Source organism: Rutidosis leptorrhynchoides, chromosome 5 (genome assembly GCF_046630445.1).
Source record: "Rutidosis leptorrhynchoides isolate AG116_Rl617_1_P2 chromosome 5, CSIRO_AGI_Rlap_v1, whole genome shotgun sequence".
Taxonomy (NCBI): domain Eukaryota; kingdom Viridiplantae; phylum Streptophyta; class Magnoliopsida; order Asterales; family Asteraceae; genus Rutidosis; species Rutidosis leptorrhynchoides.
The window spans coordinates 442,751,742-442,823,830 of NC_092337.1; the positions used below are offsets into that span (position 1 = coordinate 442,751,742).

At 32.8% G+C, this 72,089-nt stretch overlaps 1 protein-coding gene across 1 annotated transcript; it reads left to right on the plus strand.

Annotated features, from left to right (window-relative positions):
- Positions 1-43,383: 43,383 nt before the first annotated feature.
- Positions 43,384-44,809, plus strand: LOC139848102 (uncharacterized). Its single transcript, XM_071837836.1, has 2 exons — positions 43,384-43,593; positions 43,922-44,809. The coding sequence occupies exons 1-2, from the start codon at positions 43,461-43,463 to the stop codon at positions 44,578-44,580; spliced, it is 792 nt and encodes a 263-aa protein (XP_071693937.1). The 5' UTR covers positions 43,384-43,460; the 3' UTR covers positions 44,581-44,809.
- The last annotated feature ends 27,280 nt before the right edge of the window (positions 44,810-72,089 follow it).

Below are 72,089 nucleotides of genomic sequence, written 5' to 3' on the forward strand. Positions count from 1 at the left end.
TCTTTCTTAGCTTTGTCACCTTTCTATCGACAATCTTAACTGGTTCTTCAACTAACTTTTGATTTAGGTCTACCCTCAAATCACTTAATGGAACCAGTTGCGTCTCATCATCAACTATACACTTCCTAAGGTAACACACATTGAATGTGTTATGTATCCCTGCCAACTCTGCTGGAAGCTCTAACACAATAGTCTGGTCGTTAACCCTTTGAATAATCTTGAACGGCCCAATGTACCTCAGAGCTAACTTACCTCGCTTACCAAACCTGATAACTCCCTTCCAGGGTGAAACTTTCAAGTAAACACGATCACCTACCTCAAAGTTTACCGGACGTCTACGTGGATCAGCATACATTTTCTGTCTATCAGAGGCTGCTTTCAATTTTTCACGTGCTATTGCTACCTTGTCGGCTGTTATCTGAACTAATTCTGGACCTACAAATTGTTTCTCTCCGGCTTCTAACCAACAAGTCGGCGTTCTACATTTGCGACCATATAACATCTCATAAGGTGGCATACCAATATTCGAATGGTAAGTATTGTTGTAGGCGAACTCGATCAATGGTAGATGTATATCCCATGGACCACCGTACTCTAACACACAGGACCTAAGCATATCCTCTAGTGTCTGTATTGTACGCTCACTCTGACCGTCGGTTTGTGGATGATACGCTGTACTCATGATATCGCTCGAATTACACATGTTTATCCTCACGATATCTTTCTCCATTTGTTCGTTTTGAGGGATTTATCGATCTTAAGTGATAGTATGTTGGTTAGAAGATGGTTCAAGGCAAAAATAGTCCGAAAGTCTAAATTTATGCAAAATATTCAAGACTTGAGCCTAAGAAATGAACCAAGTGAAGTTTTGGAGTGAAAATGAAGTTCCAGGATCAAAAGCACCGCTCCTAAGGTCAAAAGTAGCGCTCCTATGTGCTAAAACACGTGTTAAAAAGATCAGTAGCCAAAAGCGTCGCTCCTATGCCAAAAGCGCTGCTCCTACAGGACCAAAAGTGTCGCTCCTATGCCAAAAGCGCCACTCCTACAGGATCAAAAGCGCCGCTCCTGTTCCAAAAGCGTCGCTCCTGGTGCTGATTCAACCATAAAATTCAGCAGACCTATAAAAGCAAATTTGGGGTGTTTGAGTTAGAGAGCTGGTTCCTTAGGCCCGTTTGGAACCCTAAAAGGGTTCCAATCATGATTCCATCAAGATGAAGTCCAATTTCATGCTCCCAACTCCAATTACATGAAGATTAGTGATAGATTTACATCATCCATTCTCTATTTTGTAATTTCTTTTCCATTTTAGCACTTGTTCTTATTTTCACTACTTGTAATGATGAATGCTTTAGTTTAATTGATTTTGTTTTTGTTTATCTTATGATTATAACTTAGATCTTCTTCTCTTTGTCATTTTGGGTTGTAATCTCCACTTTACTTTACTCATTTTGCACTAATTAGTTGTAATATTTATTTTTCTTCATCTAGCTTTGAATTAATTACTTATAATCACTCAAGATGATGTTTATTGATGTTTTTATGCTTGTTGCTAGTGTAATCTTTGCTATGTTTGGCTAAATCATTTGTATTTGCTTATCTATGAATCTCTAATGCTAGTGTTTGCCTCAAATCAATTGAATATTGTTGTTTGAATGAATTACATGATCATGTGTTGTTGACTTAGCTAAAGATCCATTTCTATGAGTTTGTTTTAGGCTTGAATTTGATTACATATGTTGAGTAGCTCTCTTAATGATTTGAGAAATGAATCAATGTGTGCTTCAACACCTTAGGTGATCTAGACAACTAGCTTAGGAATTGCAAAGGATTGTGTTCTTAATCTAGGTTGGTTTTCAATTGGCCTTTAGTCAACATAGTAGTGACGATTATCTTAAGTGATTTCGATAGTTGGGAGTTTTAAGTGATTTTAACTCAAGCTCAATCTTAATGACCAAATCTTGCTTAACTCGATCTAAGAATACAAAGCTTATGTGAATTCGTGGAGTATCAATTGATTTAAGGTTTAGAAGTGATTCTGACATTTAATAGTTCAACAACTTATGAGATAACAAAATACGCAAAACGGGGCAAGCTAAGCATAGAGAGGATTAGATAAGTGAACACGTTTTAGTTAATTGATTTAAGTCTTTAATACTTTGCTACTTGTTTCTCGCATCTTATTAGTTTGTTAATTTAAGTTTGATTAATTGTGCAAGTCTTAGTTGTTAGTTAATATCAATCTAAACCCCCCCAATCAAACAAACCCTAGGACAACTAGTAGTTTCAATTATCCAACTCATACCGCTCTCTTGGGATGAACTTGAAATGAATACTTACATTAAAGTGCTTTAATGATCGGGTTCTAAGTGCTCGTTAGTTGTGTGTGCTTTTTTGTTAGTGTTTAAATCTTGTATAAATTTAGAGGGTAAAAGATGTATTGTCACGCACGCATCAACACTTTCATGGCGCCGCTGCCGTGGAGTAGTTAGCTAAGTTGGTTAGTTGGTTTAAACTTTTAGTTGTTCGATCCTTTTGTGAGAATTTCATTCTTGCAAAAGTTACTTTTTGTTTATATTTGCTTGTATTAGAAAAATGTTTGTTTGTTTGTGGTGTGATTAAGCTAGATGGCTGAGTATGATGCTTTATGTGACTACTTGATGTCAAAAATCGCGAATTATGATCAACAATTGATGGGATACTCAAGTCACATGGATATGAATAATGGTTATTTGGGCATGAATGATGACAATGGTTATTTGGGCAACAATGGTGATTATTTGGGTATGAATAATGGTTATGGGTATATGAATGATGGTTATGGGTATATGAATGATGGTTACATGGGTATGAATGACAACGGTTATATGGATTCTTCGCAAGCTAATGTTGAGCCGAATGGTTATGTTGGTGCTTATGATGGTTATTATGATGACGGGGGTTATGATAATGGTTATATGAATGATTTTGTTCCCGTGGATCAACCTTGTGATTATGGTCCCATTTCTAATTTTGATTCTTTTGGTCAACCAATGGACTATTATTATGAGGGGGATGACCCGACGTAGGATTCTTCTCAATTTCAATTTCATAATCAACAACAAGAGGAGATCGATTCAAATTTAGTAAAGTTATTCTCAAACGTTATGAGATCCCACCTTAACCGTATGGAGGCTTTAATTCAAGAGAGAATAGATTTGAGGGAAATGTTAGAAATTCAACAAGCCTCATTTCAAAGCTTAGAGAAAACCGTGTGTTCCATGCTCCCTTTAGTTGAAGATTTTGTATCCACTACCAATTCACCACCCACCTCAACTGTAGGTTCTACTTCTCGGTCAAATAATTGGATCTTTTATGATGACGATGATGATGTAAGCTTTTATGCCAAGACCGACGTAGTATAGATTGCACAAGTACCCGAATCTTTGATCACCAATGATGAAGATGAAAGTGAAGACGATGAAGATGATGAATTTGATGAAGATGATGAAAGTGATGAGGAAGATGACGAATTGATTGAAGCTTTATCAACGCCCAATGTTTTTAAAGTCTATGATAATCCACTCGGGGTTGATGAAAAGTATGATAATGATGATGATAGTGAAGATGATAATGATGAAGGAGATGAGGTTGAGAATATCATACCCAAAACTTTCAAAGTGTATAACAATCCTCTCAGGTATGGTATAGATGATTTTAAGGAGGTTTTGCAACCCGGGGTTGATGATTCGTGTTTTTGTGAGCCGATTAAGAAAGCAAACCTCGTGTTCAAAATCGTGTTTAAAAGAGAGTCTTTTGTTGACTCTCGGGTTGGTTCAATCTTCTTCATGCAAATGAAGAAGATTATTCTCTTCTTATACACCACCCGAGGGGTTAATGATTGGCTCACTCTCTTGATTCGTGGAACTTTTTCCACCGATTTCACATGTCGTCCGATAAAGTGTGGGGGAGAACCACCCCGATAAAGAATGTTGAGAAGACGGGGACAAGTCAAGATAAAGACTCGTTAATCAAAATCAAAGCTAAAGGAAGTATGGCGATGCGGATATGTGATGATTACTTCATGCAATTTGACAATTACTTGTGGAAATGGCCTTTTGTCTCGGGTACTTCGATTTCTTTTCCAATTTTGCCCACTCGAATTTATTACTTTATTTTAATTTCATGTAATGAGGGCATTACATGATCTCAAGTGTGGGGGGAGAGATAAATTCTCGTGGACTTAACTTTAAACAAAATTATGACCTAATTTTAAAATTTTCCTACGTGTTTTGTTGAATTGTTGAAAAGTTTTGGTCAAAATTAAGCCATAACTTACCTTATTTTGAATGGTTAAAGTTCCATTCATTTTTGGTTCCAAGTTTCAACTTGAATGGTTAAAGTTCCATTCAAGTGTGGGGGAAGTAAAGTCTTCCCGGTTTCAAAAATTTGGTGGTTAAAGTCCACCCTCTTATGTCTCAAAAATAAACTTGAATGGTTAATTCACTTGGTGTAGGAGACTTCCTAAACTACACCATTTTACATTTAGCTATGCTAAGTGTCGTGGGAAGAGGAGCCTTGAGCTTCACCGTGTGCTATCTTCTTAATGAAGAGCAATGGCTTCGTGCTAGTGTTGCTAGACAACACAACCCATAGTCAAAAGCTATGGCACCCTTGCGCTTGCAATTAACGGAAAGGTAGTAACTACTTCCTACCTTTTCTAAAAATAAGCATAAAAGCTTGTTATGTGGGAAGTAGATAAGCATCATCTCGTTTTGGAAGTAAAGTCTTCCAAACTTGGAAGTAAAGTCTTCCAAGTTACGTTGTTTCAAGCTTGAGAGTAAAATCTCCCAAGTCAAGCTCGATTATTTGAAAGGAAGTTAAAGTCTTCCTAGTGCTTTAAAAATTTGGAATTGGCACACACTCTTATTTAGCCACGTGGGGCCCTAATTCCACGTACCTCCATCAATGCTTTCGCCATACTATGAGAGAAACCATAGAGTTGTGATAGAAAGCTTGATGAGTGCCGGTTACCCCGTGCCCGGGTGACCAAATAAAGGTGGGGTACCTAGTCCCTTACCTTTGGCATACCCACCTTAACCCTATACTTGAAATTGACGATTATCAATTGGAATTGACGGCATATATTTGGAATTGACGATCATTATTGGAATTGACGAAAATAGGTGTTTTGGGGGGACAAGGAGGTGGAATAGGGATAGCCATTGCGGGTTGATGAGGTGAGCATTCTTTTTGGGAAGCGTATTCTTTACGCAATGCATTTCATGATTAGGGATGATGTGTATGATTTTCATGGCTCTTGTTCATTTCGGGGTGCATTTTACATATTTTGGGTACACTATGAGTTTGTTGGAGTTTGCTTGCGATTGATTTATTGATTGACTAGTTTGATGAGTTTATGGCTATCCCATGAATCCTACATATTTGGTCAAGGTCAAGGAGGTCTAAGTTGAGTTTGTAAAGATTTGATACTTTATGATTGATATTAGATGACCTTCTCGTAGATGAAGTTGACTTTGGCCAGGAGAATAATTGGTTCGGGTAGACTTAGGCTTGAAATGTGTTTGTATTTGTGTTTGAGGATTGAAGATTTTAGAGATGTGCTAGTGAAGAGATTGTTTGAAGTTGATAATGTTATTGCTTGAGGGTTTGAGATTGAAAAGATTGAAGATCGTTTTTGATTATTGATTGAAGAGTTTACCCAAGTCTCAAGTTTAAGTGATGATTTGAAGAATGGCAAGTGTTTTGAGGTAATACTTTGCATTTTGGCCATATTTATTTGAAATGCAAGTTTGGTTTGATCTTTATTGCATATGAGGTTGAGACTACTAGTTTGGGTATTGATGGTTGAGTTAGAGTGCTTGATCCTATATTGCTTGAGGACAAGCAATGCTTAAGTGTGGGGGATTTGATATCACTTGATTTCACATGTTTATCCTCACGATATCTTTCTCCATTTGTTTGTTTTGAGGGATTTATCGATCTTAAGTGATAGTATGTTGGTTAGAAGATGGTTCAAGGAAAAAATAGTCCAAAAGTCCAAATTTATGCAAAATATTCAAGACTTGAGCCTAAGAAATGAACCAAGTGAAGTTTTGGAGTGAAAATGAAGTTCCGGGATCAAAAGCGCCGCTCCTAAGGTCAAAAGCGGCGCTCCTATGTGCTAAAACGTGTGTTAAAAAGAGCAGTAGCTAAAAGCGTCGCTCCTATGCCAAAAGCGCCGCTCCTACAGGATCAAAAGTGTCGCTCCTTTGCCAAAAGCGCCGCTCTTACAGGATCAAAAGCGCCGCTCCTGTTCCAAAAGCGTCGCTCCTATTCCAAAAGCGTCGCTCCTGGTGCTGATTCAGCCAGAAAATTCAGCCGACCAATAAAAGCAAATTTGGGGTTTTTGAGTTAGAGAGCTGGTTCCTTAGGCCATTTTGAAACCCTAAAAGGGTTCCAACCATGATTCCATCAAGATGAAGCCCAATTTCATGCTCCCAACTCCAATTCCATGAAGATTAGTGATAGATTCACATCATCCATTCTCCATTTTGTAATTTCTTTTCCATTTTAGCACTTGTCCTTATTTTCTCTACTTGTAATGATGAATGCTTTAGTTTAATTGATTTTGTTCTTGTTTATCTTATGATTATAACTTAGATCTTCTTCTCTTTGTCATTTTGGGTTGTAATCTCCACTTTACTTTACTCATTTTGCACTAATTAGTTGTAATCTTTGTTTTTCTTCATCTAGCTTTGAATTAATTACTTGTAATCACTCAAGATGATGTTTATTGATGTTTTTATGCTTGTTGCTAGTTTAATCTTTGCTATGTTTGGCTAAATCATTTGTTTTTGCTTATCTATGAATCTCTAATGCTAGTGTTTGCCCCAAATCAATTGATTATTGTTGTTTGAATGAATTACATGATCATGTGTTGTTGAGTTAGCTAAAGATCCATTGCTATGAGTTTGTTTTAGGCTTGACTTTGATTACATATGTTGAGTAGCTCTCTTAGTGATTTGAGAAATGAATCAATGTGTGCTTTAACACCTTAGGTGATCTAGACAACTAGCTTAGGAATTGCAAGTGATTGTGTTCTTGATCTAGGTTGGTTTTCAATTAGCCTTTAGTCAACATAGTAGTGCCGATTATCTTAAGTGATTTTGATAGTTGGGAGTTTTTAAGTGATTTTAACTCAAGCTCAATCTTAATGACCAAGTCATGCTTAACTCGATCTTAGGATACAAAGCTTAAGTGAATTCATGGAGTATCATTTGATTTGAGGTTTAGAAGTGATTCTGACATTTAATAGTTCAACAACTTATGAGATAACAAAATTGGCAAAACTGGGCAAGCCAAGCATATAGAGGATTAGATAAGTGAACACGTTTTAGTTAATTGATTTAAGTCTTTAATACTTTGCTACTTGTTTCTCGCATCTTATTAGTTTGTTAATTTAAGTTTGTTTAATTGTGCAAGTCTTAGTTGTTAGTTAATATCAATCTAAACCCCCCCAATCAAACAAACCCTAAGACAACTAGTAGTTTCAATTATCCAACTCATACCGCTCTCTTGGGACGAACTTGAAATGAATACTTACATTAAAGTGCTATAATGACCGGGTTCTAAGTACTCTTTAGTTGTGTGTTCTTATTTGTTAGTGTCTGAATCTTGTATAAATTTAGAGGGTAAAAGATGTATTGTCACACACGCATCAACACTTTCATGGCGCCGCTGCCGTGGAGTAGTTAGCTAAGTTGGTTAGTTGGTTTAAACTTTTAGTTGTTCGATCCTTTTGTGAGAATTTCATTCTTGCAAAATTTACTTTTTGTTTATATTTGCTTGTATTAGAAAAATGTTTGTTTGTTTGTGGTGTGATTAAGCTAGATGGCTGAGTATGATGCTTTATGTGACTACTTGATGTCAAAAATAGCGAATTATGATCAACAATTGATGGGATACTCAAGTCACATGGATATGAATAATGGTTATTTGGGCATGAATGATGACAATGGTTATTTGGGCAACAATGGTGATTATTTGGGTATGAATAATGGTTATGGGTATATGAATGATGGTTATGGGTATATGAATGATGGTTACATGGGTATGAATGACAACGGTTTTATGGATTCTTCGTAAGCTAATGTTGAGCCGAATGGTTATGTTGGTGCTTATGATGGTTATTATGATGACGGGGGTTATGATAATGGTTATATGAATGATTTTGTTTCCGTGGATCAACCTTGTGATTATGGTCCCATTTCTAATTTTGATTCTTTTGGTCAACCAATGGACTATTATTATGAGGGGGATGACCCGACGTAGGATTCTTCTCAATTTCAATTTCATAATCAACAACAAGAGGAGATCGATTCAAATTTAGTAGAGTTATTCTCAAACGTTATGAGATCCCACCTTAACCGTATGGAGGCTTTAATTCAAGAGAGAATAGATTTGAGGGAAATGTTAGAAATTCAACAAGCCTTATTTTAAAGCTTAGAGAAAACCGTGTGTTCCATGCTCCCTTTAGTTGAAGATTTTGTATCCACTACCAATTCAACACCCACCTCACCCGTAGTTTCTAGTTCTCAGTCAAATAATTGGATCTTTTATGATGACGATGATGATGTAAGCTTTTATGCCAAGACCGACGTAGTAGAGATTGCACAAGTACCCGAATCCTTGATTACCAATGATGAAGATGAAAGTGAAGACGATGAAGATGATAAATTTGATGAAGATGATGAAAGTGATGAGGAAGATGACGAATTGATTGAAGATTTATCAACGCCCAATGTTTTTAAAGTCTATGATAATCCACTCGGGGTTGATGAAAAGTATGATAATGATGATGATAGTGAAGATGATAATGATAAAGGAGATGAGGTTGAGAATATCATACCCAAAACTTTCAAAGTGTATAACAATCCTCTCGGGTATGGTATAGATGATTTTAAGGAGGTTTTGCAACCCGGGGTTGATGATTCGTGTTTTTGTGAGCCGGTTAAGAAAGAAAACCTCGTGTTCAAAACCGTGTTTAAAAGAGAGTCTTTTGTTGACTCTCGGGTTGGTTCAATCTTCTTCGTGCAAATGAAGAAGATTATTCTCTTCTTATACACCACCCGAGGGGTTAATGATTGGCTCACTCTCTTGATTCGTGGAACTTTTTCCACCGATTTCACATGTCGTCCGATAAAGTGTGGGGGAGAACCACCCCGATAAGGAATGTTGAGAAGACGGGGACGAGTCAAGATAAAGACTCGTTAATCAAAATCAAAGCTAAAGGAAGTATGGCGATGTGGATATGTGATGATAACTTCATGCAATTTGACAATTACTTGTGGAAATGGCCTTTAGTCTCGGGTACTTCGATTTATTTTCCAATTTTGCTTACTCGAATTTATTACTTTATTTTAATTTCATGTAATGAGGGCATTACATGATCTCAAGTGTGGGGGGAGAGATAAATTCTCGGGGACTTAACTTTAAACAAAATTATGACCTAATTTTAAAATTTTCCTAAGTGTTTTGTTGAATTGTTGAAAAGTTTTTGTGACAACCCAAAAATTTCCGATCAAATCTAAACTTAATCTTTATATGTTTTCGACACGATAAGCAAAGTCTGTAATGCTGAGTCTCGAAATTTTTGAAACTATGTTCATATATTCATTTACCCTTTGACTGTGCTCGACGATTCATGAACATTTATGTGTAAATAGATATGTATATATAATATATAGTTATATTAATTGAAAACATTAATAAAGTGTTAAATGTATAATACTTTACATGAACGTATTTGTTTCAATATAATATATATTTATCGACGGAATTAAAAGATAATATCAAATGATTGAATTATCAGATACATTGTGATATGATTAAGGGTCTCTGTTATGAGTTCCACATTAATTTGAAAAATCATTCATTTTTAACGGTATTCGGAATAAATGGTAAATTAATTTACAAGTAAGAACAAAGGTGTCAATTAACAAAAGTTAGACAAAAGTTAGTGGAGAACTAAATTTCATAATATTCTATTGAATTAACTTCAAACGTGTGAAAACGTTTTTCAATATAATAGAACTTGATAATTAAAAATGTTTTGGTTAAATAACATAATTTGAATATATACAATATGATATTAATTATTAGAATTAAATATATAAATAAAATAACTCACAACGTGTATTTAAAATGTCTTTATGAATATTGAATATATATGTTTTATAAAGTGATAAAATATAATATAAACTTGAATTTAAAATGATTTGTTATAAAGATATAATATATTATTAAATGTATTTTAATAAATAACGAGAAAGTAATTTAAAGAAGCAAATGACCAAAACACTCAAACGTACAAGATACACTTCGGGTAATATAGTTATTAGTAATGTAAGTCTATATATTGACAAAGGTACGAGTCACGAAATGTAAAGTACAAGTTTTCTAAGCGTACGAAAGGACGTTCGAGAAGCCGGAACTAGGACATAAGTCGAACGTCAATGTACGAGACAACGGAGCTAAAATTACAAGTCAACTATGCACATGAATATAATATAATATATAAATAATTAATATAAATTATATATACATTATATATATATAATAATATGTCGACAAGCTAGTGAACAAAAATCTCTGAGCTGGAAATGCGCACCTTCGCGATCGCGGAGCTGTAAAGCATAAACGTTTCGCGATTGCGGAGCTGTCTGTTTCACAAATGGACTATAAAAGCTCGATCATTTCTGTTACTGATTCATTTACTTACACACTCACTTACACACTCGTATAAACATATTATATATATATATATATATATATATATATATATATATATATATATATATATATATATATTTATATATATATATATATATATATATTATTTATATTATTATTATATATTATTTATATTATTATTATTATTATTATTATTATTAAGATTAATATTATTGTTAATCTTATAGTTAGGAGTATTATTATTAGTATTATTATACATCAAATATTACGACGAGGTTATGTCCAAACGATTTCAAAACAAGCTTTTCGAGCGGGGAAAAGCTAAGGAAATTATGGGTTATAGTTATGGAGGTTATGGGTATTGCTTGGGGGTTATGATCATGAGTCAAAGGTCAACCTAGCGTTTATCATTTCCGTTGCGTCTACGTACTTTCCTACAATATTGAATCACAATATTGATACGTGAGCATTCATATCTTACCTTTTGTATATTAATAGTGTATCCATGTCTAGTGCTCGAGTATATATGTTTATGCATGCTTGTATGCTTTAATTTTGTCGTTAGATAGTTTATGATGAATCACGAATTTGATACATATGCTACTGATATAAAGTATATGATATGCATGTTATTGGAAAGCTGGCGAAAAATTAATAACTTTTCATTTAGGAATTGCGTGATTTCGATAAACGAATTAAAAGTTATGGTCAACTGAATTATGATTGACGTTAATTGAAATTGCTTTTGAATCTACAATTAATATTTAAACAACTTATTTATAAGATTAATAAATTGGATTTTTGGATACTACTAGTCGAGTAAATAAATTCTTATATAAGACACGTCTCATTTTGTTAAACAATTGTCAAAGTTGACTGTCTTATCATGTTTTAAAGCTTTACAAACACTATAATCTGATTTTACAAGTATTGAAAAACTATGTGAAATAATAAAATATTTTCGATTGCCATGATAATTCAAATATAATATAGCTCCTGAAATAAATAATATTTTGAGTTTGATAAACTATAAATTTGTTAAATTATCAAGACTTATACTATGTTAATATAATAAACATGTATAGATTTAAAGATCATATTGGGTCATATTGACTTTTGAGATGACTTTTGTTAACTTTTGCATGTCGGTCTCGAGCATTAGGATTATGACACACTATGACCTGACCTAGCTTGTTATATGTTTTAATATATATATAACTAATATAGGTTCGTGAATCCGAGGCCAACCCTGCACTTGTTCAGTACCGTCATATGAATAATTGCTATGAAATACAGTATCGTGAGTTTCATTTGCTCCCTTTTTAATTGCATTTGCAATCTATATTTTTGGGCTGAGAATACATGAACTTTATTTTAAACGTAATGGACACAAGTACATACTAAATTTTACACCGAGTTTGAACCGAAAATCCCTTAGCTTTGGTAACTAGTAACTGCCAGTTATAAGAACAGGTGGACGCGAGTAGTTATATATGGATCCATAGGGCTTGACATCCCCATCTGTTCCAGGTATAGAGACCCTAGCATGAACTAAAAGCGGACGTATGCTATTTGAGTTTAGTACACGTTAGTTTGCGTGTATTGTACATGTTGGTTGCATGTATGTTAAAACAGGGGTACTTATTATATATATACATCAAGTTTAGTTACCAGGGTGCTCAATTTCGTAGAATATTTTGATACACGTTTTGGATGATACAACTGAAATCTTGTGATCCACCTTTATATACAGATTATGCGCAATATTAAAACTATGAACTTACCAACCTTGTGTTGACACTTTTAAGCATGTTTATTCTCATGTTCCTAGAAGTCTTCCGCTGTTTGCTTATACGTTATACAAGCTATGTGCTTGGAGTCATACATGCTTTATTCGAGAAAACTTTGCATTCACAAAATCATCACCATGTATCTTATTTTGACTGCATTGTCAACGGATGTATTATGGTAAACTATTATTTACGGTGATTGTCTATATGTAGAAATCATCAGATGCCGAAAACCTTGGAAATTGATATTCAATTATGGTGTGCCTTTTCAAAAGAATACAATGTTTACAAAACGTATCATGTAGAGGTCAGTACCTCACTATGAAATCGATGAATGGTGTATTTGTCCAAATAGATTTGGACGGGTCATCACAGTTGGCATCAGAGCTTGAGGTCATAGGGAACCAGAATTTGCATTAGTGTGTTTAACTGGTAATTATTAGGATGCATTAGTGAGTCTGGACTATGACTGTATCTGTTTTTACCGAGTTTTGCTTATCATTCTTAAGTCTAGACACGTTTTGCTGCATTTATTGCATAGATAGTGTACAGACGAATTCATATCTTAGCATATCTGTTACTGTAAACTTTACCTGACATCTTTCAAAGATTCCTCTGTAATTTATTGGATTTTAGTATTATATATACATATGTGAATTATGTATTAAAGAATACCAAATCTAAGTCCTATAATCTATTTCGCATCAAAAATCATTTCCCCGATTACACAAGATGGATCCCGTATCTAGTTCAAATTCCTTAGATTCCAACAGCTATTCCGATATGGATTTCCACTCGAGCTCTGAAAGCAGTGTGACCGGAATGGATCAACTAATTAGACATCATCTATTCTGGATGAATTAGGGATGGGTTCGTAGCCTACTTAATCATTGGAGACAAGAAGAAGGTGATCCCTTCCATCCACCACATTCACCTCTTGGCGAAGAACCGAAGCACTTACCGGCGAACCTATTCAAAACACCCTTTTCTCTCTCATTTCCAGAGTATCTCGTCATGATTATATACTATCTCAAATTCTAGATCTTATTAATTCGCTCGTCCGAACCGACAATCATCCCGGTGTAATAGAAGAAGTCAACGAGCTTCGCGCTTGAGTATTGGCTTTGGAAAATATGGTGCAAAGATTACAAGCACCATCAACGGCACCAGTACCACCAACAACATCCACATCGTAAGCCTCAATACCACAAGCACCAGCAGCATCACTGGCATCAACGGTACCACCATCATCAACATCAACGGTACCATTACCACCACCAACAACAACGTTCACATCACAATCTGTACCTCGAGCATCAACGTCATACGCACCATAGATACCAAGGAGTACCAACAGCAATAACCGATGAAGTATTAATTCATAACTTCATTAGAGAAACATTCGGAGGCGATTATGTAATCTCTAAAGTCTTAGAGATTATCTATTCCAGCCTTAACCATAAAACAGATGAGTGAGCGAATAGAAATGATGAAATGAAACCCTGACCGGAATGGTGCACGAATTACAAGCTAGACTTGTTTTACCAGCAGCATCAACAGTACCGACAGCATCACCAACACCGGCAAAACCTGTAGCACTACAAGCTACACCAGTTCCATAACCATCAACGATATCGACACCGCAATCATCAAAGGATATATTGTATCAACGAGTTATGAAGTATTAACTCATTTACTCTGAAGAATTTATATGTATATTATATATATATATATATATATATATATATATATATATATATATATATATATATATATATATATATATATATATATATATATATATATATGAGTTTTGAAACCACAATAGATCTTTTCGTACTAAGTTATTACGTACGGATTTTAACTAGTAATTACTACTTGGTTAATTCATATTACTAATACACTATGATGTACAACCTTCCTTAACGATTTAACCATCGTTAACTACAATCTCTATTTCAATTCAATGAATGTCATTTCATAATAAACCAAGTGTATTAATCAAGTACATGTTTGATTTGACACTTTTATCTTCGATGTACTCGAAAGTTTCTAGAAAAGATCATTCGTACCTTGCAAAGTTCGCAAGAATTCCATGAACATCAACATCCTTCACCAAGTAATATCAATAAGAATAAATAATGAAGTATTGATTACATTAGTAAAATACTCCGCGAAGATTATGTAATCTCTAAATGTTTTAGAGATTATTCATTTCTAGTTCCACCCAGAAATCAATTGAGTTTAATAGTATATTAACTCATTAAATCTGTATTACATCTGGAGAAAATATACATACATATATTTTCATAAAACTGTAATAAAATTCTATTGTACAAAAATATTAATTGTGAAAATTTTTAACGGGTAGGTAATACCTGAGAAATATTTGAGTTCACAATTAATATGTTACATTCTTCGATTCTGATTCAGCAAATCATCAACTATACTCACTACTTTCACAACGATATACATTCTTTCATAGAAATCAAAACAACCATTCGCATCCAAAATTGATTACATATTCTGATTTTGAAAAATCAGAATCCAAGCCAAGATTTAACAGAAAACATCACTCTTAGATTCTTACATCTTTCAAATACCATACTTTGAATTCAAAACTGTAGTAGAAAATCATATGTATACATATAACATTCATCTCTTAGAATTTTGAGCTTTCATTCTGAAATTTTGAAAAGCAACCCGTCTACGAATCAATACTCTGAATTTTGAAAAAAGCTGAATGAAGCATCAGAAACTATAGATAACTGTAACTGTCAAAAGTTTGATGATAAAGAATAAGGTGTTGGCAAAGCTCAGAAAAAGAGAAGGTTTGGAACTGGAAAACGGACTGAGCAAACCATGAAGGAGGCTGTGTACAAATCACAAAGACTAAATCTGCCTTCAAAGAATCCAAATGATTCAATGTCTGCTGAAGTCTTTAGCAAATACCTTGCTTCTGACTCTAAACCCTTACGGACAAATCTTCCTCATCATCCTTTAATATTAAAAATTCTAAGATATTATTGTATCTTTCATTATAAATATCCTCAATATTTCTGGAGATATTTTCATAAATATTCTTATCTGAAATCATTTATCTCTGCGCACTATCAATGTTACATCATAAAGGAAACTGTTTTAGTTTCTAAAATCTGAAAAATTCGAATTTAAAATATGAATGTTTTGAAGTAGTGTTGGGAATTGAAGCATGAGTTAGTACAATATAATGACACTTGATCAACGTAATTATATTACAGTAAGTCATGCTGAGTTTCTAATGAAACGTGATGATTCAAAGACCATAACGTCATCATGTGCCATGTTACACGACTCTTACATTCTATCTAATATATAAACATATCAAGAACATAATTTCTTGGTAGTTCTATCGTTTCTCTTGAATTCTGGTAATTTAACCAATCAAGATCATGTTATTACAATTTCTCTCTTAGTACATTAGGCATGTTCATTCGGAGCTCCATACCTACAAATTCTGGACCATTACTTACGAAGAGAAAACAAAAGCATGAAACTCCGAAATAGAAATGGGAGTATAAATCGCTACAAATAGGAGAGAGCATTAACTGTGAATGTCAATGATTATAGAAAGACAGAAGCAGGGACATCGAAAAATAAGGGAAGATATAAAACCCAACAACAACCCAGAAATTACAAACCGTGTATATCAATGTATATAGCAATATAAAGGCACAGGAGAACTAAAAATATTATAAAACCAAGAGTATAGTAGAAGTAAATAGATTCTTCCGGCGGCAGATGAAAAAGAAGAATGACAGATATGAAAGTTAAGAGTATATCAAGAAGCAGAACTGGATGGAGCATATTGACGAACACTTTAAAGTATGAATTGAGGGAGAAAGAAAAGAAGGTGTGAGCTGTGGAAATAAGGAAATGAAGGGAGTGGATTTATAGTGAAATATCAGACAGAGCAATCGAGACAGATCATCGCATTTAACCAAAGAGAATTCTAATTTCCTTAATTTTCGAAGAATCAAAACTTATTACGAAGATTTTCTCTAAATCCATTGAACCCTGAAAATCAATCCTATATACGTCAAAAGATATGACGAAACTTTACTTTTCTCATTTCACTCTTTTGTGATAGCTTCACTCGTACGCTTCACAAAAATCAAATTGTTTTATCCATATTACCCACTAATGATAAAACTCTAATTTTCAACTCGTATGAGTCATGAAAGCATACTTATTGTCAACCATGACCATTCCAATCAAATTTCGGGACGAAATTTCGTTAACGGGTAGGTACTGTGACAACCCGGAAATTTCCGATAAAATCTAAACTTAATCTTTATATGTTTCCGACACGATAAGTAAAGTCTGTAATGCTGAGTCTCGAAAATTTTGAAACTATGTTCATATATTCAATTACCCTTTGACTGTGCTCGACGATTCATGAACATTTATGTGTAAATAGATATGTATATATAATATATAGTTATATTAATTGAAAACGTTAACAAAGTATTAAATGTATAATACTTTACATGAACGTATTTGTTTCAATATAATATATATTTATCGACGGAATTAAAAGATAATATCAAATGATTGAATTATCAGATACATTGTGATATGATTAAGGGTCTCTGTTACGAGGTCTACATTGATTTGAAAAATCGTTCATTTTTAATGGTATTTGGAATAAATGGTAAATTGATTTACAAGTAAGAACAAAGGTGTCAATTAACGAAAGTTAGACAAAAGTTAGTGGAGAACTAAATTTCATAATATTCTATTGAATTAACTTCAAACGTGCAAAAACGTTTTTCGATATAATAGAACTTGATAATTAAAAATGTTTTGGTTAAATAACATAATTTGAATATATACAATATGATATTAATTATTAGAATTAAATATATAAATAAAATAACTCGCAACGTGTATTTAAAATGTGTTTATGAATATTGAATATATATATGTTTTATAAAGTGATAAAATATAATATAAACTTGAATTTAAAACAATTTGTTATAAAGACATAATATATTATTAAATGTATTTTAATAAATAACGAGAAAGTAATTTAAAGAAGCAAATGACCAAAACACTCAAACGTACAAGATACACTTCGGGTAATATAGTTATTAGTAATGTAAGTCTATATATTGACAAAGGTACGAGTCACGAAACGTAAAGTACAAGTTTTCTAAGCGTACGAAAGGACGTTCGAGAAACCGGAACCGGGACATAAGTCGAGCGTCAATGTACGAGACAACGGAGCTAAGATTACAAGTCAACTATACACATGAATATAATATAATATATAAATAATTAATATAAATTATATATATATATATATATATATATATATATATATATATATATATAATAATAATATGTCGACAAGCTAGTGAACAAAAATCTCTGAGCTGGAAATGCGCACCTTCGCGATCACGGAGCTGTAAAGCATAAACGCTTCGCGATTGCGGAGCTGTCTGTTTCACAAATGGACTATAAAAGCTCGATCATTTCTGTTTCTGATTCATTCACTTACACACTCACTTACACACTCGTATATATATATATATATATATATATATATATATATATATATATATATATATATATATATATATATATATATATATATATATATATATATATATATATATATATATATATATATATATATATATATATATATATATATATATTATTTATATTATTATTATTATTAAGATTAATATTATTGTTAATCTTATAGTTAGGAGTATTATTATTAGTATTATTATACATAAAATATTACGACGAGGTTATGTCCAAACGATTTCAAAACAAGCTTTTCGAGCGGGGAAAAGCTAAGGAAATTATGGGTTATAGTTATGGAGGTTATGGGTATTGCTTGGGGGTTATGATCATGAGTCAAAGGTCAACCTAGCGTTTATCATTTCCGTTGCGTCTACTACTTTCCTGCAATATTGAATCACAATATTTATACGTGAGCATTCATATCTTACCTTTTGTATATTAATAGTGTATCCATATCTAGTGCTCGAGTATATATGTTTATGCATGCTTGTATGCTTTAATTTTGTCTTTAGATAGTTTATGATGAATCACGAATTTGATACATATGCTACTGATATAAAGTATATGATATGCATGTTATTGAAAAGCTGGCGAAAAATTAATAACTTTTCATTTAGGAATCGCTTGATTTCGATGAACAAATTAAAGGTTATGGTCAACTGAATTATGATTGACGTTAATTGAAATTGCTTTTGAATCTACAATTAATATTTAAACAACTTATTTATAAGATTAATAAATTGGATTTTTAGATACTACTAGTCGAGTAAATAAATTCTTATATAAGACACGTCTCGTTTTGTTAAACAATTGTCAAAGTTGACTGTCTTATTATGTTTTAAAGCTTTACAAACACTATAATCTGATTTTACAAGTATTGAAAAACTATGTGAAATAATAAAATATTTTCGATTGCCATGATAATTCAAATATAATATAGCTCCTGAAATAAATAATATTTTGAGTTTGATAAACTATAAATTTGTTCAATTATCAAGACTTATACTATGTTAATATAATAAACATGTATAGATTTAAAGATCATATTGGGTCATATTGACTTTTGAGATGACTTTTGTTAACTTTTGCATGTCGGTCTCGAGCTTTAGGATTGTGATACACTTTGACCTGACCTAGCTTGTTATATGTTTTAATATATATAACTAATATAGGTTCGTGAATCCGAGGCCAACCCTGCACTTGTTCAGTGCCATCATATGAATAATTGCTACGAAATACAGCATCGTGAGTTTCATTTGCTCCCTTTTTAATTGCTTTTGCAATCTATATTTTTGAGCTGAGAATACATGCACTTTATTTTAAACGCAATGGACACAAGTACATACTAAATTCTAAACCGAGTTTGAACCGAAAATCCCTTAGCTTTGGTAACTAGTAACTGCCAGTTATAAGAACTGGTGGATGCGAGTAGTTATATATGGATCCATAGGGCTTGACATCCCCGTCTGTTCCAGGTATAGAGACCCTAGCCTGAACTAAAAGTGGACGTATGCTATTTGAGTTTAGTACACGTTGGTTTGCGTGTATTGTACATGTTGGTTGCATGTATGTTAAAACAGGGGTACTTATTATATATATACGTCAAGTTTAGTTACCAGGGTGCTCAATTTCGTAAAATATTTTGATAAACGTTTTGGATGAAACAACTGAACTCTTGTGATCCACCTTTATATACAGATTATGCGCAATATTAAAACTATGAACTCACCAACCTTGTGTTGACACTTTTAAGCATGTTTATTCTCAGGTTCCTAGAAGTCTTCCGCTGTTTACTTATACGTTATACAAGCTATGTGCTTGGAGTCATACATGCTTTATTCGAGAAAACTTTGCATTCACAAAATCATCACCATGTATCTTATTTTGACTGCATTGTCAACGGATGTATTATGGTAAACTATTATTTACGGTGATTGTCTATATGTAGAAATCATCAGATGCCGAAAACCTTGGAAATTGATATTCAATTATGGTGTACCTTTTCAAAAGAATGCAATGTTTACAAAACGTATCATGTAGAGGCCAGTACCTCACTATGAAATCGATGAATGATGTATTTGTCCAAATGGATTTGGACGGGTCATCACAGTTTTGGTCAAAATTAAGCCATAACTTACCTTGTTTTGAATGGTTAAAGTTCCATTCATTTTTGGTTCAAAGTTTCAACTTGAATGGTTAAAGTTCCATTCAAGTGTGGGGGAAGTAAAGTCTTCCCGGTTTCAAAAATTCGGTGGTTAAAGTCCACCCTCTTATGTCTCAAAAATAAACTTGAATGGTTAATTCACTTGGTGTAGGAGACTTCCTAGTCGACGGACCCGCTATTTTAGAAAAATCTTTTATAAATCGGCGATAATAACCCGCAAGACCCAAGAAACTTTTAACTTCTGTCAGCGTCTTCGGTGAATTCCAACCCATTACAGCTTCTATTTTCTACGGATCCACTTTAACACCTGTTTCACATATAACATGGCCCAAAAACTGGACCTCTCGAAGCCAAAACTCACACTTCGAGAACTTATCATATAACTGCTCTTTCTTTAACAACTATAACACTAATTGAAGATGTGTGGCATGATCAGCCTCTGTCTTTGAATACACTAATATATCATCGATAAAAACAATAACAAACTGATCTAAATACAGCTTACCAACTCTATTCATCAGATCCATGAAGACTGCCGGAGCATTCGTCAACCCAAACGGCATAACCAAGAACTCGTAATACCCATATCTCGTTCTGAATGCTGTCTTTGGTATATATGATTCTGCAACCCGAACCTGATGATACCCAGATCTAAGATCTATTTTCGAAAAGTACGACGCACCCTGAAGCTGATCGAACAGATCATCGATTCTAGGCAATGAATACTTATTCTTAACCGTTCTCTTATTCAATTCTCGATAATCTATACACATTCTCAGGATACCGTCTTTCTTCTTTACAAACAACACCGGCGCACCCCACGGCGAGGAGCTCGGTATTATAAACCCTCTGTCTAACAATTCCTGTATCTGAGACATCATCTCTCTGATTTCAGAAGGTGCTATCTGAGACATCCACAAAGATATGAATCCGTTCACCACAGAATAACCATTTTTATTCAATTTCATATTTGGATTTTGACCTATCAGAATCCAACAAGTGGCATAATGAAGAAAACATCGGACAAAGTAAAATTTGTTAGAAACAAACGAACAAACTAATTGAAATATTGTTAAGAATCCACGCTAACTGTTCCTAGCTAACTGTTCCTAGCTAACTGGTTACATTTTATTTATCGCAATTTAATTATCGCAATTTACATTCTCGCAATTTTATTTATCATCATTTAATTTCTGTATTTATTTTACGCACTTTAAATAACGGGACACGTATACAAGGTTTCGACATATCATATTGACCCATCTATATATTTATCTTGGAACAACCATAGACACTCTATATGCAAATGACGGAGTTAGCTATACAGGGTTGAGGTTGATTCCAAAATATATATATAGTTTGAGTTGTGATCAATACTGAGACCGGTACACGGGTCACGATACGTATTAATTAATTCGAATGTTATATATTAAACTATATATGAACTATTAGACTGTTAAATGTAGACTATCGACTATGGATGAATAATATTGGACAATTAAAATGAATTAAAATACTGATTATAACATATGAAACTAAATAATTCTTCAAGTTTGCCACTTGATTTCATCTTAAATCTCATTTGAATCTTGACGATTTCAATCCATGTTCAAATCTTTCATGATTTTTGAAAACACATCGATCGAGAGGATGAACCAGCCACACTTCATCTATGGAAGAAAAGATTGATGCATATAGTTATGCATCTGAAAAACTCTCGGAAACTGAGTAAACGTTTAACACGTAGCTGTGCTAATTCCTTTAGTGTTATCATTACCAAAAATAATTTGGTAATCCCTTTCAAAGTAGCAAATTTTGTCACAGCTCCAGCAAGTCAACTCCGACTTTTCATCCGAAACAACCTCATTATAACCTTGATATATATGCGTACGCTTTATTGTTACCAGAGAACCTTTTATATTCCACCATACTACCATCAGCATTTAATCACCTAAAAACACAGTTCTCTTGAAGCCACCTTGGAATGATAACTGACAATTCAGATATGGCTGCATTAAATGCAGAGGAAACAGTAAAATTGTAGATGGCCTAATTGGCCAAGAGTTTGATGATAAAGAATGAAGTGTTGGGAACGTTCGATAGAAGATTTGGTACTGAAAATCGGATTGAACTAACCATAAAGGAAACCAAGGAGAAATACAAGTAACATACCCTAAATTCATAGAACCCAGATAAATCTGGATCCGATGAAATCTTTAGAGAATATCTTGCTTCGTAACCATGTTAAAATCTTGCGGAAAATTTTTCTTCATCAACTTTCGAACTTAGAAATTCCAAAATATCATCATAAATATCTTCGATATTTCTGAGGATATTTACATAAATATTCTTGTCTGAAATTATCTACCTCTTCGTGTTATCTGTATTCCATTATTTTGGAAACTTCTGTAAAATCTAAGTATGAATTATGAATGAATTGTGGAGAAGTGATGGGAATTGAAGCATGGGTTAGTATAATATAATGACACTTGGCCAACGTGATTATATTACAGTAAGTCATGCTGAGTTTCTAATGGAACGTGATGATTCACTGATTATAATGTCATCATGTGCCATGTTACACAACTCTTTCATTCTACTTAAGCTCTAAGCATATCAAGGAAATATTCCTTTGATATTTCTGTTCTTCCGTAATTCCAACAAATTGCTAATAAATCGTACTATTACATTTTCTTTTTGATTAGAAGATTTTCTTTAAATTTCTTGAACTCCAGAAACCCACCGTGACTACGTCAAAAGTTAAATCTCTATCTCGATCTTTTGTGATAGCTCCACTCATACGCTTCAAGTAATCGAATTATTTTATCCATATTACTCAATGATGATAAAACTCTATTTATCAATTCATATTCGTCATGAAAACATTTTTATTGTTAGCCATGACGACCTCGATCAAATTTCGGGGACGAAATTTATTTAACGGGTAGGTACTGTCACGACCCGGAAAATTTCGACTAATTTTAAACCAAACTCTCGATACGATGTAATATTTTCGACACGATAAGAAATGTCTGTTAGGTTGGATCTCAAAAATTTTGAACTGTTTCATTTATTCAATTGACCTTCGACCATTTCCGACGACTCACGATACGATTACTTAAATAGATATACAAATATTAAAATATAAATATGGAAACTGTGTTTAAGTCTAGGAGATATTTTAATTGTTGCTACAGCATGCTAAAGTAACTTTATATGTACATCTATATTACATAGATAGGAGATAGAAAGGCCATCATTATCATTCAATGATTTTTCTCATTCTTACGTCTAAAATTTGCATTAGCAATTAATAAAGTTACATGTCTGAATATAACAAAAATAGATCACGAGGGCAATATTAAATAGTAAAAGGAGGAAGACAACTTGTTTTCTTTCTATTATTTTTCTTTCTCCCTGCACACGACTTTATTCTCATAAACTAATATTATGATCCATATACATGCATCAATATATACATCATCCATCATGATTCGTTATTTCTTCTCTATATATATTACTCCTTTATGATTAGTATGGAACATCACAAAAATCAACCCAACACAACACACATATAATAACCCTTTCCTTCTGTTATTTATTCGACTATCAAACACCCTCTTCACCTTCACTAATTAGCTTGATCACCCTCACATCTTAATCAACCGCTACCTAGCTTAACCGTCGACCACTACAATAACCAAAACACCCTCACCAACGCTTGCAGCTAACTGTTTCTGTTTCTAATCATTTCCAACAAAATTGTCCAAACCTCACTGCCACTTTGAACCATTCTAAATCATAGCTACAACTAGTTCTATTTATGTTGTGAACTTAAAGACCGAGACCCTTGGTTGTGTTACTGCTATTTGATTAAACCAACCACCTCCTCTCCGGACCACCATCAAACCACCGTAGCCACCACCACACCATCGGTACACCATCTAACACCCACCAACTTTTCTCTCTCCCTCTCTACTTGTAAATCGTCACCATCTCACCACCTTCTATCACAACTACAACTCGATCACCTGCACTACTATTTTGTTAACCAAAAACCAACATCTACAACCCAAACCGAGACCATTGATGTCGAGCTGCTTGATGACCCGTTTGTTTTCTCTTTGTTTTCGAAATCACCACAAACCCATCAGCCTTTCTAACATATTTTTTTTTCCTTCTTCTCGATTCACCATAGAACCATCACCGCCACCTCTTTAATTCAGTTTCTATCTGGCTCCTATTTAATTTCTGTCGAGCACCACCCCAACAGCCATATTGTTGCTAGCTAACTGCTATACCTGCTACTGTTCCGGCCAGATTATTGTTCAACCTGAAAAACCAATCGAAACCCACTCAAACCCTTTCCATAACCACCACCTTGTTGAGTCACGCCACAATATCTGTCTACCATTCGTTTACGTTTAAACTACCACAACCACTTCCATCTCCTTCAATATTGTTTCTGTTTTAAACCATCCCAAGAACCACACACCCACTTGCCAACTTGTTATAGAATTACTAATTCATGGTATTTAATAAATCACTAGTGGGTACAAGGAGTCTTATTAATATGGATGTATTATATATTATTATGCATCGCAAAAATGGATTAGCAAGTGGGACTTGTATCAAAGGAATGGCAGACCATAAAAGGGGCCACATAAAAAGACATTTTGGCTGTGTATGATGATAAAATAAAGTTGATGTTAACTACTTATTTAATCGAATTTTCTGTGAAACCAAAGGAGCCACGTTTGTTTCTTGGGCCATGTTTTTGTTTTGTTGCCGAGAACCAATTGCGTTTTTGTTTATACTCCAATAAAGGTGATGAACAATGAACCTGTTTTATAGCTCGAAAGACGATGACCTACAACAACGACGATTTAATGATGATCGTGATGATCAAAACGTTATCAAATAATGATGATTTAACTAAACATACGGTTGTTTTTGTGTTCCTGTTTTCTATTAAAAATCACGAACCAAAATCTCCCTATATAATTCCTAATCACGAGATGTATTATCAATGAAGTTTGGGCTAGGTTAAATAGGTTTATTGGGCTTATAAATTGTTATTGGGCCATGATCTACTTATCCATTTTTCTATTGGGATGACACAAGAACAAATGGGATACTTAAACAGATATTCGGGTTATAGATATATTATGTGGTAACTAAGACAGAAATGGATAGACAGAGTGTTGGTTAGAGGGTTGGCAGTTGAACGATAGGTTGCGGGTTCGAGCCCGGGCAAGGGCACTTATTTTTGGAACTTATTCTTTGAGGTAGTTTATCTCTATTTTTATTATTAGTATTATTATTCATATCATATTTATTATATTTTTATTTTTATCATAAGTATTAGTATTATTATTAGTAGTATTATTATCATTATAATTATTAATATAAATATTAATACTATTATTATTAGTAAAATTATTATTTTTATAGTTATTATTATTAGGATTCATTATTATTAAATTAACATTTTCAGTAAAGTTATCATTATTATTATTAATATTAAAATTATTATTTCTATAAAAATTATCATTTTTATTATTACTATTATTATTAAGATAAAACAACTTTTATTATTACCAATATTTTTTTTATCAAATAACGATTAGTTATAAAACCATAATTGTTACATATCACATAACTAAATTAATATTTTTATAATAAATGTAATTAATTAAGTTATTAATAAAACATATAATTAAAAAAAAACCATTTAATCCCTAACTCTGTTTGATTACCATTAAATGTGTTAATATATATAAATAATATAGGTTCATGAATCCGAGACCAACACTATATTTGTTCAATGACGTCATATGTATTTTTACTACAAAATACAGTATGGTGAGTTTCATTACTCCCTTTTTATTTATATTTTTGGGCTGAGAATACATGCGCTGTTTTATAAATGTTTTACGAAATAGGCACAAGTACTAAAACTAATTCTATGTGGGTTTAAACCAGAAATATACCCTTATCTTGGTAACATTAAACTACTTGTTTATGTACGGTAGGCGCGAATCCTAAAGATAGATCTATTGGGCCTGACAAACCCCGTCCTGACTATGGAATGCTTTAGTACTTCGAGGTTATTTTAAACACACCTGATCTGGTGTACTTCAGAGGGTAAACCATGAACGTTAAGGCTTGTTACCGGGTGCCTACAACTTATAGAATACTTTTATACACTTGCGAGTGTACATATATTTATAAACAAAAATCTTGTGGTCTATTAATATATTGAAAAGATTGTTATGATAAACCTATGAACTCACCAACCTTTTTGGTTGACACTTTTAAGCATGTTTATTCTCAGGTACGAATTAAGTCTTCCGCTGTGCATTTGCTCATTTTAAGGACATTACTTGGAGTTGATCATCGTAATGGAACCAAATGTTAATGACTTCGCCCAGGTGGATAAGGACGGGTCTTTACACTTTTATTTTCACAAACTTTGGATTTCCATTCCTTCTCAATTTTCTTAGGAAAAAAAATGTTCTTTTAACTGAAGATTTTTCTTTACTCTTGATTTTTTCATTGAGTTTTGAAATTTCCTTTTTGAGTTTATGAATAGTGTTAGCTTGATTTGACTTTGACCTTCTCTTAGTTGACCTATTTGGATCTGGACAAATGCAAGTGTCAGAGGATGATTCAGAGTTGTCCTTGCAACTTGACTCTTGAGTGTCAGACTCTATGTCAGAACACACACTTTTATTTTGAGAGACTAAACTGTTAGAGTGTGAAGGTTTCAAAAGTTCAGACTCTAATGGATTTTTACTTTCAAGTATTATAGTCTCAGAAGGCTCAACAGGATCTAATGACCTTACAAAAGCATTGGTTAAAATCTTTTTGTCACCATCAAATTTTATAAATGTGTTTGGTAGAATGTCAGGTTTGAATACACTTGGATCATCTTCCACATTATTGTTTAATATGTAGTTTTCACCTAGTATAGCTTTGACATCATTTGGAATTTATTTGGCAATAGCATCAGAATTCTTTTTGGAAGATACACACCAAGATTTACAAATTGATTCATAGTGTTTTGACCTTTTAATTGATCTTCCTAATTCAATATTTAATCTTTTAGTTTCTTCTGTATATGCCATTTTATATGTGTCAAGTTCAACCTCACATTTTTTAAAGACTTTAATTTCAGCATCTTTGTCTTTGATAACATTTTTAAGATCAAAGATCTGTGTTCTTAACCTATCAATATCATCTAAACACCATTGAAAGTCAAGCAGCAAGTACTGAAACATTCTCACTTTTTCATTATCAAGATAGTTCACAAAGTTTTTTACCTTTTAGGCAGAAACTTTATTACAAGTAGTGTCCTTATCCATCTTCTCAACAGCTTTCAGATCTTCCTCAAACTTGCTAGAACCACCATCCTTTTCAATTATAGCCATAAGACACTTGTTGAAATGTCCCGTTCTTATTGATTAAAAACGTTCCATATTAATTGATTTCGTTGCGAGGTTTTGACCTCTATATGAGACGTTTTTCAAAGACTGCATTCATTTTTAAAACAAACCATAACCTTTATTTCATAAATAAAGGTTTAAAAAGCTTTACGTAGATTATCAAATAATGATAATCTAAAATATCCTGTTTACACACGACCATTACATAATGGTTTACAATACAAATATGTTACATCGAAATCAGTTTCTTGAATGCAGTTTTTACACAATATCATACAAACATGGACTCCAAATCTTGTCCTTATTTTAGTATGCAACAGCGGAAGCTCTTAATATTCACCTGAGAATAAACATGCTTTAAACGTCAACAAAAATGTTGGTGAGTTATAGGTTTAACCTATATATATCAAATCGTAACAATAGACCACAAGATTTCATATTTCAATACACATCCCATACATAGAGATAAAAATCATTCATATGGTGAACACCTGGTAACCGACAATAACAAGATGCATATATAAGAATATCCCCATCATTCCGGGACACCCTTCGGATATGATATAAATTTCGAAGTACTAAAGCATCCGGTACTTTGGATGGGGTTTGTTAGGCCCAATAGATCTATCTTTAGGATTCGCGTCAATTAGGGTGTCTGTTCCCTAATTCTTAGATTACCAGACTTAATAAAAAGGGGCATATTCGATTTCGATAATTCAACCATAGAATGTAGTTTCACGTACTTGTGTCTATTTTGTAAATCATTTATAAAACCTGCATGTATTCTCATCCCAAAAATATTAGATTTTAAAAGTGGGACTATAACTCACTTTCACAGATTTTTACTTCGTCGGGAAGTAAGACTTGGCCACTGGTTGATTCACGAACCTATAACAATATATACATATATATCAAAGTATGTTCAAAATATATTTACAACACTTTTAATATATTTTGATGTTTTAAGTTTATTAAGTCAGCTGTCCTCGTTAGTAACCTACAATTAGTTGTCCACAGTTAGATGTACAGAAATAAATCGATAAATATTATCTTGAATCAATCCACGACCCAGTGTATACGTATCTCAGTATTGATCACAACTCAAACTATATATATTTTGGAATCAACCTCAACCCTGTATAGCTAACTCCAACATTCACATATAGAGTGTCTATGGTTGTTCCGAAATATATATAGATGTGTCGACATGATAGGTCGAAACATTGTATACGTGTCTATGGTATCTCAAGATTACATAATATACAATACAAGTTGATTAAGTTATGGTTGGAATAGATTTGTTACCAATTTTCACGTAGCTAAAATGAGAAAAATTATCCAATCTTGTTTTACCCATAACTTCTTCATTTTAAATCCGTTTTGAGTGAATCAAATTGCTATGGTTTCATATTGAACTCTATTTTATGAATCTAAACAGAAAAAGTATAGGTTTATAGTCGGAAAAATAAGTTACAAGTCGTTTTTGTAAAGGTAGTCATTTCAGTCGAAAGAACGACGTCTAGATGACCATTTTAGAAAACATACTTCCACTTTGAGTTTAACCATAATTTTTGGATATAGTTTCAAGTTCATAATAAAAATCATTTTCTCAGAATAAAAACTTTTAAATCAAAGTTTATCATAGTTTTTAATTAACTAACCCAAAACAGCCCGCGGTGTTACTACGACGGCGTAAATCCGGTTTTACGGTGTTTTTCGTGTTTCCAGGTTTTAAATCATTAAGTTAGCATATCATATAGATATAGAACATGTGTTTAGTTGATTTTAAAAGTCAAGTTAGAAGTATTAACTTTTATTTGCGAACAAGTTTAGAATTAACTAAACTATGTTCTAGTGATTACAAGTTTAAACCTTCGAATAAGATAGCTTTATATGTATGAATCGAATGATGTTATGAACATCATTACTACCTTAATTTCCTTGGATAAACCTACTGGAAAAGAGAAAAATGGATCTAGCTTCAATGGATCCTTGGATGGCTCGAAGTTCTTGAAGCAGAATCATGACACGAAAACAAGTTCAAGTAAGATCATCACTTGAAATAAGATTGTTATAGTTATAGAAATTGAACCAAAGTTTGAATATGATTATTACCTTGTATTAGAATGATAACCTACTGTAAGAAACAAAGATTTCTTGAGGTTGGATGATCACCTTACAAGATTGGAAGTGAGCTAGCAAACTTGAAAGTATTCTTGATTTTATGAAACTAGAACTTTTGGAATTTATGAAGAACACTTAGAACTTGAAGATAGAACTTGAGAGAGATCAATTAGATGAATAAAATTGAAGAATGAAAGTGTTTGTAGGTGTTTTTGGTCGTTGGTGTATGGATTAGATATAAAGGATATGTAATTTTGTTTTCATGTAAATAAGTCATGAATGATTACTCATATTTTTGTAATTTTATGAGATATTTCATGCTAGTTGCCAAATGATGGTTCCCACATGTGTTAGGTGACTCACATGGGCTGCTAATAGCTGATCATTGGAGTGTATATACCAATAGTACATACATCTAAAAGCTGTGTATTGTACGAGTACGAATACGGGTGCATACGAGTAGAATTGTTGATGAAACTGAACGAGGATGTAATTGTAAGCATTTTTGTTAAGTAGAAGTATTTTGATAAGTGTATTGAAGTCTTTCAAAAGTGTATAAATACATATTAAAACACTACATGTATATACATTTTAACTGAGTCGTTAAGTCATCGTTAGTCGTTACATGTAAGTGTTGTTTTGAAACCTTTAGGTTAACGATCTTGTTAAATGTTGTTAACCCAATGTTTATAATATAAAATGAGATTTTAAATTATTATATTATCATGATATTATCATGTATGAATATCTCTTAATATGATATATATACATTAAATGTCTTTACAACGATAATCGTTACATATATGTCTTGTTTAAAAATCATTAAGTTAGTAGTCTTGTTTTTACATATGTAGTTCATTGTTAATATACTTTATGATATGTTTTCTTATCATAGTATCATGTTAACTATATATATATATATATCCATATATATGTCATCATATAGTTTTTACAAGTTTTAACGTTCGTGAATCACCGATCAACTTGGGTGGTCAATTGTCTATATGAAACATATTTCAATTAATCAAGTCTTAACAAGTTTGATTGCTTAACATGTTGGAAACATTTAATCATGTAAATATCAATCTCAATTAATATATATAAACATGGAAAAGTTCGGGTCACTACAGTACCTACCCGTTAAATAAATTTCGTCCCGAAATTTTAAGCTGTTGAAGGTGTTGACGAATCTTCTGGAAATAGATGCGGGTATTTCTTCTTCATCTGATCTTCACGCTCCCAGGTGAACTCGGGTCCTCTACGAGCATTCCATCGAACCTTAACAATTGGTATCTTGTTTTGCTTAAGTCTTTTAACCTCACGATCCATTATTTCGACGGGTTCTTCGATGAATTGAAGTTTTTCGTTGATTTGGATTTCATCTAACGGAATAGTGAGATCTTCTTTAGCAAAACATTTCTTTAAATTCGAGACGTGGAAAGTGTTATGTACAGCCTCGAGTTGTTGAGGTAACTCTAGTCGGTAAGCTACTGGTCCGACACGATCAATAATCTTGAATGGTCCAATATACCTTGGATTTAATTTCCCTCGTTTACCAAATCGAACAACGCCTTTCCAAGGTGCAACTTTAAGCATGACCATCTCTCCAATTTCAAATTCTATATCTTTTCTTTTAATGTCAGCGTAGCTCTTTTGTCGACTTTGGGCGGTTTTCAACCGTTGTTGAATTTGGATGATCTTCTCCGTAGTTTCTTGTATAATCTCCGGACCCGTAATCTGTCTATCCCCCACTTCACTCCAACAAATCGGAGACCTGCACTTTCTACCATAAAGTGCTTCAAACGGCGCCATCTCAATGCTTGAATGGTAGCTGTTGTTGTAGGAAAATTCTGCTAATGGTAGATGTCGATCCCAACTGTTTCCGAAATCAATAACACATGCTCGTAGCACGTCTTCAAGCGGTTGTATCGTCCTTTCGCTCTGCCCATCAGTTTGTGGATGATAGGCAGTACTCATGTCTAGACAAGTTCCTAATGCTTGCTGTAATGTCTGCCAGAATCTTGAAATAAATCTGCCATCCCTATCAGAGATAATAGAGATTGGTATTTCATGTCTGGATACGACTTCCTTCAAATACAGTCGTGCTAACTTCTCCATCTTGTCATCTTTTCTTATTGGTAGGAAGTGTGCTGATTTGGTGAGACGATCAACTATTACCCAAATAGTATCAAAACCACTTGCAGTCCTTGGCAATTTAATGATGAAATCCATGGTAATGTTTTCCCATTTCCATTCCGGGATTTCGGGTTGTTGAAGTAGACCTGATGGTTTCTGATGCTCAGCTTTGACCTTAGAACACGTCAAACATTCTCCTACGTATTTAGCAACATCGACTTTCATACCCGGCCACCAAAAATGTTTCTTGAGATCCTTGTACATCTTCCCCGTTCCAGGATGTATTGAGTATCTGGTTTTATGAGCTTCTCTAAGTACCATTTCTCTCATATCTCCAAATTTTGGTACCCAAATCCTTTCAGCCCTATACCGGGTTCCGTCTTCCCGAATATTAAGATGCTTCTCCGATCCTTTGGGTATTTCATCCTTTAAATTTCCCTCTTTTAAAACTCCTTGTTGCGCCTCCTTTATTTGAGTAGTAATGTTATTATGAATCATTATATTCATAGATTTTACTCGAATGGGTTCTCTGTCCTTCCTGCTCAAGGCATCGGCTACCACATTTGCCTTCCCCGGGTGGTAACGAATCTCAAAGTCGTAATCATTCAATAATTCAATCCACCTACGCTGCCTCATATTCAGTTGTTTCTGATTAAATATGTGTTGAAGACTTTTGTGGTCGGTATATATAATACTTTTGACCCCATATAAGTAGTGCCTCCAAGTCTTTAATGCAAAAACAACCGCGCCTAATTCCAAATCATGCGTCGTATAATTTTGTTCGTGAATCTTCAATTGTCTAGACGCATAAGCAATCACCTTCGTTCGTTGCATTAATACACAACCGAGACCTTGCTTTGATGCATCACAATAAATCACAAAATCATCATTCCCTTCAGGCAATGACAATATAGGTGCCGTAGTTAGCTTTTTCTTCAATAACTGGAACGCTTTCTCTTGTTCATCATTCCATTCAAATTTCTTCCCTTTATGCGTTAATGCAGTCAAGGGTTTTGCTATTCTGGAAAAGTCTTGGATGAACCTTCTGTAGTAACCAGCTAGTCCTAAAAACTGGCGTATGTGTTTCGGAGTTTTCGGGGTTTCCCACTTTTCAACAGTTTCTATCTTTGCCGGATCCACCTTAATACCTTCTTTGTTCACTATGTGACCGAGGAATTGAACTTCTTCCAACCAAAATGCACACTTTGAAAACTTAGCGTACAATTCTTCCTTCCTCAATACTTCTAACACCTTTCTCAAATGTTCACCGTGTTCTTGGTCATTCTTTGAGTAAATAAGTATGTCATCAATGAAAACAATGACAAACTTGTCAAGGTATGGTCCACACACTCGGTTCATAAGGTCCATGAACACAGCTGGTGCATTAGTTAAACCAAACGGCATGACCATAAACTCGTAATGACCGTAACGTGTTCTGAAAGCAGTCTTTGGAATATCATCTTCTTTCACCCGCATTTGATGATACCCGGAACGTAAGTCAATCTTTGAATAAACAGACGAGCCTTGTAGTTGATCAAATAAGTCGTCGATTCTCGGTAGTGGGTAGCGGTTCTTGATGGTAAGTTTGTTCAACTCTCGGTAGTCGATACACAACCTGAATGTACCATCTTTCTTCTTGACAAACAAAACAGGAGCTCCCCACGGTGATGTGCTTGGTCGAATGAAACCACGCTCTAAAAGTTCTTGTAATTGGCTTTGTAGTTCTTTCATCTCGCTGGGTGCGAGTCTGTAAGGAGCACGAGCTATTGGTGCAGCTCCTGGTACAAGATCTATTTGAAATTCAACGGATCGATGTGGGGGTAATCCCGGTAATTCTTTCGGAAATACATCAGGAAATTCTTTTGCGACGGGAACATCATTGATGCTCTTTTCTTCAGTTTGTACTTTCTCAACGTGTGCTAGAACAGCATAGCAACCTTTTCTTATTAGTTTTTGTGCCTTCAAATTACTAATAAGATGTAGCTTCGTGTTGCCCTTTTCTCCGTACACCATTAAGGGTTTTCCTTTTTCTCGTATAATGCGAATTGCATTTTTGTAACAAACGATCTCCGCTTTCACTTCTTTCAACCAGTCCATACCGATTATCACATCAAAACTCCCTAACTCTACTGGTATCAAATCAATCTTAAATGTTTCGCTAACCAGTTTAATTTCTCGATTCCGACATATATTATCTGCTGAAATTAATTTACCATTTGCTAATTCGAGTAAAAATTTACTATCCAAAGGCGTCAATGGACAACTTAATTTAGCACAAAAATCTCTACTCATATAGCTTCTATCCGCACCCGAATCAAATAAAACGTAAGCAGATTTATTGTCAATAAGAAACGTACCCGTAACAAGCTCCGGGTCTTCCTGTGCCTCTGCCGCATTAATATTGAAAACTCTTCCACGGCCTTGTCCATTCGTGTTCTCCTGGTTCGGGCAATTTCTAATAATGTGGCCCGGTTTTCCACATTTATAACAAACTACATTGGCATAACTTGCTCCGACACTACTTGCTCCGCCATTACTCGTTCCGACACCATTTGTTCCTTTCGTTCTATTAACCCCTGGTCCGTAGACTTCACACTTCGCCGCGCTATGACCATTTCTTTTACACTTGTTGCAAAATTTGGTGCAGAACCCCGAGTGATACTTTTCACACCTTTGGCATAGCTGCTTCTGATTGTTGTTGTTGTTGCGGTTATTATTGTTGTTGGGATGATTGTTGTAGTTGCTGTTGTTGTTGTTATTGTTGTTGTTGTTGTTGTTGTTGGGCCGTTTGTTGTAGTTGCGATTTATGTTGCGATTGTTGGGATAATTGTTGCGATTATTGTTGTAATTGCTGTTGTTGTTGTACTGGTGATTCTTATCACCGTTTTCCTCCCACTTTCTTTTGACTTGCTTCACATTGGCCTCTTCAGCAGTCTGTTCTTTAATTCTTTCTTCAATTTGGTTCACGAGTTTGTGAGCCATTCTACATGAATGTTGTATGGAGGCGGGCTCGTGTGAACTTATATCTTCTTGGATTCTTTCCGGTAATCCTTTCACAAACGCGTCGATCTTCTCTTCCTCATCTTCGAATGCTCCCGGACACAATAGGCACAATTCTGTGAATCGTCTTTTGTACGTGGTAATATCAAATCCTTGGGTTCGTAACCCTCTAAGTTCTGTCTTGAGCTTATTGACCTCGGTTCTGGGACGGTACTTCTCGTTCATCAAGTGCTTGAATGCTGACCACGGTAGTGCGTACGCATCGTCTTGTCCCACTTGCTCTAGATAGGTATTCCACCATGTTAACGCAGAACCTGTGAAGGTATGCGTAGCGTACTTCACTTTGTCCTCTTCAGTACACTTACTTATGGCAAACACCGATTCTACCTTCTCGGTCCACCGTTTCAATCCGATCGGTCCTTCGGTTCCATCAAATTCCAAAGGTTTGCAGGCAATGAATTCTTTGTAGGTGCATCCTACACGATTTCCTGTACTGCTAGATCCAAGGTTATTGTTGGTATGTAGCGCAGCCTGTACTGCGGCTATGTTTGAAGCTAGAAAAGTACGGAATTCCTCTTCATTCATATTCACGGTGTGTCGAGTAGTCGGTGCCATTTCCTTCAAAATAGTTAAATGGAACAAGTTAATCATACAGAATATTAAGAGTAGTTAATAGTATTTCGTAGCATAATATGAACTCATTTATAAAAGCTTTTTCTTCATATTAGCGTTTTATAAGTTTAAATTCGAGTAGTACCTACCCGTTAAGTTCATACTTAGTAGCTAATATACAATTCAACTACTACAATTCTATATGAAAAACTGATTATAATAATATTTCGCGTTCAAACTTTTACACAACATTTTACAAACTTACAATACCGCTTATTTTACATATAGCATGAAATATAGCACACAATAAATTTGATACAAGATAGTTGTGAAGACAATTCTAGCTAGTACACAAGTCGTTCAGCAAAGGCAATAAAGACACATAATTCATACGTCCAGAAACAAGTCATGCATTCTGGTTTTACTAGGACTACTTCCCATCCTTGGTCTTGTACAACATAACCGTTATGGCCGTTGATAAGACAGCGTGTTGTAACGTCATCAAAGGGACGAGGGTTACGTAATGTCCAACAGTCCCGTAATAATCTAAAAACCTCATTTCTTACCCCAATTACCGACTCCGTCACTTGTGGAAACGTTTTGTTTAATAGTTGTAGCCCGATGTTCTTGTTCTCACTTTGGTGAGAAGCGAACATTACTAATCCGTAAGCATAACATGCTTCTTTATGTTGCATGTTAGCCGCTTTTTCTAAATCACGAAGTCCAATATTCGGATATATTGAGTCAAAATAATTTCTTAACCCGTTGCGTAAAATAGCATTTGGGTTCCCCGCAATATATGCGTCAAAGTAAACACATCGTAACTTATGGGTTTCCCAATGTGATATCCCCCATCTTTCAAACGAAAGTCTCTTATAAACCAAGACATTCTTGGAACGTTCTTCGAATGTCTTACAAACTGATCTCGCCTTAAATAGTTGTGCCGAAGAATTCTGGCCGACTTTAGACAAGATTTCATCAATCATGTCTCCGGGTAGGTCTCTTAAAATATTGGGTTGTCTATCCATTTTGTGTTTTTAAACTGTAAAATAGACAAGAGTTAGATTCATAAAAAAATATTATTAATACAAGCAATTTTTACATATATCATAAAGCATAAGAACACTATATTACATATATTACACCACACGAATACAACTATCTTATTCCGACTCGCTCGTTTCTTCTTCTTCGGTTTTGGTTTGTTTTGCCAAGTTTCTAGGGATATATGATGTTCCCCTAATACGAGCCGTCGTGATCCACATTGGTTTAGAAAAACCTGGTGGTTTAGAGGTTCCCGGGTCATTGTTACAACTTAAGGACTTCGAGGGTTGACGATACATATAAAGTTCATCGGGGTTGGAATTAGATTTCTCTATTTTTATGCCCTTTCCCTTATTATTTTCTTTTGTCTTTTTAAATTCAGTTGGGGTAATTTCTATAACATCATCGGAATTCTCGTCGGAATCCGATTCATCGGAGAATTGGTAATCCTCCCAATATTTTGCTTCCTTGGCGGAAACACCATTGACCATAATTAACCTTGGTCGGTTGGTTGAGGATTTTCTTTTACTTAACCGTTTTATTATTTCCCCCACCGGTTCTATTTCTTCATCCGGTTACGATTCTTCTTCCGGTTCCGATTCTTCTTCCGGTTCCGACTCTTCTTCCGGTTCCTCTTCGGGAACTTGTGAATCAGTCCACGAATCATTCCAATTTACATTTGACTCTTCATTAATATTAGGTGAGTCAATGGGACTTGTTCTAGAGGTAGACATCTATCACATAATATCAAACGCGTTAAGAGATTAATATATCACATAATAGTCACATGTTAAAAATATATAGTTTCCAACAAAATTTGTTAAGCAATCATTTTTCAAGTAAACACGGTCGAAGTCCAGACTCACTAATGCATCCTAACAAACTCGATAAGACACACTAATGCAAAATTCTGGTTCTCTAAGACCAACGCTCTGATACCAACTGAAATGTCCCGTTCTTATTAATTAAAAACGTTCCATATTAATTGATTTCGTTGCGAGGTTTTGACCTCTATATGAGACGTTTTTCAAAGACTGCATTCATTTTTAAAACAAACCATAACCTTTATTTCATAAATAAAGGTTTAAAAAGCTTTACGTAGATTATCAAATAATGATAATCTAAAATATCCTGTTTACACACGACCATTACATAATGGTTTACAATACAAATATGTTACATCGAAATCAGTTTCTTGAATGCAGTTTTTACACAATATCATACAAACATGGACTCCAAATCTTGTCCTTATTTTAGTATGCAACAGCGGAAGCTCTTAATATTCACCTGAGAATAAACATGCTTTAAACGTCAACAAAAATGTTGGTGAGTTATAGGTTTAACCTATATATATCAAATCGTAACAATAGACCACAAGATTTCATATTTCAATACACATCCCATACATAGAGATAAAAATCATTCATATGGTGAACACCTGGTAACCAACAATAACAAGATGCATATATAAGAATATCCCCATCATTCCGGGACACCCTTCGGATATGATATAAATTTCGAAGTACTAAAGCATCCGGTACTTTGGATGGGGTTTGTTAGGCCCAATAGATCTATCTTTAGGATTCGCGTCAATTAGGGTGTCTGTTCCCTAATTCTTAGATTACCAGACTTAATAAAAAGGGGCATATTCGATTTCGATAATTCAACCATAGAATGTAGTTTCACGTACTTGTGTCTATTTTGTAAATCATTTATAAAACCTGCATGTATTCTCATCCCAAAAATATTAGATTTTAAAAGTGGGACTATAACTCACTTTCACAGATTTTTACTTCGTCGGGAAGTAAGACTTGGCCACTGGTTGATTCACGAACCTATAACAATATATACATATATATCAAAGTATGTTCAAAATATATTTACAACACTTTTAATATATTTTGATGTTTTAAGTTTATTAAGTCAGCTGTCCTCGTTAGTAACCTACAACTAGTTGTCCACAGTTAGATGTACAGAAATAAATCGATAAATATTATCTTGAATCAATCCACGACCCAGTGTATACGTATCTCAGTATTGATCACAACTCAAACTATATATATTTTGGAATCAACCTCAACCCTGTATAGCTAACTCCAACATTCACATATAGAGTGTCTATGGTTGTTCCGAAATATATATAGATGTGTCGACATGATAGGTCGAAACATTGTATACGTGTCTATGGTATCTCAAGATTACATAATATACAATACAAGTTGATTAAGTTATGGTTGGAATAGATTTGTTACCAATTTTCACGTAGCTAAAATGAGAAAAATTATCCAATCTTGTTTTACCCATAACTTCTTCATTTTAAATCCGTTTTGAGTGAATCAAAATGCTATGGTTTCATATTGAACTCTATTTTATGAATCTAAACAGAAAAAGTATAGGTTTATAGTCGGAAAAATAAGTTACAAGTCGTTTTTGTAAAGGTAGTCATTTCAGTCGAAAGAACGACGTCTAGATGACCATTTTAGAAAACATACTTCCACTTTGAGTTTAACCATAATTTTTGGATATAGTTTCATGTTCATAATAAAAATCATTTTCTCAGAATAACAACTTTTAAATCAAAGTTTATCATAGTTTTTAATTAACTAACCCAAAACAGCCCGCGGTGTTACTACGACGGCGTAAATCCAGTTTTACGGTGTTTTTCGTGTTTCCAGGTTTTAAATCATTAAGTTAGCATATCATATAGATATAGAACATGTGTTCAGTTGATTTTAAAAGTCAAGTTAGAAGGATTAACTTTTATTTGCGAACAAGTTTAGAATTAACTAAACTATGTTCTAGTGATTACAAGTTTAAACCTTCGAATAAGATAGCTTTATATGTATGAATCGAATGATGTTATGAACATCATTACTACCTTAATTTCCTTGGATAAACCTACTGGAAAAGAGAAAAATGGATCTAGCTTCAATGGATCCTTGGATGGCTCGAAGTTCTTGAAGCAGAATCATGACACGAAAACAAGTTCAAGTAAGATCATCACTTGAAATAAGATTGTTATAGTTATAGAAATTGAACCAAAGTTTGAATATGATTATTACCTTGTATTAGAATGATAACCTACTATAAGAAACAAAGATTTCTTGAGGTTGGATGATCACCTTACAATATTGGAAGTGAGCTAGCAAACTTGAAAGTATTCTTGATTTTATGAAACTAGAACTTTTGGAATTTATGAAGAACACTTAGAACTTGAAGATAGAACTTGAGAGAGATCAATTAGATGAATAAAATTGAAGAATGAAAGTGTTTGTAGGTGTTTTTGGTCGTTGGTGTATGGATTAGATATAAAGGATATGTAATTTTGTTTTCATGTAAATAAGTCATGAATGATTACTCATATTTTTGTAATTTTATGAGATATTTCATGCTAGTTGCCAAATGATGGTTCCCACATGTGTTAGGTGACTCACATGGGCTGCTAAGAGCTGATCATTTGAGTGTATATACCAATAGTACATACATCTAAAAGCTGTGTATTGTACGAGTACGAATACGGGTGCATACGAGTAGAATTGTTGATGAAACTGAACGAGGATGTAATTGTAAGCATTTTTGTTAAGTAGAAGTATTTTGATAAGTGTATTGAAGTCTTTCAAAAGTGTATAAATACATATTAAAACACTACATGTATATACATTTTAACTGAGTCGTTAAGTCATCGTTAGTCGTTACATGTAAGTGTTGTTTTGAAACCTTTAGGTTAACGATCTTGTTAAATGTTGTTAACCCAATGTTTATAATATCAAATGAGATTTTAAATTATTATATTATCATGTATGAATATCTCTTAATATGATATATATACATTAAATGTCTTTACAACGATAATCGTTACATATATGTCTTGTTTAAAAATCATTAAGTTAGTAGTCTTGTTTTTACATATGTAGTTCATTGTTAATATACTTTATGATATGTTTTCTTATCATAGTATCATGTTAACTATATATATATATATATCCATATATATGTCATCATATAGTTTTTACAAGTTTTAACGTTCGTGAATCACCGATCAACTTGGGTGGTCAATTGTCTATATGAAACATATTTCAATTAATCAAGTCTTAACAAGTTTGATTGCTTAACATGTTGGAAACATTTAATCATGTAAATATCAATCTCAATTAATATATATAAACATGGAAAAGTTCGGGTCACTACACTTGTCCTCCTCCTCATCAGATGATGAGTCTTCATCTTCCCATGCTGTCGTGTACAAAGCTTTCTCTTGTTCTTTGTTCTTAGACTTTTCTGCTTCACTTTTTAACTTCATGTACTTCAGCTTGTACTTTCTTGCTTTGTCAACAGACTTGTTGGAGTTTGAACCTCCTTCACAGACCAGCAGTCAGCAGCTATGTGACCTAATTTTTTACACTTAAAACATTTAGCTTTCTTTGGATCAAAAGTACCCTTGCCTTTACCCTTCTTGAAACCAAACTTTGTCTGCTCAATTCTTTGAGTCAAAAGAGCCATCTGAACTTCCAGATCTTTAATCTCCTCAACAACATCAGATTCACTATCATCATCAGAAGTTTCATCACTCTCAGATTCAACCTTGCTAGAGTAACTAGAGAATAACTGCTTATTATTCTTTGTAGTAGCCACCAATGCAGCTTCTGGATCTTTAGCAGTTTTCTTAGCATTGATCTTGTTCTTCAGTTGTGTTTCCTCAAAGTTTGATAGTATACCAAACAACTCACTTAGCTCATAATCATCTATCTTCTCACTAATTATCATAGTGGTAATCACAGATTCAAAGTTTGAAGGTAGCAGTTCAATGAACTTTTGACACAACACTTGTTGTGTTTTCTCTACACCAACACTTTCAAGATCATTTATCAGAACCTGAAATCTTGAATGAAGATCACTTAAAGATTCTTTAGGCTCAGCAGCAAAATTTTCATAGCATCTAATCATATTCTTCTTCTTCTGAGTCTTAGCAACATTGACTCCTTCATAGTCATTAAGCAACAGATCCCACATAGCTTTAGCAGACTTGGCATGACTGATCTTTCTGAGAATTGGAACAGTAACAACATTTCCAATAATACTCCTTATCTTGCTATCTAGTTTGAACTTTATGGCTTCTGCTTCAGTCCACCTTTCTCTTGGTGTTTCACGAAAATAGGCAGGTTGTGCAGCAACAGTATCTGAGGTAGGAACAACAGCTATCATTGAACTAGGAATAATTGGTCCTGTTGTAAGAACTTGTTCAGCTTCTTCATGAATAGATCCTAAAAACCATAGGACTTTCAATTTCCAAGTTACAAAATCTGTGCCATCAAATATTGGCACACCTTTTCCAGCCATAACTGGGGTATGAATGGTACTGGTAGGCATTTTGATAAAAATATGGATCGTTTTTAAAGATCACCGAGATAGGATTTGCACCTTTCCCGCTCTGATACCAGTTATTAGTTCACAGTAATAGGACTATGAACTCCAGACTCTCACTTTATACAATAAATAAGAATTATAGTGCAGAAATTGAGAGAACACGATGAATAGAATAAGAAATAGATAATTGATCGTGCAAAGTACAAATTCATAAGAAAACATACGCCCCTATTTATACAGGTAAAAACCAAATCTGGAGATTTGATTTTCATAACTACTTACCAATAAAAGTGGAAAAGATAAACTAAAATACATCAAATTAACTATTAATTAGGAAGTCAACTCTGGAGATAAAATCAAATTTTCAAAACAAATCTTCTTAAATAACAAGCATATCTCCAGAATATTCTTTGACTTTGGCTTCAAGAAATCATCATACGTTTACTTCAATAATTCCAGAGTCTGCAACTTCATACTCTAAATCTTCAGACTCTAAAACTGCAAAACACTTTTAATTCATCAGATTATTATTTATATTTTTTCCAACAGTATTAAATATTAGAATAGCTCGTCTAAGCTAGATACGTATATTGTTTCGTGTTCCACGCTTTACATTATACAAGCACCTTTTCATACTTAACTAATTAAATTGAATTTTAAACAAATCAACGACTTATATTGTACCTTTACAAATATTATACTCCCTCCGTCCCATTACAAGTGTCCACTTACTTTTTGCACATAGTTTTAGAAAATTCCACTAACTTCATTCTCCACCAATCAGAAATTTTCTCTCTCTAGAATAACCCTTTCTCATTGGTTGAAACACAAAGTGGACACTTAAAATGGGACATCCCAAAATAGAAATGTGGACACTTGTGGTGGGACGGAGGTAGTACTTTTTTCAGTTATTGTTCAATGATTCCGATTTTCACGTCAATCATAAAATACAAACTATTATGTCTTGTGGTACTTGTTGATGGCTTTTCATTGTCCATTGTCTATATATAATAATAATTAATAACGTTAAATAACTTAACTATAGATCTTCAAAAATAAAAAATACAGTAATTGTTTATTTCACTTGGAAGAAAAGCTTCAGTTTAATTAAATTGATTGTTTAAAAAATTTGTCTTATTTGCAAAAACCATCATCACTTTGGACTTTTTAGAAGTGTTGATTAAAATTTTTTCTAGAAACAATTTAAGATGGTTTATTTATTATTTACTCAAGGGTACGTTTTGTATTTTAGTAAAGTAGATGTTGGTTATTGAACTATTGACTGATTAACTTAATTATTTATTTTCTTTATAGAAAACGTGCCAAATTCAACTTGGAGAGTATTTATAAGACCAGTACTGGTGCCCGTGCTCTGCACTTCAAAGTTCACAAACACACAAACCAAAAGTTATAGTATCTCTCTAATTGTACGTATAATTTTTGTGTAAAGTTAAAAAAGAAAAAACAAAAATGGGAAGAGCACCTTGTTGCTCAAAAGTTGGTTTACACCGAGGAGCATGGTCTGATGAAGAAGATAAACTGTTAACTAATTACATTCAAACCCATGGTGAAGGTCAATGGCGATCCATGCCTTCCAAAGCTGGTAATTGTTTAGTTTTATATGAATGTTGATTTTAACATATACGGATACACCACCTTACTTGAACAGGATCTGTTCTATAGGCTCGTACTTATGTATTCTAGATACCTAAAAAACATATACATATACCGATTGAAAAGGGTCGGAAACAAGGAGATAATACTGGGTTGGGCTCTTTCGTCTGAACAGAAAAAACATTATTCGTTTACACATTTTTTTTATACTAATACGACATTCTTATATACACATACTTAAAAATAAATCAACTTTTAGTTTTAGTTTATAATGTCAATTATGTATTAATATTTGTATCTTTATGATGGATGTATAGGATTGTTGAGATGCGGAAAAAGTTGTAGGCTAAGATGGATGAATTATCTTCGACCAGGTATTAAGAGAGGAAACTTCACCGCGGAAGAGGATGACGTCATTGTCCGGCTTCATTCTATCCACGGGAGCCGATGGTCATTCATTGCCAATGAGCTATTGGGTCGAACCGACAATGAGATTAAAAATCACTGGAACTCGCATCTTAAACAAAAGATAGCGGACGACAAACAGTCCGACATAAAAAATGAGAAAAAGAAAAGAAAAAACAATCAAAAGTCAAAGAAAGTCAAAACCGTCGATAATACAGTAAAAACTGTTCCGGATCAACTTGTTTCAACAACTAGTACATCATTGCCTTCATCGCAATCTGAATCAGCGAGTTTTGATTGTGGATCGATGAGTGGTGCGTCATCAAGTTCAACGATTGATCAACAAGGTGATATTGACTTACTTATGACCGATTTTAGTTGGCCTAATTGGTCACCATTGTTTGAGATTGATGATGGTGCATTGAGTATCAACGGTCAAGATGATATTTCATCATTCGAAATGCCATTAGACGGTTTAGATTTGTTGATGATGAAACACGACGAAAGCAAAATGCTAGAGAAGTTATATGATGAGTGCTTGCAATTGATTGAAGATGGTGATGGATACTGATAGTGAAATAGTAACGTAGTTGTGTTAATCTTATTTATTACTGTGTTACGTAAAGTTTATAAGTGGAGAGTTTGATTATGTGGGTAAGTTATGCATTAAATAATTGCTTTTTACCAAATGAAGACATTGTCATTTTAAGTGGTGAAAAGTTCTATCGAGATATTTAATTTTGTGGTTCAGATTTAAAACTAGTTGTGAGCACTCGCTTCGCGCCGGGGACTCCGTTTTGAATGCGAGTTAAAAAAAAAGTCTTCATCTATTTTGTAAAAAAGAAATTTTTTTTCGACATCTAACATTAAAGGGTTGTTCTTTTTGTGAAAGTTGCTTCTTTTAGCGTTAAAGTTAGTTGATCTATTTTGTAAAAAAGAATGTTTTTCGACATCTTTTGGTAGCATTGAAGGGTTATTCCTTTTAAGAAGGTTGTTTTTTTATCGTTGGAGACACAAAAAAAAAAAAAAAAAAAAGAAAGAAATGTAGCGCAGTAGTGGCCTATGTGGGTCCTACTGTTTGAGCACAGTGTACAAGTCGGTATAGCGTGGTGGGTGTTATTATTCATTTTTGATGTTAGTGATGGGATAAATAATAATTTAGAATATAGGTATAAAGTGGGAGGTTCGATTTGTATTTTAATGGAAGTTAGGGGATTAGATTTGTGAAAAGTGGAAAATTGAATAGTACTATTCATAACAAATAAGACAAATTTTGTCTATTAGTTATATTGGTAATATGACGTCATTTTAAATGTGACATCGTGCACTACTCAACACGGTCACGATTTGAATCGAACAAAATATATATATATATATATATATATATATATATATATATATATATATATATATATTTGTAGGGTTAGGTTATTGTACATTGTATGTTATAGTAATAAGGGTATGAAGCTCCTACAACCGTGGATCAAGTATGATTTGAAAATTAAATGAACTGGTTTTATTATAGAGAAATGACAATAAAGGGCATAACCGTCTTTAAATCTTATCCCTTTAGATTATGTACTATCTGAAAACATCCATTATAATCGGTGGTCGGTAGATTAAATATGAATATGAATATCAATATGAATATGAATGTACTTGTCACTATGTAAACAGGTCAATTAAATTTTCTCATGCAAAACATGTGGGCTAGTAACATCTGATACATCATTCGACTAATAGATTAATTCATAATTAATTTTTCATATATACGGTAATATGATGCACACTGAACTCCCATACACATACAAGCTTGATATACAGATGTGTAAAATTTGATACTAAACTTAACCATAAAAAATTGATACACAAATGTTAATAACTTAACCATAAAAAATAGATACATAAATGTCCATAACTTGCTTCATTAACCACAAAAACTCACACATAAATGTCCATAACTTGATGCATTAACCATAACAAAAATGACAAAAGCCCGCGAGGGTGCAAGATGACGACGAGGTGGAAATGATGGTTCGATTACATTTAAATTGCAAGTTTGACATAATTATAATTTCATAATTAACAGTTAAGAGAAAGTCATAATTGTGCTTCATATATCATTATTGTTCATCAACTCCATTATTTTTCATCATACACATGATACCTTCAACATGCTCAATAGTTTTTGATACACAACGTATAAAACCCAATACATAAAATGTTATCTGAGAAAGAATATATAATTGATGCATGAAGTTACAAAAACGATACACAAACCTTTGAAAATTGATACACAATAACATTTTTTTCATGATATTTAGCAAAAGTGATACACATTTGGTCAAATATTTACCCAAAATGGTTAGACTTTAATTGTTAATACTTAAAAGAAACTTGATACATAAATGGCAATAAACTTGATGATACATAAATGGCAATAAAATTCATACATGGAACTGGAAAAAAAACTGATAAAAAAGCGACTATCAATAGTTTCCTTGCTAGATACAGAATTCTAAATTTGAAACACGACAATGGTTGAGCTCGCTTACGAATTAGAGACCGGTAACAAAAAAAGCCTCACTTCTCTTCTCCGGCACAAATGTTTATGGTGTAAAGAATGTCCGGCGACGGTCTTATTTGAAGGAGCAGCGACGATGATATTTTCGGACATTAAAATAGATACCATATTTAGTACAAGGAAGAATAAAGGCCTTCAGAGTGTGTCGTTTGTTATTAGTGTTCGTCATCACCATAGTTTGTTAGTTATTAAAAATTAGTTCCAGATTGAAATCGCTATCTTTCAAAAGTAAATAAACCATAAATCAGATTTGAAACTTACCATCTTTTCCATATTGAATATAATCTAACATTTTGATTTATCTTCTGTATAATGGTAGTTTTATTGAATGATAGGATCGTTAAATGTAAATGGCCTATTTATGAAAATCCCGTTGTCAAGCAAAAACTCCTATTAATTAGGATGAAATTACTATAAAGAGTAGTCCCACGTTTGCTTTATTAAATAAAAATATATGAAAATTAATTTTACTTTTATATATATGGTTTAGTATTTGTCTAAAATGCCCTTATTTCCTACCTTATGTATTTTAAGTTTCAATGTACATGAACCTGTCTATATATATATATATATATATATATATATATATATATATATATATATATATATATATATATATATATATATATATATATATATATATATATATATATATATACTAGGTTTTTGAGCCCGTGCATTGCACGGGTGTGTAAAAAACGTGCAAAAAATGTAATTTGCAATTCATATTGGTATGTAAATAGCGATATTAAAAAAATACAAAAAGTATAATAATTATTTAATAGCCTGCGGTGTTTTTTAAAAATTCTTTTCAGTTTAAGAGCTCGTGGTGTTGACAAATTTTAAAAGTTACGTTAGTAACTTAACGTCTACAATTTTTTTTTTCTTACCATTAATATTGTTTTAATTATTCTTATGAGTTTAAGAGCACGTAGTATTGGTTTAAGAGCCCATGTGTTAGACAAGGGTCAATATTTTACAATTATTATATACAATTATTTTTTTAATAAAAATAACTCGCAAATTTAATTTTAAAAAGGCTAATAGTCATTTCAGCAATATATGGGTATTAATATTAGACAAAATTACGCTCGTCGTCTCTGAACTTGTATCCAGTCTTCTCATGTCATCCTTAAACTTTTTTTTTGCTAGCGTCGTCCCTATTGTTGTACTTTGTAACTCCGGTCATCCCTCCGTCTACATTCCATCCATTTTTTCCGATAAACTGAAACATGTGCATATCATGTGAGGGTAAATTGGTCTTTTTCCTCATTTGTTCCCTTTAAATACCTTTAAATCAAAAATAAATAAATTAATTATATCTAAAAATAATTAAAATTAAAATTTAAAATAAAACAAAATCAAAAACCATTTTAAAATAATTAATTCTATCCTCAACCATTCATAGTTGTTTCTGTGTACGAACAGATCCAAATCCCAAATCCCAAATATCATTTTCATTTTCATTTTCATATATACACACCATCATTACATAAACTTTTGTAACACACCATCGTCTTCACCATCAATTATCATTTCGATTAAATAAGTGGGTTTCACTAGAGTTCGTGAACAATGGCTGGAATCATTCAGATATAGCGGCGGGATGGTAGTGACCCGCTGAAATCGTTCAGATCTAGTGATGGGTTTCTGTAACGGCTTAAGATCTAAGCTTGTTGATAGATGCGTTAATGATTCAAGGAAGAAATTGTGTTTTTTCTGTGGGTTTAAGCTTTTATTGATTATGTTGTTAGAAATAGAAAGAGAAAATGGTGGTGATGGGTTTAGGAAGATGATGATGAATATTTCAAAGTTGCTGTGAACAACGAAGTGGTATCTCAGCTTGCTTTTTAATAGAATCTTGCATACCTTTTTGAAGTTTAAAATTTGGTGGATAAAATTTGGGTGAATCTGGGTGGCTGGATTTTTTTTCTTATTTGTGTTTAAAATACACTATCGATGGGTAGATTTGAAACATATTTCTGTGATTGAATGAGATTGGTTGAGGGCAACGATGAAGGCAATGGTGGTCAGTGACGATGGTGGTGGTCAGTAGCGACGGTGGTGGCCACCAGCGGCGGGGCAGTGGTTGATTCGGTATCTGCAACTAAAGCATCTATGTTTTTCACATATAAGTTGAATTTTTACATTTTCTCATTTTTAAATATTTTTAATGTTTACGATTGTAGTAATTGTGATTTTTTTTTGAAAGAGTTAACCGTTTCAGTTTTAATTTTGGTACTCGTATTAGTTTTAGATTTGGAGTTATGAATGTAGTTGAATGTATTATTATTATTTTGGGTAAAGAAATTAAGATTATGTGAAATGTTGAGGATAGAGATGAAAATAAAGGAAGAAAGAATAAAATGACTAAAATACCCTCACATGTTTGGCACATGAGTGAGTTTAACAGAAAAAGTAGACGGAATGTAGAGGGAGGGACGACCAGAGTTACAAAGTACAACAACAGGGACGACGCTAGCAAAAAAAAAGTTTAAGGATGACCTGAGAAGGTTGGACACAAGTTCAGGGACGACGAGCGTAATTTTGTCTTAATATTATAATAGTTATATTTGCATGTTCATATATAGTAATATTAAAAAAATAAGAAAAGTTTAAGAATTACCAAATGAAATCACACCATCAACGGAAATTATAAAGTTACGTTATTGCAAATTTAAATATCGAGCTTTGAGCCCGTGGGTTACACGACTGTTAATGAACTAAAAAACATACGTGTAATAGTATCGAGTGAATTGGGTATTTAAACATTGTTAATTGAATTTCAAAAACATCATCTAACATTAATAAAAATATAAATTCAAATCCAAGTAAACCACCAACATATATTAACCTAAGTTAGCAAATTCTTCCGTGGTAACGTTACTTTGGGCTTTATGGAAATTTAGAAATGATCTCGTTTTTAATGATTTTTTTTGTTCTAGAAGTAGTATTTTTGATTGATTAGATTACTTATTTTCGTTAGATTAAAAATAGGGGTCCTCTAGTTTCTAATTGGAACTTATGACTCGCTATGCCCTTCTAATTCTTCCCTTAACGTCTTGCTAGGGAGCATTTTTGTTTTTATATATTGTTCTTTGGCCGTTAAAAAAAAATACGCCACACATATCATTACATATAGGCTAACATGTAAGTGGATATATACGTATTCATGAATAATATGACAAGTTATGATGCGATTTAAGTGTATATAATTACTCTAGTTACAAAAATATTCGTTTCTTTCTCCACAAGTGTATATCGATAATAATGAAATCTAATTAATGTTTAAAAATATTTAGTTGTTTTATCTATATAAAATTTTTTTTATAAATATGCTATACGTTTTTTTTGTTTGTTAGTAGACTAAAAAATTGTACTCCGTAATTAATTTGTCACTAATTAATTTATAATTAATTTAATAATAATATATATAATATAGATATATATAGATATAATATATAGATACAAACATCCTAAAATAACTTTCAACCACAATCAAGAATAACTTTTTCTTTTATATATATGTATGTATGTATGTATGTATGTATGTATGTATGTATGTATGTATGTATGTATGTATGTATATATATATATATATATATATATATATATATATATATATATATATATAGAGGAGGGATCCACTGAGAACTCACGAAGAGTGAGAACCTGAGAACTCAAATTCGAACAAAGAAAGACGCGGCCGAACAATTTTGTGGTTAGTCGAACAAAAATTAAGATGCATGAAAATCACATGTTCTACATTTTCTGTTAGGTTCTACAAAATTGTAGAACGAAAATTCGTTCGAATTGGGGAAAATTGTTCGGCCGCCTGATTTTTTGTTCGGTTCTACAAAATTTTGGTTCAGTTCTACAAAATTGTAGAACGAAAATTGGTTGGAATTTCTTTTTTTTTTTTGTTCGACTTTCACCTGTTTTTTTCAAAATTCAAATTTTTTTTTTTTTTGATTTAGCCCGATTTAGAGTTTAGGGTTTAGGGTTTAGCGTTTAGGGTTTAAGGGTTTACTCCGTAAACCCTCAACCCTAAACCCTAAACCCTAAACCCTAAACTCTAAACCGTTCGTGTAAAAAAACTCATTCTAAACCCTAAATCTAAACCCCTAAACCCTAAAATCTAAACCCTAAACCCTAAAATCTAAACTCTGTATCTAAACCCTAACTTAATTTGATGAAAAATGATGTAAAACAAGTGTAGAACAGCATGTTCTACATGTGTTCTACATCATGTTCTACATAAAAATGTAGAACAAAAATAGCACTTGCAGCTAGCCAAAATAGTTCGACCCTCTGGAAAATTGTTCGCCCGCCAAAAAAATTGTTCGAATATGTGATTTTTTGTTCGGCCGCGTCCTATTTTTTGCTCGACTACCTTAGTTCTCAGAGTTCTCATTCCTAAAATGTTCTCATTTGATCCCTCTATTTATATATATATATATATATATATATATATATATATATATATATATATATATATATATATATATATATATATATATATATATATATATATATATAGGTCAACCAAAATGATTGTGTTTGATAAAATACATGATTGCTTATTTGCTTTATCTACACTTTTCAACTTATACGTAAGTACGTAACACAGTAAAATTCCTTCTTTCGGAGTATTGTTGTCGGTTGTCACACAAAAATTACTTCAAGTTACAGAACACTTTTTTTTTTCCTGAAGGCAAGGTAAATTTTATTGATATTTAACCATAATACAACACGATATGTGGCACTATACGCCTCAAGAAAACAACGTTACACGAGAAGAGAAAACAAAACTATAGACTGGGGAGGGGGCAGAGATTGCAACCCAACCCATACAAATATTACAAATATGTGTTTGGTTTTGTTAACCAAGTGTTCCAATCAATCTTGACGCCTTTGTAGTTGCACGAAATCCAATCGAAGGAGATGGTTTGAATTTCACAAAGAGCCACCGGGGTGCTCCAACTTTTATTATGAAAAACCATGTTGTTGCGGTTTTTCCAAATTAAGTATGAAGTAACCCAAATGACTCCTTGCCAAATTAAGCCCACAATGACACTATCGCGAAGAAGCTCTGATAAAGAGAAACACGAAAAATCTCCACGATCCCACCATTTGAAGACCCGGCACCAAACATCTTGTGCATGTCGACAAAAAATAATCGAGTGTTCAACCGATTCGAGACCATCATCGCAAAGAGGGCAACGAACACTATGGAGATCGATGCCCCTAGTATCAAGCTCAAGCCTAACCGGAATACGCTCCAATAATGTTCGCCACACGAAGAGTTTGACCTTTTTAGGGACCAAACCGTTACTACAAGTTTCTTAACCATTGTGATTGTTGATTTCAAGTAGACGGTTGTCAATAAGTGATGATAACTTCTTAACAGTAAACGGCCCATTAGATGCAAGGGACCATTTCCAGCTATCCTTTTTATTATGAACCAAGATGGCATCGTGTAGTAGACTTTTTAGAGCAGTGAATTTGCCTAGAGTGCGTCCGGTAGGTTGTCGGATCCGTTCCCAGGATAGAGTATCCGAAGCATCATTAATACCCGAGTTAATTACATCATGACCCGAGACATTATTGAAGGCATTATTTGGAGGAGAAGTTCAAACAGCAATATCATCATTAGCCGCCACAGAATGCGAAGAAAAAGCAGCAACATCAGAGTGCAAACCAGCAGTAGGAGCACGATGAACTGTAGTAGCAGAAGGGACCGAATGATTTGAAACAGAAACAGCAGCAGAAATTCGACGACCCGAAGCATTGGCCGATACACATGAACCCAAAGGAGCTTTGACGGAAACGTTCTTATTGTTCTCTAACCTATACAATCTTGGGAACAATTCACGAAAACTATTAGAGTCGCACCAACAATCGTTCCAAAATGAAACGGATTCACCATCACCAATGACCTTCACAAATGAATCTTTAAATTGAATTTGCAAGTCTTCCATATGTTTCCCTACACGAATAATATTAGCCCAAACACCTAGTGACGTACATTGAGAATTCTCAACATCCACCACCAGGCTACCATTAGCGCCATACAAACTACGAATCACTTTAACCCATAAGGAATCAGTTTCGGTTTTAAACCTCCACCACCATTTCCCTAATAAGGGTAAATTTTTACTTTTAAGACTCCCAATATTAAGACCCCCCGCCCCGTATGAAGATATGACCTTGTCCCATTTAACCCACGACATTTTGTTTCCCGAAAGATCCCCGCCCCCAAAAAATATACGTCTCACACTCTCAAGCAATTTAGTGACACTCGATGGGGCACGGAAGAGCGAAAAATAATACAACGGAAGACTACTTAAAACCGATTTAATGAGGACTAAACGCCCACCAAAAGAAGTCGATCGCATTTTCCAATCCGATAATCTGCTTTTGAATTTATCTATCACCGGTTGCCAAGCCGAAACACTACTCATTTTAGTGCCTATAGGAAGACCAAGGTACATAAAAGGAAGTTTCTCAGCTTTACATCCCATTCTCTCGGCCATAATTTCTACATCTTCGAATGGAACCCTGACACCATAAACAAAACTCTTATGAAAATTAACTTTGAACCCCGAGGAAAGTTCGAAACATTTGAGGATGTTAATGAGATTTACAGCGTTGTTTCTATTCCAATTCCCGAAAAAAATAATATCATCCGCATATTGGAGATGTGATATAAGGACTTTATCACTTTCGACTTCCACACCCTGGAAAATATTTCTATCGACCGCCGCTTTAGATAGAATATTTAATCCTTCCGCAGCTAAGATAAATATAAACGGGGATAAGGGATCTCCCTGACGAACTCCCCTTCCCAAAGAGGACTCGCGATTTGGGGAGCTATTTACCAACACCGAAACTATGGAGGACTTTAGACATGACATAATCCAACCCCTCCACCTTTCACCGAAACCCATGCAATGCATAACCTCCATCAAGTAATCCTAATTGAGACAGTCAAAGGCCTTCTCGAAATCAACCTTAAAGATAAGACCCTTTTGCTTACTTGATTTGATAAACCCCAGGGTTTCGTTTGCAATGAGAGAGCCATCTAAAATGAATCTGCCTTTTAAAAACACCGACTATTCTGAACCCACAAGATCAGGTACCACCTTTCGAAGCCTGTTTGAAAGAATTTTTACCATAATTTTTGTAATAATTACTGATCAGGCTAATAGGGCGATAATCCCCAAGACTCATCGGGTCCGCCTTTTTTGGAACAGGAGTTACGAAGGATGCATTGCAACCCCGTGAAAATTCAGCCTTTTCCCAAAACCATTGGATAGCAGCCATTAAATCGGATTTGATAATATCCCAGAATTTTTTGAAAAAGAGCATGTTAAAACCATCCGGGCCAGACGCTTTTGAACTACCGCAATCATGTATAGCTTCAAAAATTTCCTTCTCATCGAAGGGAGCTTCAAGGCCTGCAGATTTCTCATGATCGTGTTACATTAAAAAATACTCGAAAAATGTTTAAACACAACATCTTTTATCTCTTGGGGCTTCTCGACCCAAATCCCATTAACCGAGATGCTCCGAATATTATTTTTCGCATACTTTATAGATCAAATATATCCTACAGAGTAGAAGTTTTACATCAATTATACATCAATCGATTGTTGTTGGTTTAACATCCAATAACATCCAATAGTTATTGGTTTAAATGTTATATTTAAATTTAGGTATAACCTCTGATTGTTGTTTGTTTAAATGTTGTATTTAAAGGTCTACAACCTAGTCATTAAATCCACATACAATTTTAGTCATATACTAGCAAAATGACCCGTGAAATCACGGGGTTGTTTTAACGAATCAGTTTAACGATGAGTTTGAGATATTTAGTGAACGCAAATACTAAATTCATTTAATTTAATTACCCTAGGAACCACGAATTCTGACTTAGAAACTTATCATTGATTTTACAAACATATAGATATACTTAACTTGGTCAGAATTAAATCAACTACATGTATTCTCCCATGACCCTCTTCCAATTTTCATCACAATTACTATAACATTTGTCATAAAAGCCTACATTACAACATTTGATTTAGACATGTATTTCGTATGTGATGACCCGGGAATTTCCGACCAAATTTAAACCTGAATCTTATTTGGTTTCGATACGATAAGCAAAGTCTGTAATGTGAGTCTCAAAGTTTTTGAATTGTTCTCATGAATTCATTTGACCTTCGACTAGTTCCGACGATTCACGAACCACTATTTGTAAATAGATACATAAATATTTAAACACATGAATATATATAATAACAAATTGAAATATAATTTGAAATATTATATAAAAGCTTAGTAAATATAAAATAAAATAAAAATATGATATTAAGATAATTATTATTTAAAAACATATCTATATAAATAAAGTATATTAAGCATATATTTTGTGATTTCGAATCTAATTATTAAACGACTGTTACACTCAATTGCCATTCGCTGGATATCACATGAGTAAAATATGAACTAATATTATTTTAAAAATAAACGGTGATCCGAAAATGAGTGATATAAATCGTAGGCTTATTAAAATTATATTTAGGAGCTAATTGTTAATTTTTACATTTAGCATATTTTACTTGGGGTTGAGAGTGAATAATTAATGTAATTTTTATTTAATAGTTGATGACTGAATTTTATACCATAATGACTAAAATAAATAAAGATATTTAATTTAAAAATTTGGAATTTTTTCGTGTACTTTTATGCGCCATTGTTTATCAACGGACCACGATATACCATTCGAAATAAAACTGTCGGTAATATAATCCAAGAGAATCCGGCTGCTGAACTATTTGTTACTATGCACTTTGGAAACATATGTCACGGTTTCTAGTTTGATTCATCCTCAACTTGCCCTATAATATAATTAAATTTTATATATATAGATATAGATAATCTATATGATACATGCATTCAATCACCGTCATTTTGATAACCCACCATCCACACTTTCTACTTTCTATATCTTTCATTCTGCTTCTAACCAACACCTTCCACCATCATATTAATAATAATTTGTACATATGCAACTATTTATATTTTTATCCGGTACCCATCAAACCGAATATCACCTTCAACTATCATCATTTTCATCTATTACCATATAACATTCATATCATCATAAACATCACCTTCTGGCATCTTTAATTCAGAAAACTGTTTGTAAGTGATTATAATGGTAACAATAAACAAATGGTATATCATAGCAAAACTACAACTAGACCATTTGATACTTCCATATAATAATCTTCAAGGGAAGACTAGGCTATCGTTCAACCTTCTACCATTATGTAGGACACCGTCTTTGACCCGTAACGGTTTACATAAGATAACTTCTCTTCCTAGAACTTGTGGATGGACTTGATTAGTTTATATCCTCAACTACTGTTGACATATTAAATAACATATATCCCTTCTCAGTTAGCAAAGTGTTTTAGCTAGATACAAAGTGGATATGATAATTAATGATGATGAACGAACGATGATAAACGGATGGTTATGATACAATGATGATTATAATACGATGATGGAGATGAACCCAGCCTACCGTCCTTATTTCTGTTTTCTGATACCTCGATCCACCCAATAACACACCACCCTATTCAAATCATAAAACACTAGACCGCCATAACTATTAACAACGATCACCATCGTCTTCATCAAAACTATCTTTGCTACTGTTTGAACCTGTTTATTAACCGAAGACCATTTATCTATTACCCTTTGCTCTCATACTACTGCTTGCTGCCTCGGTTTAAACCCACAAACACGCACACACTTGTTTAGGTTCGGTTTATTACTATTCGATTGCTGCTTTGTTCGAGAACCATAAAACATCACCAAAACCCGTCATCAAACCCACCAACAAACCCATAACCACCTCACCATACCACCATGAACTACCAACCAAACTCCACCATCGAAATCCACCTTGAACTATGCTGCTTATATTTTTTTTTTCCGTTTTGGTCGAGTAAAACGCAAACCCAAACCACCCCAACAACTGCAAAACCTGCTGCCATGTTAATTCCGTTTCTATTTCAGTTATGAACCTTTGAAACCCACCCACAATCTCTCCATCTTTTAACTACTTATAACTGATGAACCATGATCACCATCTCTGCAAAAACCACCCTCACCTGCTACCGTTTAATCATCACTACCACGCTTATCACCATCAAACTCGGATTAAAACTTACAATTACTGTTGTTTGATCACCGATTTGTTGTTTTCGAATAGCCATAAAAATCAAAGACCACTCGTCAAGTTGTTTTGGTTTTAAAATTGCTGGTGCGTGCTCATTTTCTCTTGCTTTATGGGCGACACCTACTAACCCTACCACTCCACTTGATGTTTAAATAAAGGTATAATTATTATTATAGTTATTATTAATTATTCTTATTATTATTATTCATAGTGTTATGTTATTAAATTATAATAATTATGATTAGAAATTTCGATTGATGTATAGAGGATAATGGCAGTGATGATCACTGAAACATGATTATGATGATGATTATAATGAATGATAAAACATGATAATGGACTGTGTTATTAATGATGATGATCGAAGTTTGTAGAAAAAGCAGAAAACTGATTTAATGGTTAAAAAATATTAATGTGTGAGTTATTTCAGAAAAACAAAATAGCTTAAATGGTTAGGGGTGTTTGTGTTAAAAGAGAGGTCAATGTATTCGAATTTAGGCGACTGCCACTTTTTTTTTTTTTATAAAAGATGTCTTGAAAACTTGGGCCTGTTGGACTGTTAAATTAAAAACACTGAATTGGGCTGCTACTTAAAAACAGATAATGGACTGCTGTTGGGCTATTAACTAATGAAGTAGATTTACAAATGAATTTGCTAGTTGGACTAATTGAGTTATTCTAGTTAGGCTTCAAGTATTAATATTATTGGACTCATATTAAGTCCATTTATTTTAGTTAAAGGTAGTAATATTTATTACTTATATATTATTGTTGTTACTATTATTATCATTATTATTATTATCATCATCATTATTACATTAAACAATTATTTTTAACAATATTATTATTATTATTATTATTATTATTATTATCATTATTTGTATTATTAATACTACCATTAGTATTATTATTACTATTACAACAACTATTATATATGTAAAATATAATTATTACATATAACATAACTATATTAATATTTTTATCTAATGTATATAAAATAAATAGAGTTAATTAAATTATTAATGAAACACATAATTAGAATAACAATTAAATCATTAATAATATATAAATTTGTTCGATTACCATTATATGTGTTAATATATATATAAATGATATAGGTTCGTGAATCCGAGGCCAACCCTTCATTGTTCAATATAGTCATATGTATTTTTACTACAAAATACATTAGGTGAGTTTCATTTGCCTTTTTTACCCTTTATATTTTTGGGCTGAGAATACATGCGCTGCTTTTATAACTGTTTTACGAAATAGACACAAGTACTTAAAATTACATTCTATGGTTGGATTATTAAACCGAATATCGTTCTTCAAGTCTGGTAACCTAAGAATTTATCGAAATGGCCCCTAATTGACGCGAATCCTAAAGATAGATCTATGGACCTTGACAAGTCCCATTCGGGGTACGAATGCTTTAGTACTTCGAGATTATTATACAGACGAGAGGTTCTGTTTTGGGGATATTCTATGCATTAAGTTAACGTCGGTTACCAGGTGTTTAATCCATATGAATGAATTTTTTGTCTCTATGCATGGGACGTATGTTTATGAGAAATGAAAATCTTGTGGTCTATTAAAATTATGAAATGATTATTTATGATAAACTAATAAACTCACCAACCATTTGGTTGACACTTTAAAGCATGTTTATTCTCAGGTACGAAAGAAATCTTTCGCTGTGCATTTGCTCATTTTAGAGACATTACTTGGAGTCATACATGACATATTTCAAAAGACGTTGCATTCAAGTCGTCGAGTTCATCAAGATTATTATTAAGTCAATTATAGTTAGATATATATTGAAATGGTATGCATGCCGTCAACTTTCGATGTAATGAAAGATTGTCTTTTCAAAAATGAATGCAATGTTTGTAAAATGTATCATATAGAGGTCAAGTACCTCGCGATGTAACCAACTGTTGTGAATCATTTATAATCGATATGGACTTCGTCCGGATGGATTAGGATGGGTCTTTACAGTTGGTATCAGAGCAGTGGTCTTAGCGAACCAGGTCTTGCATTAGAGTGTCTAACTGATAGTTATTTAGATGTGTTAGTGAGTCTGGACTTCGACCGTGTCTGCATGTCAAAAGTTTTTCTTATCATTTCGTGTCAAAAATTACCTGCTTATCAACCTTAGGGAATCACTTGCTTATCATTCTTAGTCTAGACACATCATACTGCAATGATTGCATTAATAGTGTATAGACAAAATTCATATCTTAGCGTATCTGCTAATTCATATCTTAGCGTATCTGTTATTGTTACCTTTGCCTGACAGATTCCGTAAATTCCTCCGTAATTTATGAGATTTTAGTATTTTATATGCATATGTAAATTATGTATTGAAGGATACTAATCTACATCCTATAATCTATTTCTTATCGAAAATCCTTCATCTGATTGTACGAGATGAATCCCTCAACCAGTTCGAGTTCCTCAGATTATGATAGTTATTTCGATAGCTATTCCGACATGGATTTTCACTCGAGCCCCGAAAGCAGTATGACCGGAATGGATCAACCAATTAGCCATCATCTGTTCTGGATGAATTGAGGATGTGTTCGTAGTCGACTTAATCAATGGAGACGAGAAGAAGACGATCATTTCCATCAACCAAATTCACCTCTTAGCGAAGAACCTGAAGCACTTACCCGCGAACCTGTTCATGATACTATTTCTCTCTCATTTCCAGAATATCTCGCCACGATTATATTCTATATAAAATTTAAGATATTATTCATCCGCTCGTTCCGATCGACAATCATCCCGGAATAATATAAGAAGTCAATGAACTTCGTGCTCGAGTAATCAATATGGAGAATATGGTGCAAAATTTACCAACTTCAGCAATATCACCAGCACCAACGTTTACCAACTTCAGCAACATCACCGGCACTAACAGTACCATCAACATCGGTACTGACAACACCAGTACCATTAGTAATAGCAATATCCGCATCCCATGCCTCAACATCTCATTATGTACCTCGAGTATAATCATCGTTCTCCGTATCGTTCTACACCAATTATCTTCGTTCAGTATGGCGAATATGTAATCTCTAAAGTTTTAGAGATTATTTATTCTAGTTCCAATCGAAAACTAAATGAGTTTAATATTATATTAACTCATTAAATCCATGATTACATCTGAAGAAAATATATATGTATATATGTTTTCATAAAGATTGTAATTAAAAAAAAAAATCTTTTGTACAAACTGTTAATGATGAAAATATTTTAACGGGTGGGTAATACCCGAGGAATATTTAGATTTCACATTAATAAGTTACACTGTACATTCTTCGAATCTGATTCAATAGTCATTTACTTTCCTACTTACAACCACCGATATACGTATCCGTTTATCGCAGAATAACCATTTTCATTCAATTTCATATTTGGATTTTGACCTATCAGAATCCAACAAGTGGCATAATGAAGAAAACACTGGACAAAATAAAATTGGTTAGAAACAAACAAATTAACTATGAGAAATTTTGATAAGAATCCACGCTGACAAAATCCTAGCTAACTGTTAATTCCGTATTACCTTTTATTTATCGCAATTTATTTATCGCAATTTATTTATCGCATTTTATTTATCGCAATTTTAATTCTCGCAATTTTATTTATCGTTATTTAATTTCTGTTATTTATTTTACGCACTTTAAATATCGGGACACGTATACAAGGTTTTGACATATCATATCGACGCATCTATATATATTATTTGGAATAACCATAGACACTCTATATGCAGTAATGTTGGAGTTAGCTATACAGGGTTGAGGTTGATTCTACAATAATATATATAGTTTGAGTTGTGATCGAGTCTGAGACGAATACGGGTCACGATACGTATTAATTAATTCGAATATTATATATTAAACTATATATGAATTATTGGACTGTTACTGTGGACTATCGACTGTGGACTAATAACATTGGACAATTAAAATGAATTAAAATATTGATTATAACATATGAAACTAAACATTTCTTCAAGTTTGCCACTTGATTTCATCTTAAACCTCATTTGTATCTTGACGATTACAATCTGCATTCAAACCTTTAATGATTCTTGAAAACACCTCAATCTAGAGGAATGAATCAACCACACTTCATCTACGGCAGGAAAGATTTATGCATACAGTTATGCACCTGAAAACTCTCGAAACTGAAGGTTTAACACAAACCTGTGTTAATTCCTTTAGCGTTATTTTTACCGAAAATAACTTTGCAATTCCTGTTCGAGATAGCCAGTTTTGTCACAGCTCCAACAAGTAAACTTCGACTTTTCGTTCTAAACAACCTTATTATAACCTTGATATATATGCGTGCTCTTTTATTGTTACCGGAGAACCCTTTATATTCCATCATACTACCAGCAGACATACCAGCAACCTCGTTGCTCCTTGGTTTAAATCTCTCCGACAAATCACTATTTATCTATTGAAGTCTCATCATGTACTCATCCGCATCTTGTAACAAGAATTGTCATACCAATTACCGGGAATCAGTAAATCTGTATTGTGAGTCTCACAACATTTCCACATCAACAGTTATATGTATCCATATAACATTTATCTCTTAGAACTATAATCTTCCATTCTAAAATTCTGAAATTCTGAAAAGCACCCAGTCTGCGAGATAATGCTCTGAATTTTGAAAAGTTGAATGAAACAACAAAAACTGTAAACGACCTCAACAGCCAAAAAGTTGATGATAAAGAATTGTATGTTGGCAAAGCTCAGAAAAAGTTTGAAACTGAAAAACTGATTGAGTAAACTACGAAGGAGTCTCTGAACAAATCAAAAGGACTAAACTTGTACATTAAGAATCCTGATGATTCTGTTTCTGATGAAATCTTTAGCGAATACCTTGCTTCTGACTCCAAACTCTTACGGACAAATTTTCTTCACCATCCTTCGATATTAGAAATTCCAAGATATCATCGTATCTTTCATTATAAATATCCTCCATATTTCTGAAGATATATTCATAACTATTCTTATCTGAAATCATTAATCTCTCCGTGCTATCTGTGTTACATCATATAGAAACTGTTAGTTTCTATATTCTGTAAACTTTCGAGCTTAAAATATGAATGTTATTGAAGTAATGTTGGGAACTGATTGATGAGTTAGTATAATATAATGACACTTGATCAGCGTGATTATATTACAGTAAGTCATGCTGAGTTTCTAATGGAACGTGATGATTCACAGATCATAACGTCATCATGTGCCATGTTACATAACTCTTTCATTCTGCTTAACTTCTGAACATATCAAGAAAATATATTCTTGATAGTTCCATTCTCAGTGATTCTGGTAATTTGACAAATCAAATCGTGCTATTACGTTCTTTCTTGTTTAGAACATTAAGTTCATTCGAAACTCCATACTTACGAATTCTGGACCATTATTCTCTTGATTTAAAGTCGGGAAGCGAAAACAAGAGCATGAAGCTCCGATATATAAGGAAAAATATAAAGCCCAACAACAACACCGAAATTACAAATTGTGGATATCAGTGCGTATAGCAATATAAAGACACGGGAGAATTATAAATACAATAATCCCTAGAGCGTAGTAGAAATAAACAGATTCTTCCGGTGAGAGTTGGAAAAGAAGAGAGATCATTGCGATAGTCAGAATAAGAACAAGGATTAGAACCGGATTAAGCATCATTATAATCTTTTGGATATATGAACTGAGAAAGAAGGTATAGAAGTGGTGGAAACTAATGGAACGGAAAAGGTAAATTTATAATGGAAATATCAGACAGAGTAATCGAGGCAGATCACCATATTTAATTATAGAGATCTTAATTCCCTTACTCGCCGAAGAATCAAATCTTTAGATTTCGAAGAATTTCTTTAAATCCCTTGAATTCCGGAATTCAACCAAGACAATGTCAAAAGCTAAGACGCACCTTATTTTCTAATTCAGCAGTGACTACGTCAAAAGTTAAGACAAATCTTTAATTTTCTTATTTCACTATTTTGTGATAGCTTTATTCGTGCTCTTCGAATAATCGAATTGTTTTTATCCATATTACTCAATGATGATAAAACTTTATTTATCAACTCATATTCGTCATGAAAACATTTTTATTGTTAGCCATGACGACCTCACCCAAATTTCGGGACGAAATTTCTTTACCGGGTAGGTACTGTGATGACCCGAGAATTTTCGACCAAATTTAAACCTGAATCTTATTTGGTTTTGATACGATAAGCAAAGTCTGTAATGTGAGTCTCAAAGTTTTTGAATTGTGCTCATGAATTCATTTGACCTTCGACTAGTTCCGACGATTCACGAACCACTATTTGTAAATAGATACATAAATATTTAAACATATGAATATATATAATAACAAATTGAAATATAATTTGAAATATTATATTAAAGCTTAGTAAATATAAAATAAAATAAAAATATGATATTAAGATAATTATTATTTAAAAACATATCTATATAAATAAAGTATATTAAGTATATATTTTGTGATTTCGAATCTATTTAGTAAACGACTGTTACACTCAATTGCCATTCGATGGATATCACATGAGTAAAATATGAACTAATATTATTTTAAAAATAAACGGTGATCCGAAAATGAGTGATATAAATCGTAGGCTTATTAAAATTATATTTAGGAGCTAATTATTAATTTTTACATTTAGCATATTTTACTTGGGGTTGGGAGTGAATAATTAATGTAATTTTTATTTAATAGTTGATGACTGAATTTTATACCATAATGACTAAAATAAATAAAGATATTTAATTTAAATTTTGGAATTTTTCCGTGTACTTTTATGCGCCATTGTTTATCAACGGCCCACGATATACTATTCGAAATAAAACTGTCGGTAATATAATCCAAGAGAATCCGGCTGCTGAACTATTTGTTACTATGCACTTTGGAAACATATGTCACGGTTTCTAGTTTGATTCATCCCCAACTTGCCTTATAATATAATTAAATTTTATATATATAGATATAGATAATCTATATGATACATGCATTCAATCACCATCTTTTTGATAGCCCACCATCCACACTTTCTACTTTCTGTATCTTTCATTCTGCTTCTAACCAACACCTTCCACCATCATATTAATAATAATTTGTACATATGCAACTATTTATATTTTTATCCGGTACCCATCAAACCGAATATCACCTTCAACTATCATCATTTTCATCTATTACCATATAACATTCATATCATCATAAACATCACCTTCTGGCATCTTTAATTCAGAAAACTGTTTGTAAGTGATTATAATGGTAACAATAAACAAATGGTATATCATAGCAAAACTACAACTGGACCATTTGATACTTCCATATAATAATCTTCAAGGGAAGACTAGGCTATCGTTCAACCTTCTACCATTATGTAGGACACCGTATTTGACCCGTAACGGTTTACATAAGATAACTTCTCTTCCTATAACTTGTGGATCGACTTGATTAGTTTATATCCTCAACTACTGTTGACATATTAAATAACATATATCCCTTCTCAGTTAGCAAAGTGTTTTAGCTAGATACAAAGTGGATATGATAATTAATGATGATGAACGAACGATGATAAACGGATGGTTATGATACAATGATGATTATAATACGATGATGGAGATGAACCCAGCCTACCATCCCTATTTCTGTTTTCTGATACCTCGATCCACCCAATAACACACCACCCTATTCAAATCATAAAACACTAGACCACCATAACTATTAACAACGATCACCATCGTCTTCATAAAAAATATATTTGCTACTGTTCGAACCTATTTATTAACCGAAGACCATTTATCTATTACCCTTTGCTCTCATACTACTGCTTGCTGCCTCGGTTTAAACCCACAAACACGCACACACTTGTTTAGGTTTGGTTTATTACTATTCGATTGCTGCTTTGTTCGAGAACCATAAAACATCACCAAAACCCGTCATCAAACCCACCAACAAACCCATAACCACCTCACCATACACCATGAACTACCAACCAAACTCCACCATCGAAATCCACCTTGAACTATGCTGCTTGTATTTTTTTTTTCCGTTTTGGTCGAGTAAAACGCAAACCCAAACCACCCCAACAACTGCAAAACCTGCTACCATGTTAATTCCGTTTCTATTTCAGTTATGAACCTTTGAAACCCACCCACAATCTCTCCATCTTTTAACTACTTATAACTGATGAACCATGATCACCATCTCTGCAAAAACCACCCTCACCTGCTACCGTTTAATCATCACTATCACGCTTATCACCATCAAACCCGGATTAAAACTTACAATTACTGTTGTTTGATCACCGATTTGTTGTTTTTGAATAGCCATAAAAATCAAAGACCACTCGTCAAGTTGTTTTGGTTTTAAAATTGCTGGTGCGTGCTCCTTTTCTCTTGCTTTATGGGCGACACCTACTAACCCTACCACTCCACTTGATGTTTAAATAAAGGTATAATTATTATTATAGTTATTATTAATTATTCTTATTATTATTATTCATAGTGTTATTAAATTATAATAATTATGATTAGAAATTTCGATTGATGTATAGAGGATAATGGTGGTGATGATCACTGAAACATGATTATGATGATGATTATAACGAATGATAAAACATGATAATGGACTGTGTTATTAATGATGATGATCGAAGTTTGTAGAAAAAGCAGAAAACCGATTTAATGGTTAAAAAATATTAATGTGTGAGTTATTTCAGAAAAACAAAATAGCTTAAATGGTTAGGGGTGTTTGTGTTAAAAGAGAGGTCATGGGTTCGAATTTAGGCGACTGCCATTTTTTTTTTTTTATAAAAGATGTCTTGAAAACTTGGGCCTGTTGGACTGTTAAATTAAAAACACTGAATTGGGCTGCTACTTAAAAACCGATAATGGACTGCTGTTGGGCTGTTAACTAATGAAGTAGATTTACAAATGAATTTGCAAGTTGGACTAATTGAGTTATTCTAGTTGGGCTTCAAGTATTAATATTATTGGACTCATATTAAGTCCACTTATTTTAGTTAAAGGTAGTAATATTTATTACTTATATATTATTGTTATTACTATTATTATCATTATTATTATTATCATCATCATTATTACATTAAACAATTATTTTTAACAATATTATTATTATTATCATTATTTGTATTATTAATACTACCATTAGTATTATTATTACTATTACAACAACTATTATATATGTAAAATATAATTATTACATGTAACATAACTATATTAATATTTTTATCTAATGTATATAAAATAAATAGAGTTAATTAAATTATTAATGAAACACATAATTAGAATAACAATTAAATCATTAATAATATATAAATTTGTTCGATTACCATTATATGTGTTAATATATATATATAAATAATATAGGTTCGTGAATCCGAGGCCAACCCTGTATTGTTCAATATAGTCATATGTATTTTTACTACAAAATACATTAGGTGAGTTTCATTTGCCTTTTTTACCCTTTATATTTTTGGGCTGAGAATACATGCGCTGCTTTTATAACTGTTTTACGAAATAGACACAAGTACTTAAAATTACATTCTATGGTTGGATTATTAAACCGAATATCGCCCTTCAAGTCTGGTAACCTAAGAATTTAGGAAAATGGCCCCTGATTGATGCGAATCCTAAAGATAGATCTATGGACTTTGACAAGTCCCATTCGCAGAACGAATGCTTTAGTACTTCGACATTATTATACAGACGAGAATTTCTGTTTTGGGGATATTCTATGCATTAAGTTAACGTCGGTTACCAGGTGTTCAATCCATATGAATGAATTTTTTGTCTCTATGCATGGGACGTATGTTTATGAGAAATGAAAATCTTGTGGTCTATTAAAATTATGAAATGATTATTTATGATAAACTAATGAACTCACCAACCTTTTAGTTGACACTTTAAAACATGTTTATTCTCAGGTACGAAAGAAATCTTTCGCTGTGCATTTGCTCATTTTAGAGACATTACTTGGAGTCATACATGACATATTTCAAAAGACGTTGCATTCGAGTCGTCGAGTTCATGAAGATTATTATTAAGTCAATTATAGTTAGATATATATTGAAATGGTATGCATGCCGTTAACTTTTGATGTAATGAAAGATTGTCTTTTCAAAAATGAATGCAATGTTTGTAAAATGTATCATATAGAGGTCAAGTACCTCGCGATGTAACCAACTGTTGTGAATCGTTTATAATCGATATGGACTTTGTCCGGATAGATTAGGACGGGTCTTTACATCGTATACATATGTAACATAATTAATCACGTAAAGAGAGCTCATATTTGAATAATAATAATAATAATAATAATAATAATAATAATAATAATAATAATAATAATAATAATAATAATAATAATAATAATAATAATAATAATAATAATAATAATAATAATAATATAAGAATAATAAAGTTTGCTCTAAAATTGAGTATTTATATTTATAGTAATAATTATTAGTAATGACAAATGCCTCATTATTTAAAAAACTAAAATATAAAATACAATTATTATATGAAGGTTGTACAATATGCTTCAAAGTTTGTACATGTGTTCGCGGAGTATTTTGTAAAAGATTGTACAATTTGTTTTAAAGTTTGTACATATGGTCATGACTATGTTTCATAAGTTGTACATAATGCTTCAAATATCGTACATATGTTAATGGAGGTGTTTTACCATAAGGTTGTATATAATACTTCAAATATTGTACATATGATCATAAGGGTGGTTTATCATAAGGTTGTACATAATGTTTCATATATTATACAATGAACATGTTAATATTTTTATTAAATGTAAATAATTATTTTAATGACATCGGACTTAGAAATCTTTTCTTTATTTTTTAATTATTTTAAAGCTTAAATAATTTATATTTATGACATCACCTTTTTAAAAATTTATATGATAGTATAGATTGCATATCGCACAATCTATTTTGACTGTTTTCGAATATATGTTGCATAAAGAGGAAATGTAAAGTCTATTGTAGAGATTGAGCTATATAAACCGTGTGATATTATGATATGAATGATAAGAGTTGAAATTACGAATTACACACCATAATCTATTAATCAAATTGAAATTTAAATAGGGTGAAGATTAAAACTGATTTAAATAGTGCTAAAATTATGGGATAAAATTGAGTTTCTTGCTAATTTGTGAACCATTCAGTAGCTTGTATGTGAGCAAAAAATCACACGTTTCTCAAATGATCAAATCATCACATTATTTACAATAATTATTTCGTAATTATAGCTAATATACTGACTACTCAAAATTTCGGAGTAATAATTTATTTAAGTTAGTTACTATAAGTACAATTTTTTTAATTATAAAATACTTAGGATTAATGACATCATCTAAGTGACCTAGATTTTTTTCTTTTTATTTTTGATTTTTTCTTAACAAATGAATTAGTCTAATAATGACATCATCATTATAGAATTTTGTATAAACGAAACAATTTAGTGACATATTTTAGGTATTAAGTGAATGTAATTGCTAAACTTGTTAATGTTAATGACCCGTTTGACTAAGAAGTTTGTCGTTATTTTTACAAATATACAGAGACATGTATTTTCGCATAAATACGTAATGTAATTAATTTCGTAAAAAGAATTCATATTTGAATATTAATAATATAATAATTATAAATATTATATTAAAAGTAAATAATAATAATAAAGTTCACTCAAAGTTTAGTATTTATATTTATATTATTAATAATAATAATAATTATAATAATTAGTAATAATAAATGCCTTTTAAATTGTTTTAGAAATTAAAATTATAATTTATAAAAGATTAATATTTCTTTTTTTAAAAGATTTTGTATTATTTTTTAATTAAATTAATATTTAATTATGACATTATAATTATAAAAAGTAAAAAATAATTAGCTTAATAATGACATCATCTTTTTAGAGCTTTATATGACTATATAGACTATAGATACTAATATATTAATATTAATATTAATAATTATTATTTTAATAACTATTTTTCTTTTGAAAAAATAAAATAAAATTAATATTTATGTACAGATCAATTAAGTTAGACTGTTTCCAACGCTGACTGTGATGTCAGAGTCAAATTGTGCACTTTTTGATGAAAATGTGAGTTTTTGATTGTGACTGTATTCGACATTTGTTAACCATAAATGTCAAAAATTTGTGTCAAATATTTGTAGGGTGATGTGGTAAAATATAATTAGAAGTGGAGTGGGGGAAAAAAAATTAATTAATAATATAAATAAATGGCTTTAAATTGTGATTGGCTGGATACTTCAACTCACACAACCTTACGCTCCGTTGAAAATTCAACAAACACTGTTTTCCGTCTACTTTTGACGCTGCCTTATTTCCGTCGCATTTTGTCAGACGGTGACACCTCTGCTTGACGGATAACAGTTGACGCTGCTTTAGATGCAGTCTTACAAGTGATGTAATCCCTAGCTAGTGTATTTAAATAAATCCTACAATGTATTAATTGTCATATAAACATCTACTATTGATACAAACATTGAGAAAAAGCTGAACAAATGAAAAAACAAATTAAGAGCTCTAAACGCCCAAAACGTCTTGTATTACGGCCCGAGGGAAACACCCGAAGTAATTGTGTCAAAGAAAATTGAAGGCACGAAGATGCAACAAATTGATAAAATCTTTTTTTTAAAGGCAATTTTATTTCTATGAAATCTTACACCACACAAAAAAACGAAAAAGAAAGAAACATCGCACCAATAAACCCGATAACCAAACAAACTAAACAAATGACATCTTGTACTAACAATATAATAACCGTAACACCCGGACTTCTAAATAGACTCTTAAAAAGTTAATTTTCACGTACTTTGATAACTATAATTCTATAAACTAAATATCACATTAATATAAATTTTTGATATAAATATAACTATAATTAATTGTTAACTGTGACTTCATTCTTCTACTTTATTATTAACAAATCAGAAATTTTCTCTTTTCAAAATAAATTATAATTAATTAATTGAAGACAAAATTACGCTTGTCGTCCCTCCGTCGGTTGCCGTTTATTTTATTTTTTTTGTTAAATTAAAACATGTGCATATCACATGAGGGCAAAACGATATTTTTAATCGTTTGTCCTTATCCGTTTATTACCTAATCTTTAGAACACCCATTTCTACTCTTACACGGAAAACACACACAAATCTAAATGGATTCACAACCTGCACATGCTGAAAAGCCATGACCGGAATCCCACTTCTATAAAAAAAAATACCCGAATCTCGAAACGCATAACCGACGGTGGTTGTGATGCCACTACTACAAAAATGAGCAAAGAAACTCCTATTAGGAACCTGTTTTTTAAAAAAGGTAAAAAAAAAAACTGTTTCAAAAACCATAAGAAACCGGTTTTGTAAGGCTTACATAAAACTGGTTTCTTTTCACCACTATTGAAACCTCTTTCTATAAAAAAAAACCGCTATCACCCTTCGAAACCTCTTTTTTCAAAAAAAAAAAAAAGGTTCCTTTACTGCCACTTTAGGAACCTCTTTTTTATTAAAACCGGTTTTAAACATTTAACACCTCTTTTTAATATTAAACCGGTTCCATATTTCTATCTTTTTAAGACTACTCTCAACCATCACACTACTTTTTCAATCACACTTTGCCACATCAGCGGCACCTCATCAGCTTCTTTCAACCACATTCTCAACCACATTCACTTACAATCATCACACCAACCACATTGATCTCACATCAATATTTTATATTTTTATATATTATTATTATTATTATTGTTATTATTATTATTATTATTTATGATTATTATTTTTATAATTATATTTATAATTTCAAAATGTTTTTTATAATTAAAACGAAAAAAATCAAATAAAATAAAAAGTTTCATTAAAATAAAACACACACATTACAATTAATAATAAAAAACAATACATAATTAAAAGCTAGAAATTTAAACGAAAGAATTTATTCTTCATCTTCGTAGGATTTGTACTCCATGGAGCATTTCTTGGCGATCTTGTTACGGTTTCATGACCAAATCATATTGTTCCGGAGGAATGTTAGTCGAAACTGGTTGAGATAAAAGACTTAACCCATCAAATTTTGTACGCGTTTGTGCTACCTTTCGTAACTCCTCCATAGTAAGTCTTGTAGCAGTCGCCGAATTAATAACACGAGCTCGAGCCTCCTCCGAAGATAACCGAAAAGCCGCATCCGAAGAACTGGAACTTCGAGCAGCTTTTGAACTATCCCGACATCGATGACGACGGATAGGATCTCCTCGGAATGAAGGCTCCACATGTGGTGCACTCTTGTTCGGTTTCGGTGTCGGGTCGGGATCTTCGAGATTAATTGGCTCTGGTTAGGGGTGCTTGTGATTGAAATCTTCATAAGTTAAAAGTTGAGGACAATCTTTTAAACTTCGCCATGCTTCTTCATAAACAAATCACCTATTTTTATTTTGCAATTTGAAGTGTTTTTTCGCATGTTTCATAATATTGGCATCCAAGTGTCCACTCTGCCAATGTTTTGCAAGCGTTTCGTAAATTGCAGTGAAGAGCTTGACGTCTTTACACATCTCACTCTATTTACCCGTTAATTGATCTTGTCGACGAGGCTCACAAACCAAAGAGTTGTACTCGGCTCGAACGGTGGACCAAAATGTCCCCGTACTTTGCGAGTTCCTGACAATGTTGTTTTCAGAAGCTCGTGCCCAACACTCCTCTAAAATTCGGCTTTCTTATTCAGACCACATAACCTTCGCGCGTTTTCCTTTTTTCCTCGACTCGGGAGTAACGGTTTCTTCAACTTCTTCCTCATCAAATTGAGTTTCTTGGACCTCATCTACATCGGGTTGCAAAATTTTCGAACAGTATGGTATTTGGTGTAGGGGCGGTCAGTTGATACACGGGTTGGTAATCCGGAAAACCGCCTTGATGTGGTGCGTAACCCGAGAACCCGCCTTGATGAGGTGCGTAACCCACGAACCCGGTTTTTGGATGTCCGTATCCGAACCCGAAATTTTGTTGTGGAGGTACGTGTGATGACCCAGAAAATTTCGTTAATTACAGGATAGAATGTGTCCGACATGATAAGCGAACCTATTATGTTGAGTCTTAAAACTTTTTGAACTAGTTACA

Coding starts and splice junctions, on each gene's coding strand:
- LOC139848102 (XM_071837836.1), top strand. CDS start 43,461: ATGGGAAGAGCACCTTGTTGCTCAAAAGTTGGTTTACACCGAGGAGCA. Junction 43,594..43,921: donor ATCCATGCCTTCCAAAGCTG/GTAATTGTTTAG, acceptor ATGGATGTATAG/GATTGTTGAGATGCGGAAAA.